The sequence below is a fragment of the Rhipicephalus microplus genome, chromosome 9 (assembly GCF_043290135.1).
Source record: "Rhipicephalus microplus isolate Deutch F79 chromosome 9, USDA_Rmic, whole genome shotgun sequence".
NCBI classification, from domain to species: domain Eukaryota; kingdom Metazoa; phylum Arthropoda; class Arachnida; order Ixodida; family Ixodidae; genus Rhipicephalus; species Rhipicephalus microplus.
Genome location: NC_134708.1, coordinates 115,131,753 through 115,200,008, shown reverse-complemented (window position 1 = coordinate 115,200,008; position 68,256 = coordinate 115,131,753). Strand labels below are relative to the sequence as shown.

The 68,256-nt window shown below is 53.5% G+C and overlaps 6 non-coding genes across 6 annotated transcripts; all 6 read left to right on the top strand.

Moving 5' to 3' along the window:
- Positions 1–25,405: 25,405 nt before the first annotated feature.
- Positions 25,406–25,479, top strand: TRNAN-GUU (transfer RNA asparagine (anticodon GUU)). The gene has a single exon. It is a non-coding gene; the product is annotated as a tRNA-Asn (tRNA).
- A 3,996-nt stretch (positions 25,480–29,475) lies between these two features.
- Positions 29,476–29,552, top strand: TRNAN-GUU (transfer RNA asparagine (anticodon GUU)). The gene has a single exon. It is a non-coding gene; the product is annotated as a tRNA-Asn (tRNA).
- Positions 29,553–32,560: 3,008 nt separating this feature from the next.
- TRNAN-GUU (transfer RNA asparagine (anticodon GUU)) lies at positions 32,561–32,637 on the top strand. The gene has a single exon. It is a non-coding gene; the product is annotated as a tRNA-Asn (tRNA).
- Positions 32,638–33,154: 517 nt separating this feature from the next.
- TRNAN-GUU (transfer RNA asparagine (anticodon GUU)) lies at positions 33,155–33,228 on the top strand. The gene has a single exon. It is a non-coding gene; the product is annotated as a tRNA-Asn (tRNA).
- A 1,984-nt stretch (positions 33,229–35,212) lies between these two features.
- Positions 35,213–35,286, top strand: TRNAN-GUU (transfer RNA asparagine (anticodon GUU)). Its single transcript has one exon. It is a non-coding gene; the product is annotated as a tRNA-Asn (tRNA).
- Positions 35,287–37,519: 2,233 nt separating this feature from the next.
- Positions 37,520–37,593, top strand: TRNAN-GUU (transfer RNA asparagine (anticodon GUU)). The gene has a single exon. It is a non-coding gene; the product is annotated as a tRNA-Asn (tRNA).
- The last annotated feature ends 30,663 nt before the right edge of the window (positions 37,594–68,256 follow it).

The window sequence follows — 68,256 nt, the reverse complement described above, 5'->3', positions numbered from 1 at the left end:
GTGGCGCAATTGGCTAGCGCGATCGGCTGTTAACCGAAAGGTTGGAGGTTCGAGCCCTCCCGGCAGTGGTGTGTTGCTTTTTTCTTTGCGCTGATAGCTTTGAAGATATGTTCTGTATGTGGTGAGAGTGGAGCACGACTGTCTCCGTGGCGCAATTGGCTAGCGCGATCGGCTGTTAACCGAAAGGTTGGAGGTTCCAGCCCACCCGGTGGTGGTGCGACGCTTTTTTTCTTTGGGCTGATAGCTCTGAAGAAATGTTCTGACGGTGGGGAGAGTGGAGCACGACTGTCTCCGTGGCGCAATTGGCTAGCGCGATCGGCTGTTAACCGAAAGGTCGGAGGTTCGAGCCCACCCGGTGGTGGTGCGGCGCTTTTTTTTCTTTGGGCTGATAGCTTTGAAGATATGTTCTGATGGTGGTGAGAGTGGAGCACGACTGTCTCCGTGGCGCAATTGGCTAGCGCGATCGGCTGTTGACCGAAAGGTTGGAGGTTCGGGCGCACCCGGTGGTGGTGTGTTGCTTTTTTCTTTGGGCTGATAGCTTTGAAGATATGTTCTGATGGTGGTGAGAGTGGAGCAGGACTGTCTCCGTTGCGCAATTGGCTAGCGCAATCGGCTGTTAACCGAAAGGTTGGAGTTTCAAGCCCTCCCGGGAGTGGTGTGTTGCTTTTTTCTTTGCGCTGATAGCTTTGAAGATATGTTCTGATGGTGGTGAGAGTGAAGCACGACTGTCTCCGTGGCGCGATCGGCTAGTGCGATCGTCTGTTAACCGAAAGGTTGAAGGTTCGAGCCCACCCAGTGGTGGTTCGGCGCTTTTTTTTTCTTTAGGGTGATAGCTTTGAAGATATGCTCTGATGGTGGTGAGAGTGGAACACGACTGTCTCCGTGGCGCAATTGGCTTGCGCGATCGGCTCATAATCGAAAGGTTGGAGGTTCAAGCCCTCCCGGGAGTGGTGTGTTGCTTTTTTCTTTGCGCAGATAGCTTTGAAGATATGTTCTGTTAGTGGTGAGAGTGGAGCACGACTGTCTCCATGGCGCAATTGGCTAGCGCGATCGGCTGTTAACCGAAAGGTTGGAGGTTCCAGCCCACCCGGGGGTGGTGCGACGCTTTTTTTTCTTTAGGGTGATAGCTTTGAAGATATGCTCTGATGGTGGTGAGAGTGGAGCACGACTGTCTCCGTGGCGCAATTGGCTAGCGCGATCGGCTGATAATGGAAAGGTTGGAGGTTAGAGCCCACCCGGGGACGGTGTGTCGTTTTTTTTTCTTTGCGCTGATAGCTTTGAAGATATGTTTTGATGGTGGTGAGAGTGGAGCACGACTGCATCCGTGGCGCAATTGGCTAGCACGATCAGCTGTTGACCGAAAGGTTGGAGGTTCGAGCCCAACCGGTGGTTGTGCGGCTCTTCTTTTTCTTTGGGCTGATAGCTCTGAAGAATTGTTCTGACGGTGGTGAGAGCGGAACACGACTGTCTTCGTGGCACAATTGGCTAGCGCGATCGGCTGTTAGCCGAAAGGCTGGAGGTTCGAGCCCACCCAGTGGTGGTGCGGCGCTTTTTTTTCTTTGGGCTGATAGCTTTGAAGATATGTTCTGATGGTGGTGAGAGTGGAGCACGACTGTCTCCGTGGCGCAATTGGCTAGCACGATCGGCTGTTAACCGAAAGGTTGGAGGTTCGAGCCCTCCCGGGAGTGGTGTGTTGCTGTTTTCTTTGCGCTGATAGCTTTGAAGATATGTTCTGATGGTGGTGAGAGGGAGCACGACTGTCTCCGTGGTGCAAATGGCTAGCGCGAGCGGCTGTTGACCGAAAGGTTGGAGGTTCGAGCGCACCCGGTGGTGGTGCGGCGCTTTTTTTTCTTTGGGCTGATAGCTTTGAAGATATGTTCTGATGTAGGTGAGAGTGGAGCACGACTGTCTCCGTGGCGCAATTGGCTAGCGCGATCGGGTGTTAACCGAAAGGTTGGAGGTTCGAGCCCTCCCGGGAGTGGTGTGTTGTTTTTTTTCTTTGGGCTGATAGCTTTGAAGATATGTTCTGCTGGTGGTGAGAGTGGAGCAGGACTGTCTCCGTGGCGCAATAGGCTAGCGCGATCGGCTGTTAACCGAAAGGTTGGAGGTTCGAGCCCTCCCGGGAGTGGTGTGTTGCTGTTTTCTTTGCGCTGATAGCTTCGAAGATATGTTCTGATGGTGGTGAGAGGGAGCACGACTGTCTCCGTGGTGCAATTGGCTAGCGCGATCGGCTGTTGACCGAAAGGTTGAAGGTTCGAGCGCACCCGGTGGTGGTGTGTTGAGTTTTTTTGGGCTGATAGCTTTGAAGATATGTTCTGATGGTAGTGAGAGTGGAGCAGGACTTTCTGCGTGGCGCAATTGGCTAGCGCGATCGGCTGTTAACCGAAAAGTTGGAGGTTCGAGCCCTCCCGGGAGTGGTGTGTTGCTTTCTTTTCTTTGGGCTGATAGCTTTGAAGATATGTTCTGATGGTGGTGAGGGTGGAGCAGGACTGTCTCCGGGGCGCCATTGGCTTGCGCGATCGGCTGTTAACCGAAAGGTTGGAGGTTCGAGCCCACCCGGTGGTGGTTCGGCGCTTTTTTTTCTTTGGGCTGATAGCTTTGAAAATATGTTCTGATGGTGGTGAGAGCGGAGCACGACTGTCTCCGTGGCGCAATTGGCTAGCGCGATCGGCTGTTAACCGAAAGGTTGGAGGTTCGAGCCCTCCCGGCAGTGGTGTGTTGCTTTTTTCTTTGCGCTGATAGCTTTGAAGATATGTTCTGTATGTGGTGAGAGTGGAGCACGACTGTCTCCGTGGCGCAATTGGCTAGCGCGATCGGCTGTTAACCGAAAGGTTGGAGGTTCCAGCCCACCCGGTGGTGGTGCGACGCTTTTTTTCTTTGGGCTGATAGCTTTGAAGATATGTTCTGATGGTGGTGAGAGTGGAGCAGGACTGTCTCTGTGGCGCAATTGGGTAGCGCGTTCGGTCGTTAACCGAAAGGTTGGAAGTTCGAGCCCACCCGGTGGTGGTGCGGCGCTTTTTTTGGGGCTGATAGCTTTGAAGATATGTTCTGATGGTGGTGAGAGTGGAGCAGGACTGTCTCCATGGCGCAATTGGCTAGCACGATCGGCTGTTAACCGAAAGGTTGGAGTTTCGAGCCCTCCCGGGAGTGGTGTGTTGCTTTTTTCTTTGCGCTGATAGCTTTGAAGATATGTTCTGATGGTGGTGAGAGTGGAGCACGACTGTCTCCGTGGCGCGATCGGCTAGCGCGATCGTCTGTTAACCGAAAGGTTGGAGGTTCGAGCCCATCCGGTGGTGGTGCGGCGCTTTTTTTTCTTTAGGCTGATAGCTTTGAAGATATGCTCTGATGGTGGTGAGAGTGGAGCACGACTGTCTTCGTGGCGCAATTGGCTAGCGCGATCGGCTGTTAACTGAAAGGTTGGAGGTTCGAGCCCTCCGGGGAGTGGTGTGTTGCTTTTTTTTCTTTGGGCTGATAGCTTTGACGATATGTTCTGATGGTGGTGAGAGTGGAGCAGGACTGTCTCCGGGGCGCAATTGGCTTGCGCGATCGGCTGTTAACCGAAAGGTTGGAGGTTCGAGCCCACCCGGTGGTGGTGCGGCGCTTTTTTTTCTTTGGGCTCATAGCTTTGAAGATATGTTCTGATGGTGGTGAGAGTGGAGCACGACTGTCTCCGTGGCGCAATTGGCTAGCGCGATCGGCTGGTGACCGAAAGGTTGGAGGTTCGAGCGCACCCGGTGGTGGTGCGGCGCTTTTTTTTCTTTGGGCTGATAGCTTTGAAGATATGTTCTGATGGTGGTGAGAGTGGAGCAGGACTGTCTCCGTGGCGCAATTGGCTAGCGCGATCGGCTGTTAACTTAAAGGTTGGAGGTTCGAGCCCTCCCTGGAGTGGTGTGTTGCTTTTTGCTTTGCGCTGATAGCTTTGAAGATATGTTCTGTATGTGGTGAGAGTGGAGCACGACTGTCTCCGTGGCGCAATTGGCTAGCGCGATCGGCTGTTAACCGAAAGGTTGGAGGTTCGAGCCCTCCGGGGAGTGGTGTGTTGCTGTTTTCTTTGCGCTGATAGCTTTGAAGATATGTTCTGATGGTGGTGAGAGTGGAGCAGGACTGTCTCCGTGGCGCAATTGGCTAGCGCGATCGGCTGTTAACCGAAATGTTGGAGGTTCGAGCCCTCCCGAGAGTGGTGTGTTGCTTTCTTTTCTTTGGGCTGATAGCTTTGAAGATAAGTTCTGATGGTGGTGAGGGTGGAGCAGGACTGTCTCCGGGGCGCAATTGGCTTGCGCGATCGGCTGTTAACCGAAAGGTTGGAGGTTCGGGCGCACCCGGTGGTGGTGTGTTGCTTTTTTCTTTGCGCTGATAGCTTTGAAGATATGTTCTGTTGGTGGTGAGAGTGGAGCACGACTGTCTCCGAGGCGCAATTGGCTAGCGCGATCGGCTGTTAACCGAAAGGTTGGAGGTTCGAGCCCTCCCGGGAGTGGTGGGTTGCTTTTTTTGCTTTGGGCTGATAGCTTTGAAGATATGTTCTGATGGTGGTGAGAGTGGAGCAGGACTGTCTCTGTGGCGCAATTGGGTAGCGCGTTCGGTCGTTAACCGAAAGGTTGGAGGTTCGAGCCCACCCGGTGGTGGTGCGGCGCTTTTTTGGGGGCTGATAGCTTTGAAGATATGTTCTGATGGTGGTGAGAGTGGAGCAGGACTGTCTCCATGGCGCAATTGGCTAGCACGATCGGCTCTTAACCGAAAGGTTGGAGTTTCGAGCCCTCCCGGGAGTGGTGTGTTGCTTTTTTCTTTGGGCTGATAGCTTTGACGATATGTTCTGATGGCGGCGAGAGTGGAGCAGGACTGTCTCCGGGGCGCAATTGGCTTGCGCGACCGGCTGTTAACCGAAAGGTTGGAGTTTCAAGCCCTCCCGGGAGTGGTGTGTTGCTTTTTTCTTTGCGCTGATAGCTTTGAAGATATGTTCTGATGGTGGTGAGAGTGAAGCACGACTGTCTCCGTGACGCGATCGGCTAGTGCGATCGTCTGTTAACCGAAAGGTTGAAGGTTCGAGCCCACCCAGTGGTGGTTCGGCGCTTTTTTTTCTTTAGGGTGATAGCTTTGAAGATATGCTCTGATGGTGGTGAGAGTGGAACACGACTGTCTCCGTGGCACAATTGGCTAGCGCGATCGGCTCATAATCGAAAGGTTGGAGGTTAGAGCCCACCGGGGGACGGTGTGTCGTTTTTTTTTCTTTGCGCTGATAGCTTTGAAGATATGTTCTGATGGTGGTAAGAGTGGAGCACGACTGCATCCGTGGCGCAATTGGCTAGCGCGATCGGCTGTTGACCGAAAGGTTGGAGGTTCGAGCCCAACCGGTGGTTGTGCGGCGCTTCTTTTTCTTTGGGCTGATAGCTCTGAAGAATTGTTCTGACGGTGGTGAGAGCGGAACACGACTGTCTCCGTGGCACAATTGGCTAGCGCGATCGGCTGTTAGCCGAAAGGCTGGAGGTTCGAGCCCACCCAGTGGTGGTGCGGCGCTTTTTTTTCTTTGGGCTGATAGCTTTGAAGATATGTTCTGATGGTGGTGATAGTGGAGCACGACTGTCTCCGTGGCGCAATTGGCTAGCACGATCGGCTGTTGACCGAAAGGTTGGAGGTTCGAGCGCACCCGGTGGTGGTACGGCGCTTTTTTCTCCTTCGGGCTGATAGCTTTGAAGGTATGTTCTGATGGTGGTGAGAGTGGAGCAGGACTGTCTCCGTGGCGAAATTGGCTAGCGCGATCGGCTGTTAACCGAAAGGTTGGAGGTTCGAGCTCTCCCGAGAGTGGTGTGTTGCTTTTTTCTTTGCGCTGATAGCTTTGAAGATATGTACTGTTTGTAGTGAGAGCGGAGCACGAATGTATCCGTGGCGCAATTGGCTAGCGCGATCGTCTGTTAACCGAAAGGTTGGAGGTGCGAGCCCACCCGTTGGAGGTGTGGCGCTTTTTTTCTATGGCCTGATAACTTTGAAGATATGTTCTAATGATGGTGAGAGTGGAACAGGACTGTCTCCGTGGCGCAATTGGCTAGCGCGATCGGCTGTTAATCGAAAGGTTGGAGTTTCGAGCCCACCCGGTGGAGGTGCGGCGCTTTTTGTTGGGGCTGATAGCTTTGAAGATATGTTCTGGTGGTGGTGAGAGTGGAGCAGGACTGCCTCTTTTGCGCAATTGGCTAGCGCGATCGGCTGTTAACCGAACAGTTGGAGTTTCGAGCCCTCCCGGGAGTGGTGTGTTGCTTTTTTCTTTGCGCTGATAGCTTCGAAGATATGTTCTGATGGTGGTGAGAGGGAGCACGACTGTCTCCGTGGTGCAATTGGCTAGCGCGATCGGCTGTTGACCGAAAGATTGAAGGTTCGAGCGCACCCGGTGGTGGTGTGTTGCTTTTTTTTGGGCTGATAGCTTTGAAGATATGCTCTGATGGTGGTGAGAGTGGAGCACGACTGTCTCCGTGGCGCAATTGGCTAGCGCGATCGGCTGTTAACTGAAAGGTTGGAGGTTCGAGCCCTCCGGGGAGTGGTGTGTTGCTGTTTTCTTTGCGCTGATAGCTTCGAAGATATGTTCTGATGGTGGTGAGAGGGAGCACGACTGTCTCCGTGGTGCAATTGGCTAGCGCGATCGGCTGTTGACCGAAAGGTTGAAGGTTCGAGCGCACCCGGTGGTGGTGTGTTGCTTTTTTTTGGGCTGATAGCTTTGAAGATATGTTCTGATGGTGGTGAGAGTGGAGCAGGACTGTCTCCGTTGCGCAATTGGCTAGCGCGATCGGCTGTTAACCGAAAAGTTGGAGGTTCGAGCCCTCCCGGGAGTGGTGTGTTGCTTTCTTTTCTTTGGGCTGATAGCTTTGAAGATATGTTCTGATGGTGGTGAGGGTGGAGCAGGACTGTCTCGGGGGCGCAATTGGCTTGCGCGATCGGCTGTTAACCGAAAGGTTGGAGGTTCGAGCCCACCCGGTGGTGGTTCGGCGCTTTTTTTTCTTTGGGCTGATAGCTTTGAAGATATGTTCTGATGGCGGTGAGAGTGGAGCACGACTGTCTCCGTGGCGCAATTTGCTAGCGCGATCGGCTGTTAACCGAAAGGTTGGAGGTTCGAGCCCTCCCGGCAGTGGTGTGTTGCTTTTTTCTTTGCGCTGATAGCTTTGAAGATATGTTCTGTATGTGGTGAGAGTGGAGCACGACTGTCTCCGTGGCGCAATTGGCTAGCGCGATCGGCTGTTAACCGAAAGGTTGGAGGTTCCAGCCCACCCGGTGGTGGTGCGACGCTTTTTTTCTTTGGGCTGATAGCTCTGAAGAAATGTTCTGACGGTGGGGAGAGTGGAGCACGACTGTCTCCGTGGCGCAATTGGCTGGCGCGATCGGCTGTTAACCGAAAGGTCGGAGGTTCGAGCCCACCCGGTGGTGGTGCGGCGCTTTTTTTTCTTTGGGCTCATAGCTTTGAAGATATGTTCTGATGGTGGTGAGAGTGGAGCACGACTGTCTCCGTGGCGCAATTGGCTAGCGCGATCGGCTGTTGACCGAAAGGTTGGAGGTTCGGGCGCACCCGGTGGTGGTGTGTTGCTTTTTTCTTTGGGCTGATAGCTTTGAAGATATGTTCTGATGGTGGTGAGAGTGGAGCAGGACTGTCTCCGTTGCGCAATTGGCTAGCGCAATCGGCTGTTAACCGAAAGGTTGGAGTTTCAAGCCCTCCCGGGAGTGGTGTGTTGCTTTTTTCTTTGCGCTGATAGCTTTGAAGATATGTTCTGATGGTGGTGAGAGTGAAGCACGACTGTCTCCGTGGCGCGATCGGCTAGTGCGATCGTCTGTTAACCGAAAGGTTGAAGGTTCGAGCCCACCCAGTGGTGGTTCGGCGCTTTTTTTTTCTTTAGGGTGATAGCTTTGAAGATATGCTCTGATGGTGGTGAGAGTGGAACACGACTGTCTCCGTGGCGCAATTGGCTAGCGCGATCGGCTCATAATCGAAAGGTTGGAGGTTCAAGCCCTCCCGGGAGTGGTGTGTTGCTTTTTTCTTTGCGCAGATAGCTTTGAAGATATGTTCTGTTAGTGGTGAGAGTGGAGCACGACTGTCTCCATGGCGCAATTGGCTAGCGCGATCGGCTGTTAACCGAAAGGTTGGAGGTTCCAGCCCACCCGGGGGTGGTGCGACGCTTTTTTTTCTTTAGGGTGATAGCTTTGAAGATATGCTCTGATGGTGGTGAGAGTGGAGCACGACTGTCTCCGTGGCGCAATTGGCTAGCGCGATCGGCTGATAATGGAAAGGTTGGAGGTTAGAGCCCACCCGGGGACGGTGTGTCGTTTTTTTTTCTTTGCGCTGATAGCTTTGAAGATATGTTTTGATGGTGGTGAGAGTGGAGCACGACTGCATCCGTGGCGCAATTGGCTAGCACGATCAGCTGTTGACCGAAAGGTTGGAGGTTCGAGCCCAACCGGTGGTTGTGCGGCTCTTCTTTTTCTTTGGGCTGATAGCTCTGAAGAATTGTTCTGACGGTGGTGAGAGCGGAACACGACTGTCTCCGTGGCACAATTGGCTAGCGCGATCGGCTGTTAGCCGAAAGGCTGGAGGTTCGAGCCCACCCAGTGGTGGTGCGGCGCTTTTTTTTCTTTGGGCTGATAGCTTTGAAGATATGTTCTGATGGTGGTGAGAGTGGAGCACGACTGTCTCCGTGGCGCAATTGGCTAGCACGATCGGCTGTTAACCGAAAGGTTGGAGGTTCGAGCCCTCCCGGGAGTGGTGTGTTGCTGTTTTCTTTGCGCTGATAGCTTTGAAGATATGTTCTGATGGTGGTGAGAGGGAGCACGACTGTCTCCGTGGTGCAAATGGCTAGCGCGAGCGGCTGTTGACCGAAAGGTTGGAGGTTCGAGCGCACCCGGTGGTGGTGCGGCGCTTTTTTTTCTTTGGGCTGATAGCTTTGAAGATATGTTCTGATGGTGGTGAGAGTGGAGCACGACTGTCTCCGTGGCGCAATTGGCTAGCGCGATCGGGTGTTAACCGAAAGGTTGGAGGTTCGAGCCCTCCCGGGAGTGGTGTGTTGTTTATTTCTTTGGGCTGATAGCTTTGAAGATATGTTCTGCTGGTGGTGAGAGTGGAGCAGGACTGTCTCCGTGGCGCAATAGGCTAGCGCGATCGGCTGTTAACCGAAAGGTTGGAGGTTCGACCCCTCCCGGGAGTGGTGTGTTGCTGTTTTCTTTGCGCTGATAGCTTCGAAGATATGTTCTGATGGTGGTGAGAGGGAGCACGACTGTCTCCGTGGTGCAATTGGCTAGCGCGATCGGCTGTTGACCGAAAGGTTGAAGGTTCGAGCGCACCCGGTGGTGGTGTGTTGAGTTTTTTTGGGCTGATAGCTTTGAAGATATGTTCTGATGGTAGTGAGAGTGGAGCAGGACTTTCTGCGTGGCGCAATTGGCTAGCGCGATCGGCTGTTAACCGAAAAGTTGGAGGTTGGAGCCCTCCCGGGAGTGGTGTGTTGCTTTCTTTTCTTTGGGCTGATAGCTTTGAAGATATGTTCTGATGGTGGTGAGGGTGGAGCAGGACTGTCTCCGGGGCGCCATTGGCTTGCGCGATCGGCTGTTAACCGAAAGGTTGGAGGTTCGAGCCCACCCGGTGGTGGTTCGGCGCTTTTTTTTCTTTGGGCTGATAGCTTTGAAAATATGTTCTGATGGTGGTGAGAGCGGAGCACGACTGTCCCCGTGGCGCAATTGGCTAGCGCGATCGGCTGTTAACCGAAAGGTTGGAGGTTCGAGCCCTCCCGGCAGTGGTGTGTTGCTTTTTTCTTTGCGCTGATAGCTTTGAAGATATGTTCTGTATGTGGTGAGAGTGGAGCACGACTGTCTCCGTGGCGCAATTGGCTAGCGCGATCGGCTGTTAACCGAAAGGTTGGAGGTTCCAGCCCACCCGGTGGTGGTGCGACGCTTTTTTTCTTTGGGCTGATAGCTTTGAAGATATGTTCTGATGGTGGTGAGAGTGGAGCAGGACTGTCTCTGTGGCGCAATTGGGTAGCGCGTTCGGTCGTTAACCGAAAGGTTGGAAGTTCGAGCCCACCCGGTGGTGGTGCGGCGCTTTTTTTGGGGCTGATAGCTTTGAAGATATGTTCTGATGGTGGTGAGAGTGGAGCAGGACTGTCTCCATGGCGCAATTGGCTAGCACGATCGGCTGTTAACCGAAAGGATGGAGTTTCGAGCCCTCCCGGGAGTGGTGTGTTGCTTTTTTCTTTGCGCTGATAGCTTTGAAGATATGTTCTGATGGTGGTGAGAGTGGAGCACGACTGTCTCCGTGGCGCGATCGGCTAGCGCGATCGTCTGTTAACCGAAAGGTTGGAGGTTCGAGCCCATCCGGTGGTGGTGCGGCGCTTTTTTTTCTTTAGGCTGATAGCTTTGAAGATATGCTCTGATGGTGGTGAGAGTGGAGCACGACTGTCTTCGTGGCGCAATTGGCTAGCGCGATCGGCTGTTAACTGAAAGGTTGGAGGTTCGAGCCCTCCGGGGAGTGGTGTGTTGCTTTTTTTTCTTTGGGCTGATAGCTTTGACGATATGTTCTGATGGTGGTGAGAGTGGAGCAGGACTGTCTCCGGGGCGCAATTGGCTTGCGCGATCGGCTGTTAACCGAAAGGTTGGAGGTTCGAGCCCACCCGGTGGTGGTGCGGCGCTTTTTTTTCTTTGGGCTCATAGCTTTGAAGATATGTTCTGATGGTGGTGAGAGTGGAGCACGACTGTCTCCGTGGCGCAATTGGCTAGCGCGATCGGCTGGTGACCGAAAGGTTGGAGGTTCGAGCGCACCCGGTGGTGGTGCGGCGCTTTTTTTTCTTTGGGCTGATAGCTTTGAAGATATGTTCTGATGGTGGTGAGAGTGGAGCAGGACTGTCTCCGTGGCGCAATTGGCTAGCGCGATCGGCTGTTAACTTAAAGGTTGGAGGTTCGAGCCCTCCCGGGAGTGGTGTGTTGCTTTTTGCTTTGCGCTGATAGCTTTGAAGATATGTTCTGTATGTGGTGAGAGTGGAGCACGACTGTCTCCGTGGCGCAATTGGCTAGCGCGATCGGCTGTTAACCGAAAGGTTGGAGGTTCGAGCCCTCCGGGGAGTGGTGTGTTGCTGTTTTCTTTGCGCTGATAGCTTTGAAGATATGTTCTGATGGTGGTGAGAGTGGAGCAGGACTGTCTCCGTGGCGCAATTGGCTAGCGCGATCGGCTGTTAACCGAAAAGTTGGAGGTTCGAGCCCTCCCGAGAGTGGTGTGTTGCTTTCTTTTCTTTGGGCTGATAGCTTTGAAGATAAGTTCTGATGGTGGTGAGGGTGGAGCAGGACTGTCTCCGGGGCGCAATTGGCTTGCGCGATCGGCTGTTAACCGAAAGGTTGGAGGTTCGGGCGCACCCGGTGGTGGTGTGTTGCTTTTTTCTTTGCGCTGATAGCTTTGAAGATATGTTCTGTTGGTGGTGAGAGTGGAGCACGACTGTCTCCGAGGCGCAATTGGCTAGCGCGATCGGCTGTTAACCGAAAGGTTGGAGGTTCGAGCCCTCCCGGGAGTGGTGGGTTGCTTTTTTTGCTTTGGGCTGATAGCTTTGAAGATATGTTCTGATGGTGGTGAGAGTGGAGCAGGACTGTCTCTGTGGCGCAATTGGGTAGCGCGTTCGGTCGTTAACCGAAAGGTTGGAGGTTCGAGCCCACCCGGTGGTGGTGCGGCGCTTTTTTGGGGGCTGATAGCTTTGAAGATATGTTCTGATGGTGGTGAGAGTGGAGCAGGACTGTCTCCATGGCGAAATTGGCTAGCACGATCGGCTCTTAACCGAAAGGTTGGAGTTTCGAGCCCTCCCGGGAGTGGTGTGTTGCTTTTTTCTTTGGGCTGATAGCTTTGACGATATGTTCTGATGGCGGCGAGAGTGGAGCAGGACTGTCTCCGGGGCGCAATTGGCTTGCGCGACCGGCTGTTAACCGAAAGGTTGGAGGTTCTAGCCCTCCCGGTGGTGGTGCGGCGCTTTTTTTTCTTTGGGCTGATAGCTTTGAAGATATATTCTGATGGTGGTGAGAGTGGAGCAGGACTGTCTCCGTGGCGCAATTGGCTAGCGCGATCGGCTGTTGACCGAAAGGTTGGAGGTTCGAGCACACCCGGTGGTGGTGCGGCGCTTTTTTTTTCTTTGGGCTGATAGCTTTGAAGATATGTTCTGATGGTGGTGAGAGTGGAGCAGGACTGTCTCCGTGGCGCAATTGGCTAGCGCGATCGGCTGTTAACCGAAAGGTTGGAGGTTCGAGCCCTCCCGGGAGTGTTGTGTTGCTTTTTTCTTTGCGCTGATAGCTTTGAAGATATGTTCTGTATGTGGTGAGAGTGGAGCACGACTGTCTCCATGGCGCAATTGGCTAGCGCGATCGGCTGTTAACCGAAAGGTTGGAGGTTCGAGCCCACCCGGTGGTGGTGCGAAGCTTTTTTTCTTTGGGCTGATAGCTCTGAAGAAATGTTCTGACGGTGGGGAGAGTGGAGCACGACTGTCTCCGTGGCGCAATTGGCTAGCGCGATCGGCTTTTACCCGAAAGATTGGAGGTTCGAGCCCTCCCGGGAGTGGTGTGTTGGTTTTTTTTTTGGCTGATAGCTTTGAAGATATGTTCTGATGGTGGTGAGAGGGGAGCAGGACTGTCTCCGTGGCGCAATAGGCTAGCACAATCGGCTGTTAACCGAAAGTTTGGAGTTTCGAGCCCTCCCGAGAGTGGTGTGTTGCTTTTTTCTTTGCGCTGATAGCTTTGAAGATATGTTCTGATGGTGGTGAGAGTGGAGCACGACTGTCTCCGTGGCGCAATTGGCTAGCGCGATCGGCTGTTAACTTAAAGGTTGGAGGTTCGAGCCCTCCCGGGAGTGGTGTGTTGCTTTTTGCTTTGCGCTGATAGCTTTGAAGATATGTTCTGTATGTGGTGAGAGTGGAGCACGACTGTCTCCATGGCGCAATTGGCTAGCGCGATCGGCTGTTAACCGAAAGGTTGGAGGTTCGAGCCCTCCGGGGAGTGGTGTGTTGCTGTTTTCTTTGCGCTGAAAAAGGGTTTATTGGCGACTGTTGCGACGGTGGTCGTACGATGAAACACGATCGGACAACAGCAACGGTCGAGCAGATGCCGGCGATGATCAGCACGAGCCGAGCGAGCGAAGCCAAGCACCCAGTACCCAAGCGGTGGCGATGTTGTTTGCCAACGATGCGTTTTCTTCTTCACAATTTGCCCCCGCCGAAAAAGAGCCATCCTGGCGACCTAAGAGTCTGGAGGCAGAGGGCTATGATATGGCTTAAGGCGGGCGACGTGGACGATGTCACGTCCACGCCGGCGCATGTCGTCAGATGGGGAAAGTGGCTCGATGAGAAAATTCACCGGCGAGGTTTGCTCCAAAACGCGGTATGGGCCCTCGTACTTTGGAACGAGTTTTGAGGATATGCCGGGGCTTTGGTACGGAACAGCCAGCCATACAAGTGATCCCGAGGAATAGCTGGGGCTTTGTGAAGAGTCGGCGTTGTTTTCTTTCTGGCGCTGTTGTTCTTGCGACGTAAAGGTGCGTGCGAGTTCACGGCACTCTTCCGCATTACGGGCAGCTTCGGACACAGATGGGCATTCGGATGCGTCAGGATGGTATGGAAGGAGAGTGTCGATGGTGTGGGATGGTTCGCGTCCATAAAGAAGAAAGAAAGGTGAAAATCCAGTGGTAGACTGTGCCGCGGTGTTATATGCGAACGTGATGAATGGCAGAATGCGATCCCAGTTAGTATGATCGGATGTCACATACATGGCGAGCATATCGCCAAGGGTGCGGTTAAATCTTTCCGTGAGCCCGTTAGTTTGCGGGTGGTATGCAGTGGTCTTGCGATGAACAACATGGCATTGAGAAAGCAGAGACGTGACGACTTCTGATAGGAAGGCTCGACCTCGGTCGCTTAGTAGCTCTCGAGGTGCACCATGTCTTAGTATGAAGCGATGAAGGATGAAGGATGCTACGTCCCGCGCAGTGGCACTTGGAAGGGCGGCGGTCTCAGCGTAGCGTGTTAAATGGTCCACAGCGACTATGATCCACCGATTTTCATCTGATGTTGTCGGTAGAGGGCCATAGAGATCAATTCCGATCCGATCGAAAGGTTTGGCAGGGCACGGGAGCGGTTGAAGCGCACCGGACGAGTGGAAAGGCGGTGATTTGCGGCGTTGACAGTCAGGGCAGCCCATAACGAATTTTCGAACGAAATTATACATTCCGCGCCAGTAGAAGCGATGGCGAATGCGTTCGTAAGTTTTGAAAACTCCGGCATGACCACATTGGGGATCGTCGTGAAAGGAGGCGCAGATTTGTGATCGCAAGCTGCGCGGGACAACCAAGAGCCACTTACGACCTTCGGGGGCGTAGTTGCGTCGGTGTAGCAGCCGATCACGAATCGCGAAATGAGCAGCTTGACGTCGGAGAGATCGTGGTACCGCAGTGGTTGACGATCCAGAGAGACAGTTAAAAAGGGAAGCGATCCACGGGTCCTTGTGTTGTTCACCGGTAAAAGAGTCGAGGTCGAGAGATGCGACGGAGTTGGTACCAGTGGTTTCGCAGGCCGAGTCGGGAGGTAAAGGCGAACGCGACAGGGCGTCGGCGTCAGAATGCTTGCGTCCGCTGCGATAGATGACACGAATGTCGTACTCCTGGATTTGCAGTGCCCACCGAGCTAGGCGGCCAGAAGGATCTTTCAATGTGGCGAGCCAACAAAGTGCATGGTGGTCCGTTACCAGGTCGAATGGGCGACCGTACAAATAAGGGCGGAACTTGCGAAGCGCCCACACTAGCGCCAAGCACTCTTTTTCAGTGACGCTGTAATTGGCCTCAGCTTTAGTAAGTGTGCGACTCGCATAAGCGACGACGTATTCGGAGTAGCCCGGCTTGCGTTGGGCGAGGACGGCGCCTAGACCAACCCCACTAGCGTCTGTGTGAACTTCCGTTGCAGCTGTTGGGTCGAAATGCCGAAGAATTGGAGGAGATGTTAGCAGACTACGGAGCGTGGCAAACGCGACGTCGCAGTCAGAAGACCAGGATGAAAGGTCTGCATCACCGCGTAGGAGGTTGGTCAGTGGTGACATGATCGACGCAAAATTTCGCACGAAGCGCCGGAAGTACGAGCATAGTCCGACAAAACTGCGTAATTCTTTCAGTGTAGTAGGTTTCGGGAACTCAGCGACTGCTCGCAGTTTTGCAGGGTCGGGTCGAACACCATCCTTGGACACGATGTGCCCTAAGATGGACAGCTCTCGCGCGGCGAAGCGGCACTTTTTAAGGTTCAGTTGGAGCCCAGCGTTGGTTAAACACGTCAGCACCAGTTGGAGCCGACGCAGATGTGTAGGAAAATCGGGAGAGAAAACGACAATGTCGTCGAGGTAGCATAGACACACAGACCATTTCAGTCCACGCAGTGTGTTGTCCATGAGTCGTTCAAACGTGGCAGGAGCATTACAAAGCCCAAATGGCATTACGTTAAATTCGTACAGGCCATCTGGTGTAATGAACGCAGTTTTCTGGCGATCAGCTTCTGCCATAGGAACCTGCCAGTATCCAGATCGTAAGTCTAAGGAGGAGAAGAATTCGGCTCCTTGGAGGCTGTCAAGGGCGTCGTCGATGCGCGGTAATGGATAGACGTCTTTCCGCGTCACCTTGTTTAATCGCCGGTAGTCGACGCAAAATCGAATCGATCCATCCTTCTTTCGAACTAGAACGACAGGAGATGCCCAAGGACTGTGCGATGGTTGAATAACGCGACGGCGTAGCATCTCTTCGACCTGGTCGTTGATGACGTGACGTTCTGCTGCAGAGACACGGTACGGTCTTTGACGCAATGGCTGGTGCGAACCAGTGTCAATGTAGTGGTGCACTGCGGAAGTCCGACCCAATTGCGGCTGAGAAACGTCGAATGAATTCGCGAAGTGCTGGAGAAGATTAAGAAGCTCGGCGCGTTCATGGGCACTTAAGGTGTCGGCGATGGAACTCGAGAAGGTGTCACTCGATGAGCATTCCAGTGGGGAAAGGGCATGAAGTTCGGTCGAGGCGCTACTGCACGATTCGTCTGGCATGTTAAGGAATAAAGAGGAATCGAGGTACTCCACTCGACCGAGACATTCGCCGGCAAGTAGCGTAAGCGGTGCAGAAAGGGGGTTGTGGACGAAAATATTGCTTCGGCCCGCAGTGACGTCGAGTGTAGCGAAAGGCAAGGAAACGGCTCTGCGGCTCATGAAAATGTCGGAAGGTGTAAACATTACTGTAGCGTCGTTATGGTCATCGCAGCAAACAGGGACAACGGCAAGAGAGGCTGGCGGAATTTCAGTGTCTTCACGTACGACGAGTTTTGGAGACCGCTCAAGAGTTTCGTGCAAAGGTTCGTCATACAGGTGCGAAAATTGAACTTCAGCGCGTGCGCAGTCGATGACGGCATGATGTTGTGACAGGAAGTCCCACCCGAGGATAACGTCATGCGAGCACACCGAAAGGACGATGAACTCGACAACGTACATAGAGCCTTGGATGAAAATGCGGGCTGTACAGGTGCCGAGAGGTCTGACTGGCTGTGCGCTAGCCGTACGAAGCGATAGTCCAGAGAGCGGCGTGGTCACTTTGCGTAGGGAGCGGCAGAGCTGGGCGGCTATAACAGAAACGGCAGCACCTGTGTCGATGAGGGCAAATGTAGAAACACCATCGACAGATATGGCGACGACGTTAGCAGGTGAAGTGCGAGGACTTGGGCATTTCGATGACGGCGCAGTTCTTGCCTCTGGAACTGCGGCGTTCAGTTTTCCCGGTTGGAAGAAGCGGGTCGGGGACGCATTGGGGACAGAGATCGCCTGCGAGGAGACGGCGAGCGGGAAGAGTGAGTCGGAGCTGGGCGCTGGGGTGACTGAGACCCGGGAAGATTAGTGTAGCCATACTGCGGTGAAGGATAGGGAGCAGGTAGGTGCGTGGGCGGCGGGTCATACGGTAACGGCCAAGTAGCGTTGTGTTGCGATTGGAAACGACGACGACAATATCGTGCCACGTGTCCTGGAGTACCGCAGGCGTAGCAGATTGGTCGATTGTCAGCAGTGCGCCAGGAATTGCTGACTCGCGGTGCAGCCCAAGGTGTCGAAAGAGGGGTAGAGTGGGGAGCAACTGCAGGCATGGGTGGCAAAAGCTGCTGGCGGGGTCTGCTGCGTACCACCTGGGCATAAGTAAGAGGCGCGGCCACGGGCTGCATAGCCGGCGCATGGGGAACAGTCACGGCCACAGGCTGCTGGTGGGCAGCGACGGGAACTGCCTGAGCTACCTCTTCGGCAATAACGTCGCGGAGTGGTGAGGGCAGACGAGGGGACGGCGGCTGATGCGTGAAGGGAATCAACGACAGTTGCCGAGCTACTTCTTCACGCACGAAGTCTTTAATCTCTTGCAGGGTTGGTGCGTGGTCGGGAACGGAAGTGAGACTGGAGAGCGAGTCGGCGTGTGAGGAAAATGGCCGAGTCAGGGCGCGCTGCTTGCTCAACTCGTCGAAACTTTGACACAAAGTAACAAGTTCCGCAACGGTGGCAGGATTACGGGCGAGGAGCAGCTGATATGCACCGTCATTTATCCCTTTGAGGATGTGTCGAATCTTCTCCGACTCGGGCATGGTGGTGTTCAGTCGGTTGCAAAGTCCAATGATGTCTTCAATGTAGCTTGTGAAAGATTCCGTTGGTTTTTGTGCGCGAGTCCGCAAGCGTTGTTCGGCTCTGGACTTGCGGACAGCGGGTCGGCCAAAAACGTCAGCGAACAACGTTTTGAAGATGGACCACGTCGTAATGTCGTTTTTGTGGTTGTTATACCACATTTCGGCTACGTCAGTGAGGTAAAAAATGACGTAAGTCAATTTGTCCGCGTCATCCCACTTGTTGTTTGCGCTTACCAGTTCGTAGTTAGCGAACCAGTCTTCCACGTCAGTCTCATCAGCTCCGCTAAAGACTTTGGGCTCTCGCAAACGAAGAACGCCGGGGTTGCTGGGGGATGGAGTGGAAGAGCCAGGTTGCGCGTTGTTGGTAGCCATGATGGTAGGTAGCGTTCGGTTGCGCAGCTCCAGGTTGAGGCGACGGCGAATGGCAGCACCCAGGTTCAGGCGACGGGGAATGTCAGCACCCTCCACCAATTGAAAAAGGGTTTATTGGCGACTGTTGCGACGGTGGTCGTACGATGAAACACGATCGGACAACAGCAACGGTCGAGCAGATGCCGGCGATGATCAGCACGAGCCGAGCGAGCGAAGCCAAGCACCCAGTACCCAAGCGGTGGCGATGTTGTTTGCCAACGATGCGTTTTCTTCTTCACAGCGCTGATAGCTTTGAAGATATGTTCTGATGGTGGTGAGAGTGGAGCAGGACTGTCTCCGTGGCGCAATTGGCTAGCGCGATCGGCTGTTAACCGAAAAGTTGGAGGTTCGAGCCCTCCCGAGAGTGGTGTGTTGCTTTCTTTTCTTTGGGCTGATAGCTTTGAAGATAAGTTCTGATGGTGGTGAGGGTGGAGCAGGACTGTCTCCGGGGCGCAATTGGCTTGCGCGATCGGCTGTTAACCGAAAGGTTGGAGGTTCGGGCGCACCCTATGGTGGTGTGTTGCTTTTTTCTTTGCGCTGATAGCTTTGAAGATATGTTCTGTTGGTGGTGAGAGTGGAGCACGACTGTCTCCGAGGCGCAATTGGCTAGCGCGATCGGCTGTTAACCGAAAGGTTGGAGGTTCGAGCCCTCCCGGGAGTGGTGGGTTGCTTTTTTTGCTTTGGGCTGATAGCTTTGAAGATATGTTCTGATGGTGGTGAGAGTGGAGCAGGACTGTCTCTGTGGCGCAATTGGCTAGCGCGATCGGCTGTTAACCGAAAGGTTGGAGGTTCCAGCCCACCCGGTGGTGGTGCGACGCTTTTTTTCTTTGGGCTGATAGCTCTGAAGAAATGTTCTGACGGTGGGGAGAGTGGAGCACGACTGTCTCCGTGGCGCAATTGGCTAGCGCGATCGGCTGTTAACCGAAAGGTTGGAGGTTCGAGCCCTCCCGGGAGTGGTGTGTTGTTTTTTTTCTTTGGGCTGATAGCTTTGAAGATATGTTCTGATGGTGGTGAGAGTGGAGCAGGACTGTCTCCGTGGCGCAATTGGCTAGCGCGATCGGCTGTTAACCGAAAAGTTGGAGGTTCGAGCCCTCCCGGGAGTGGTGTGTTGCTTTTTTTTCTTTGGGCTGATAGCTCTGAAGAAATGTTCTGACGGTGGGGAGAGTGGAGCACGACTGTCTCCGTGGCGCAATTGGCTAGCGCGATCGGCTTTTAACCGAAAGAATGGAGGTTCGAGCCCTCCCGGGAGTGCTGTGTTGGTTTTTTTTTTGGCTGATAGCTTTGAAGATATGTTCTGATGGTGGTGAGAGGGGAGCAGGACTGTCTCCGTGGCGCAATAGGCTAGCACAATCGGCTGTTAACCGAAAGGTTGGAGTTTCGAGCCCTCCCGAGAGTGGTGTGTTGCTTTTTTCTTTGCGCTGATAGCTTTGAAGATATGTTCTGATGGTGGTGAGAGTGGAGCACGACTGTCTCCGTGGCGCAATTGGCTAGCGCGATCGGCTGTTAACTTAAAGGTTGGAGGTTCGAGCCCTCCCGGGAGTGGTGTGTTGCTTTTTGCTTTGCGCTGATAGCTTTGAAGATATGTTCTGTATGTGGTGAGAGTGGAGCACGACTGTCTCCATGGCGCAATTGGCTAGCGCGATCGGCTGTTAACGGAAAGGTTGGAGGTTCGAGCCCTCCGGGGAGTGGTGTGTTGCTGTTTTCTTTGCGCTGATAGCTTTGAAGATATGTTCTGATGGTGGTGAGAGTGGAGCAGGACTGTCTCCGTGGCGCAATTGGCTACCGCGATCGGCTGTTAACCGAAACGTTGGAGGTTCGAGCCCTCCCGAGAGTGGTGTGTTGCTTTCTTTTCTTTGGGCTGATAGCTTTGAAGATAAGTTCTGATGGTGGTGAGGGTGGAGCAGGACTGTCTCCGGGGCGCAATTGGCTTGCGCGATCGGCTGTTAACCGAAAGGTAGGAGGTTCGGGCGCACCCTATGGTGGTGTGTTGCTTTTTTCTTTGCGCTGATAGCTTTGAAGATATGTTCTGTTGGTGGTGAGAGTGGAGCACGACTGTCTCCGAGGCGCAATTGGCTAGCGCGATCGGCTGTTAACCGAAAGGTTGGAGGTTCGAGCCCTCCCGGGAGTGGTGGGTTGCTTTTTTTGCTTTGGGCTGATAGCTTTGAAGATATGTTCTGATGGTGGTGAGAGTGGAGCAGGACTGTCTCTGTGGCGCAATTGGCTAGCGCGATCGGCTGTTAACCGAAAGGTTGGAGGTTCCAGCCCACCCGGTGGTGGTGCGACGCTTTTTTTCTTTGGGCTGATAGCTCTGAAGAAATGTTCTGACGGTGGGGAGAGTGGAGCACGACTGTCTCCGTGGCGCAATTGGCTAGCGCGATCGGCTGTTAACCGAAAGGTTGGAGGTTCGAGCCCTCCCGGGAGTGGTGTGTTGTTTTTTTTCTTTGGGCTGATAGCTTTGAAGATATGTTCTGATGGTGGTGAGAGTGGAGCAGGACTGTCTCCGTGGCGCAATTGGCTAGCGCGATCGGCTGTTAACCGAAAAGTTGGAGGTTCGAGCCCTCCCGGGAGTGGTGTGTTGCTTTTTTTTCTTTGGGCTGATAGCTTTGAAGATATGTTCTGATGGTGGTGAGAGTGGAGCAGGACTGTCTCTGTGGCGCAATTGGGTAGCGCGTTCGGTCGTTAACCGAAAGGTTGGAAGTTCGAGCCCACCCGGTGGTGGTGCGGCGCTTTTTTTGGGGCTGATAGCTTTGAAGATATGTTCTGATGGTGGTGAGAGTGGAGCAGGACTGTCTCCATGGCGCAATTGGCTAGCACGATCGGCTGTTAACCGAAAGGTTGGAGTTTCGAGCCCTCCCGGGAGTGGTGTGTTGCTTTCTTCTTTGCGCTGATAGCTTTGAAGATATGTTCTGATGGTGGTGAGAGTGGAGCACGACTGTCTCCGTGGCGCGATCGGCTAGCGCGATCGTCTGTTAACCGAAAGGTTGGAGGTTCGAGCCCATCCGGTGGTGGTGCGGCGCTTTTTTTTCTTTAGGCTGATAGCTTTGAAGATATGCTCTGATGGTGGTGAGAGTGGAGCACGAGTGTCTTCGTGGCGCAATTGGCTAGCGCGATCGGCTGTTAACTGAAAGGTTGGAGGTTCGAGCCCTCCCGGGAGTGGTGTGTTGCTTTTTTTTCTTTGGGCTGATAGCTTTGACGATATGTTCTGATGGTGGTGAGAGTGGAGCAGGACTGTCTCCGGGGCGCAATTGGCTTGCGCGATCGGCTGTTAACCGAAAGGTTGGAGGTTCGAGCCCACCCGGTGGTGGTGCGGCGCTTTTTTTTCTTTGGGCTGATAGCTTTGAAGATATGTTCTGATGGTGGTGAGAGTGGACCACGACTGTCTCCGTGGCGCAATTGGCTAGCGCGATCGGCTGGTGACCGAAAGGTTGGAGGTTCGAGCGCACCCGGTGGTGGTGCGGCGCTTTTTTTTCTTTGGGCTGATAGCTTTGAAGATATGTTCTGATGGTGGTGAGAGTGGAGCAGGACTGTCTCCGTGGCGCAATTGGCTAGCGCGATCGGCTGTTAACTTAAAGGTTGGAGGTTCGAGCCCTCCCGCGAGTGGTGTGTTGGTTTTTGCTTTGCGCTGATAGCTTTGAAGATATGTTCTGTATGTGGTGAGAGTGGAGCACGACTGTCTCCGTGGCGCAATTGGCTAGCGCGATCGGCTGTTAACCGAAAGGTTGGAGGTTCGAGCCCTCCGGGGAGTGGTGTGTTGCTGTTTTCTTTGCGCTGATAGCTTTGAAGATATGTTCTGATGGTGGTGAGAGTGGAGCAGGACTGTCTCCGTGGCGCAATTGGCTAGCGCGATCGGCTGTTAACCGAAAAACTGGAGGTTCGAGCCCTCCCGAGAGTGGTGTGTTGCTTTCTTTTCTTTGGGCTGATAGCTTTGAAGTTAAGTTCTGATGGTGGTGAGGGTGGAGCAGGACTGTCTCCGGGGCGCAATTGGCTTGCGCGATCGGCTGTTAACCGAAAGGTTGGAGGTTCGGGCGCACCCGGTGGTGGTGTGTTGCTTTTTTCTTTGCGCTGATAGCTTTGAAGATATGTTCTGTTGGTGGTGAGAGTGGAGCACGACTGTCTCCGAGGCGCAATTGGCTAGCGCGATCGGCTGTTAACCGAAAGGTTGGAGGTTCGAGCCCTCCCGGGAGTGGTGGGTTGCTTTTTTTGCTTTGGGCTGATAGCTTTGAAGATATGTTCTGATGGTGGTGAGAGTGGAGCAGGACTGTCTCTGTGGCGCAATTGGGTAGCGCGTTCGGTCGTTAACCGAAAGGTTGGAGGTTCGAGCCCACCCGGTGGTGGTGCGGCGCTTTTTTGGGGGCTGATAGCTTTGAAGATATGTTTTGATGGTGGTGAGAGTGGAGCAGGACTGTCTCCATGGCGCAATTGGCTAGCACGATCGGCTGTTAACCGAAAGGTTGGAGTTTCGAGCCCTCCCGGGAGTGGTGTGTTGCTTTTTTCTTTGTGCTGATAGCTTTGACGATATGTTCTGATGGTGGCGAGAGTGGAGCAGGACTGTCTCCGGGGCGCAATTGGCTTGCGCGACCGGCTGTTAACCGAAAGGTTGGAGGTTCGAGTGCACCCGGTGGTGGTGCGGCGCTTTTTTTTCTTTGGGCTGATAGCTTTGAAGATATATTCTGATGGTGGTGAGAGTGGAGCAGGACTGTCTCCGTGGCGCAATTGGCTAGCGCGATCGGCTGTTGACCGAAAGGTTGGAGGTTCGAGCACACCCGGTGGTGGTGCGGCGCTTTTTTTTCTTTGGGCTGATAGCTTTGAAGATATGTTCTGATGGTGGTGAGAGTGGAGCAGGACTGTCTCCGTGGCGCAATTGGCTAGCGCGATCGGCTGTTAACCGAAAGGTTGGAGGTTCGAGCCCTCCCGGGAGTGTTGTGTTGCTTTTTTCTTTGCGCTGATAGCTTTGAAGATATGTTCTGTATGTGGTGAGAGTGGAGCACGACTGTCTCCATGGCGCAATTGGCTAGCGCGATCGGCTGTTAACCGAAAGGTTGGAGGTTCCAGCCCACCCGGTGGTGGTGCGAAGCTTTTTTTCTTTGGGCTGATAGCACTGAAGAAATGTTCTGACGGTGGGGAGAGTGGAGCACGACTGTCTCCGTGGCGCAATGGCTAGCGCGATCGGCTTTTAACCGAAATAATGGAGGTTCGAGCCCTCCCGGGAGTGGTGTGTTGGTTTTTTTGGGCTGATAGCTTTGAAGATATGTTCTGATGGTGGTGAGAGGGGAGCAGGACTGTCTCCGTGGCGCAATAGGCTAGCACAATCGGCTGTTAACCGAAAGGTTGGAGTTTCGAGCCCTCCCGAGAGTGGTGTGTTGCTGTTTTCTTTGCGCTGATAGCTTTGAAGATATGTTCTGATGGTGGTGAGAGTGGAGCAGGACTGTCTCCGTGGCGCAATTGGCTAGCGCGATCGGCTGTTAACAGAAAAGTTGGAGGTTCGAGCCCTCCCGAGAGTGGTGTGTTGCTTTCTTTTCTTTGGGCTGATAGCTTTGAAGATAAGTTCTGATGGTGGTGAGGGTGGAGCAGGACTGTCTCCGGGGCGCAATTGGCTTGCGCGATCGGCTGTTAACCGAAAAGTTGGAGGTTCGAGCCCTCCCGAGAGTGGTGTGTTGCTTTCTTTTCTTTGGGCTGATAGCTTTGAAGATAAGTTCTGATGGTGGTGAGGGTGGAGCAGGACTGTCTCCGGGGCGCAATTGGCTTGCGCGATCGGCTGTTAACCGAAAGGTTGGAGGTTCGGGCGCACCCTATGGTGGTGTGTTGCTTTTTTCTTTGGGCTGATAGCTTTGAAGATATGTTCTGATGGTGGTGAGAGTGGAGCAGGACTGTCTCCGTGGCGCAATTGGGTAGCGCGTTCGGTCGTTAACCGAAAGGTTGGAGGTTCGAGCCCACCCGGTGGTGGTGCGGCGCTTTTTTTTCTATGGCCTGATAGCTTTGAAGATATGTTCTAATGGCGGTGAGAGTGGAACAGGACTGTCTCCGTGGCGCAATTGGCTAGAGCGATTGGCTGGTAATCGAAAGGTTGGAGTTTCCAGCCCACCCGGTGGTGGTGCGGCGCTTTTTTTTGGGGCTGATAGCTTTGAAGATATGTTCTGATGGTGGTGAGAGTGGAGTAGGACTGTCTCCGTTGCGCAATTGGCTAGCGCGATCGGCTGTTAACCGAAAGGTTGGAGTTTCGAGCCCTCCCGGGAGTGGTGTGTTGCTTTTTTCTTTGCGCTGATAGCTTTGAAGATATGTTCTGATGGTGGTGAGAGTGGAGCATGACTGTCTCCGTGGCACGATCGGCTAGCGCGATCGTCTGTTAACCGAAAGGTTGGAGGTTCGAGCCCACCCGGTGGTGGTGCGGCGCTTTTTTTTTCTTTAGGCTGATAGCTTTGAAGATATGCTCTGATGGTGGTGAGAGTGGAGCACGACTGTCTCCGTGGCAAAATTGGCTAGCGCGATCGGCTGTTAACTGAAAGGTTGGAGGTTCGAGCCCTCCGGGGAGTGGTGTGTTGCTTTTTTTTTCTTTGGGCTGATAGCTTTGAAGATATGTTCTGATGGTGGTGAGAGTGGAGCAGGACTGTCTCCGTGGCGCAATTGGCTAGCGCGATCGGCTGTTAACCGAAAGGTTGGAGGTTCAAGCCCTCCCGGTTGTGGTGTGTTGCATTTTTCTTTGCGCTGATAGCTTTGAAGATATGTTCTGTATGTGGTGAGAATGGAGCACGACTGTCTCCGTGGCGCAATTGGCTAGCGCGATCGGATGTTAACCGAAAGGTTGGAGGTTCCAGCCCACCCGGTGGTGGTGCGACGCTTTTTTTCTTTGGGCTGATAGCTCTGAAGAAATGTTCTGACGGTGGGGAGAGTGGAGCACGACTGTCTCCGTGGCGTAATTGGCTAGCGCGATCGGCTGTTAACCGAAAGGTTGGAGGTTCGAGCCCTCCCGGGAGTGGTGTGTTGTTTTTTTTCTTTGGGCTGATAGCTTTGAAGATATGTTCTGATGGTGGTGAGAGGGAGCACGACTGTCTCCGTGGTGCAATTGGCTAGCGCGATCGGCTGTTGACCGAAAGGTTGGAGGTTCGAGCGCACCCGGTGGTGGTGCGGCGCTTTTTTTTTCTTTGGGCTGATCGCTTTGAAGATATGTTCTGATGTTGGTGAGAGTGGAGCACGACTGTCTCCGTGGCGCAATTGGCTAGCGCGATCGGGTGTTAACCAAAAGGTTGGAGTTTCGAGCCCTCCCGGGAGTGGTGTGTTGCTTTTTTTTTCCTTGGGCTGATGGCTTTGAAGATATGTTCTGATGGTGGTGAGAGTGGAGCAGGACTGTCTCCGTGGCGCAATTGGCTAGCGCGATCGGCTGTTAACCGAAAGGTTGGAGGTTCGAGCCCTCCCGGGGGTGGTGTGTTGCTTTTTTTTTCTTTGGGCTGATAGCTTTGAAGATATTTTCTGATGGTGGTGAGAGTGGAGAAGGACTGTCTCCGTGGCGCAATTGGGTAGCGCGTTCAGTCGTTAACCGCAAGGTTAGAGGTTCAAGCCCACCCGGTGGTGGTGCGGCGCTTTTTTTTCTATGGCCTGATAACTTTGAAGATATGTTCTAATGGTGGTGAGAGTGGAGCAGGACTGTCTCCGTGGCGAAATTGGCTAGCGCGATCGGCTGTTAACCGAAAGGTTGGAGGCTCGAGCCCTCCCGAGAGTGGTGTGTTGCTTTTTTCTTTGCGCTGATAGCTTTGAAGATATGTTCTGTTGGTGGTGTGGTGAGAGTGGAGCACGACTGTATCCGTGGTGCAATTGGCTAGCGCGATCGGCTGTTAACCGAAAGGTTGGAGGTTCGAGCCCTCCCGGGAGTGGTGGGTTGCTTTTTTTTCTTTGGGCTGATAGCTTTGAAGATATGTTCTGATGGTGGTGAGAGTGGAGCAGGACTGTCTCTGTGGCGCAATTGGGTAGCGCGTTCGGTCGTTAACCGAAAGGTTGGAGGTTCGAGCCCACCCGGTGGTGGTTCGGCGCTTTTTTTTTCTTTGGGCTGATAGCTTTGAAGATATGTTCTGATGGTGGTGAGAGTGGAGCAGGACTGTCTCCATGGCGCAATTGGCTAGCACGATCGGCTGTTAACCGAAAGGTTGGAGTTTCGAGCCCTCCCGGGAGTGGTGTGTTGCTTTTTTTTGCGCTGATAGCTTTGAAGATATGTTCTGATGGTGGTGAGAGTGGAGCAGGACTGTCTCCGTGGCGCGATCGGCTAGCGCGATCGTCTGTTAACCGAAAGGTTGGAGGTTCGAGCCCATCCGGTGGTGGTGCGGCGCTTTTTTCCTTTAGGCTGATAGCTTTGAAGATATGCTCTGATGGTGGTGAGAGTGGAGCACGACTGTCTCCGTGGCGCAATTGGCTAGCGCGATCGGCTGTTAACTGAAAGGTTGGAGGTTCGAGCCCTCCGGGGAGTGGTGTGTTGCTTTTTTTTCTTTGGGCTGATAGCTTTGACGATATGTTCTGATGGTGGTGAGAGTGGAGCAGGACTGTCTCCGGGGCGCAATTGGCTTGCGCGATCGGCTGTTAACCGAAAGGTTGGAGGTTCGAGCCCACCCGGTGGTGGTGCGGCGCTTTTTTTTCTTTGGGCTGATAGCTTTGAAGATATGTTCTGATTGTGGTGAGAGTGGAGCACGACTGTCTTCGTGGCGCAGTTGGCTAGCGCGATCGGCTGTTGACCGAAAGGTTGGAGGTTCGAGCGCACCCGGTGTTGGTGCGGCGCTTTTTTAGATGCGGAAGCATCTTATACTCGCGCCTTGTAGTGCGCCGTCCGCGCCGTCCGCGCCGTCCGCACCGCTTCTCGCACATTCGACAGCTGACGCGCGCGCATGCGCCGTCGTGCCGTCGCCCACTCTTCCACCACCTGTGCATCCCTTCCTCCTCTACACAACGCGCGCGCTTCACTCCTCCACCATCTGTGCACCCTTCCTCCTCTACACACCGCGTTCGACATCTACAATTCTCCTGATTCTCCAGTGGACGCGCATGTGGCGTCGCGCTTCGAGAACAATCAACAGCTGACAGTGCATGCACCGTCGTGCTGTATATATACTCAAGGTCGGCGCTCGCTCGCTCAGTTGCCGCTCGTCGGTTGGTTTGTACGGCGCGTCGACGTCCAAGGTCGCATGAAATGAATTCCAACGAATCCACAAACACAATGATCGACGTCCCTTCGACCAGCGCCACCCTTTCGCATACGTGTGTACGTGTTCACTCATTTAACACCCCCTCCTACAACCACGTTAACCAATTTAGCCATCGACCCAAGTAAGTCGCAATTTAACACCCCATTTCACAACCACGTTAACCAATTTAGCCATCGACCCAAGTAAGTCGCACTTTAACACCCCGTTAACCAATTATATGCTCCGCATCCTCCTCAGTGTTCCCCCGAGGGAAGCTGCGGGCAATTTTTTTTTCTTTGGGCTGATAGCTTTGAAGATATGTTGTGATGGTGGTGAGAGTGGAGCAGGACTGTCTCCATGGCGCAATTGGCTAGCGCGATCGGCTGTTAACCGAAAGGTTGGAGGTTCGAGCCCACCCGGGGGTGGTGCGACGCTTTTTTTCTTTGGGCTGATAGCTCTGAAAAAATGTTCTGACGGTGGGGAGAGTGGAGCACGACTGTCTCCGTGGCGCAATTGGCTAGCGCGATCGGCTGTTAACCGAAAGGTTGGAGGATCGAGCCCTCCCGGGAGTGGTGTGTTGCTTTTTTTCTTTGGGCTGATAGCTTTGAAGATATGTTCTGATGGTGGTGAGAGTGCTGCAGGACTGTCTCCGTGGCGCAATTGGGTAGCGCGTTCGGTCGTTAACCGAAAGGTTGGAGGTTCGAGCCCACCCCGTGGTGGTGCGGCGCTTTTTTTCTATGGCCTGATAGCTTTGAAGATATGTTCTAATGGTGGTGAGAGTGGAACAGGACTGTCTCCGTGGCGCAATTGGCTAGCGCGATCGGCTGTTAATCGAAAGGTTGGAGTTTCCAGCCCACCCGGTGGTGGTGCGGCGCTTTTTTTGGGGGCTGATAGCTTTGAAGATATGTTCTGATGGTGGTGAGATTGGGGCACGACTGTCTCCGTGGTGCAAATGGCTAGCGCGATCGGCTGTTGACCGAAAGGTTGGAGGTTCGAGCCCACCCGGTGGTGGTGCGGCGCTTTTTTTTTCTTTGGGCTGATAGCTTTGAAGATATGTTCTGATGGTGGTGAGAGTGGAGCACGACTGTCTCCGTGGCGCAATTGGCTAGCGCGATCGGCTGTTGACTGAAAGGTTGGAGGTTCGAGCCCTCCGGGGAGTGGTTTGTTTGCTTTTTTTTCTTTGGGCTGATAGCTTTGAAGATATGTTCTGATGGTGGTGAGAGTGGAGCAGGACTGTCTTCGGGGCGCAATTAGCTTGCGCGATCGGCTGTTAACCGAAAGGTTGGAGGTTCGAGCCCACCCGGTGGTGGTGCGGCGCTTTTTTTCTTTGGGCTGATAGCTTTGAAGATATGTTCTGATGGTGGTGAGAGTGGAGCACGACTGTCTCCATGGCGCAATTGGCTAGCGCGATCGGCTGTTGACCGAAAGGTTGGAGGTTCGAGCCCACCCGGTGGTGGTGCGACGCTTTTTTTCTTTGGGCTGATAGCTCTGAAGAAATCTTCTGACGGTTGTGAGAGTGGAACAGGACTGTCTTCGTGGCGCAATTGGCTAGCGCGATCGGCTGTTAATCTAAAGGTTGGAGTTTCGAGCCCACCCGGTGGTGGTGCGGCGCTTCTTTTTGGGGCTGATATCTTTGAAGATATGTTTTGATGGTGGTGAGAGTGGAGCAGGACTGTCTCCGGGGCGCAATTGGCTTGCGCGATCGGCTGTTAACCAAAAGGTTGGAGGTTCGAGGCCACCCGGTGGTGGTGCGGCGCTTTTTTTTTGGGCTGATAGCTTTGAAGATATGTTCTGATGGTGGTGAGAGTGGAGCACGACTGTCTCCGTGGCGCAATTGGCTAGGGCGATCGGCTGTTGACCGAAAGGTTGGAGGTTCGAGCGCACCCGGTGGTGGTGCGGCGCTTTTTTTGGGCTGATAGCTTTGAAGATATGTTCTGATGGTGGTGAGAGTGGAGCAGGACTGGCTTCGTGGCGCAATTGGCTAGCGCGATCGGCTGTTAACCGAAAGGTTGGAGGTTCAAGCCCTCCCGGTTGTGGTGTGTTGCATTTTTCTTTGCGCTGATAGCTTTGAAGATATGTTCTGTATGTGGTGAGAGTGGAGCACGACTGTCTCCGTGGCGCAATTGGCTAGCGCGATCGGATGTTAACCGAAAGGTTGGAGGTTCCAGCCCACCCGGTGGTGGTGCGACGCTTTTTTTCTTTGGGCTGATAGCTCTGAAGAAATGTTCTGACGGTGGGGAGAGTGGAGCACGACTGTCTCCGTGGCGCAATTGGCTAGCGCGTTCGGCTGTTAACCGAAAGGTTGGAGGTTCGAGCCCTCCCGGGAGTGGTGTGTTGTTTTTTTTCTTTGGGCTGATAGCTTTGAAGATATGTTCTGATGGTGGTGAGAGGGAGCACGACTGTCTCCGTGGTGCAATTGGCTAGCGCGATCGGCTGTTAACCGAAAGGTTGGAGTTTCGAGCCCTCCCGGGAGTGGTGTGTTGCTTTTTTTTCCTTGGGCTGATGGCTTTGAAGATATGTTCTGATGGTGGTGAGAGTGGAGCAGGACTGTCTCCGTGGCGCAATTGGCTAGCGCGATCGGCTGTTATCCGAAAGGTTGGAGGTTCGAGCGCACCCGGTGGTGGTGCGGCGCTTTTTTTTTCTTTGGGCTGATCGCTTTGAAGATATGTTCTGATGTTGGTGAGAGTGGAGCACGACTGTCTCCGTGGCGCAATTGGCTAGCGCGATCGGGTGTTAACCGAAAGGTTGGAGTTTCGAGCCCTCTCGGGAGTGGTGTGTTGCTTTTTTTTCCTTGGGCTGATGGCTTTGAAGATATGTTCTGATGGTGGTGAGAGTGAAGCAGGACTGTCTCCGTGACGCAATTGGCTAGCGCGATCGGCTGTTAACCGAAAGGTTGGAGGTTCGAGCCCTCCCGGGGGTGGTGTGTTGCTTTTTTGTTCTTTGGGCTGATAGCTTTGAAGATATGTTCTGATGGTGGTGAGAGTGGAGCAGGACTGTCTCCGTGGCGCAATTGGGTAGCGCGTTCAGTCGTTAACCGAAAGGTTAGAGGTTCGAGCCCACCCGGTGGTGGTGCGGCGCTTTTTTTTCTAGGGCCTGATAACTTTGAAGATATGTTCTTATGGTGGTGAGAGTGGAGCAGGACTGTCTCCATGGCGCAATTGGCTAGCACGATCGGCTGTTAACCGAAAGGTTGGAGTTTCGAGCCCTCCCGGGAGTGGTGTATTGCTTTTTTTGCGCTGATAGCTTTGAAGATATGTTCTGATGGTGGTGAGAGTGGAGCAGGACTGTCTCCGTGGCGCGATCGGCTAGCGCGATCGTCTGTTAACCGAAAGGTTGGAGGTTCGAGCCCATCCGGTGGTGGTGCGGCGCTTTTTTTCTTTGGGCTGATAGCTTTGAAGATATGTTCTGATGGTGGTGAGAGTGGAGCACGACTGTCTCCATGGCGCAATTGGCTAGCGCGATCGGCTGTTGACCGAAAGGTTGGAGGTTCGAGCCCACCCGGTGGTGGTGCGACGCTTTTTTTCTTTGGGCTGATAGCTCTGAAGAAATCTTCTGACGGTTGTGAGAGTGGAACAGGACTGTCTTCGTGGCGCAATTGGCTAGCGCAATCGGCTGTTAATCTAAAGGTTGGAGTTTCGAGCCCACCCGGTGGTGGTGCGGCGCTTCTTTTTGGGGCTGATATCTTTGAAGATATGTTTTGATGGTGGTGAGAGTGGAGCAGGACTGTCTCCGGGGCGCAATTGGCTTGCGCGATCGGCTGTTAACCAAAAGGTTGGAGGTTCGAGGCCACCCGGTGGTGGTGCGGCGCTTTTTTATTGGGCTGATAGCTTTGAAGATATGTTCTGATGGTGGTGAGAGTGGAGCACGACTGTCTCCGTGGCGCAATTGGCTAGCGCGATCGGCTGTTGACCGAAAGGTTGGAGGTTCGAGCGCACCCGGTGGTGGTGCGGCGGTTTTTTTTGGGCTGATAGCTTTGAAGATATGTTCTGATGGTGGTGAGAGTGGAGCAGGACTGGCTTCGTGGCGCAATTGGCTAGCGCGATCGGCTGATAACCGAAAGGTTGGAGGTTCAAGCCCTCCCGGGAGTGGTGTGTTGCTTTTTTCTTTGCGCAGATAGCTTTGAAGATATGTTCTGTATGTGGTGAGAGTGGAGCACGACTGTCTCCGTGGCGCAATTGGCTAGCGCGATCGGATGTTAACCGAAAGGTTGGAGGTTCCAGCCCACCCGGTGGTGGTGCGACGCTTTTTTTCTTTGGGCTGATAGCTCTGAAGAAATGTTCTGACGGTGGTGAGAGTGGAGCAGGACTGTCTCCGTGGCGCAACGGGGTAGCGCGTTCGATCGTTAACCGAAAGGTTGGAGGTTCGAGCCCACCCGCTGGTGGTGCGGCGCTTTTTTTTCTATGGGCTGATAGCTTTGAAGATATGTTTTGATGGTGGTAAGAGTGGAGCAGGACTGTCTCCATTGCGCAATTGGCTAGCACGATCGGCTGTTAACCGAAAGGTTGGAGGTTCGAGCCCACCCGGTGGTGGTGCAGCGCTCCTTTTTTTCTTTGGGATGATAGCTTTGAAGATATGTTCTGATGGTGGTGAGAGTGGAGCAGGACTGTCTCCGTTGCGCAATTGGCTAGCGCGATCGGCTGTTAACCGAAAGGTTGGAGTTTCAAGCCCTCCCGGGAGTGGTGTGTTGCTTTTTTCTTTGCGCTGATAGCTTTGAAGATATGTTCTGATGATGGTGAGAGTGGAGCACGACTGTCTCCGGGGCGCGATCGGCTAGCGCGATCGTCTGTTAACCGAAAGGTTGGAGGTTCGAGCCCACCCGGTGGTGGTGCGGCGCTTTTTTTTCTTTAGGCTGATAGCTTTGAAGATATGCTTTGATGGTGGTGAGAGTGCAGCACGACTGTCTCCGTGGCAAAATTGGCTAGCGCGATCGGCTGTTAACTGAAAGGTTGGAGGTTCGAGCCCTCCGGGGAGTGGTGTGTTGCTTTTTTTTCTTTGGGCTGATAGCTTTGAAGATATGTTCTGATGGTGGTGAGAGTGGAGCAGGACTGTCTCCGTGGCGCAATTGGCTAGCGCGATCGGCTGTTAACCGAAAGGTTGGAGGTTCAAGCCCTCCCGGTTGTGGTGTGTTGCATTTTTCTTTGCGCTGATAGCTTTGAAGATATGTTCTGTATGTGGTGAGAGTGGAGCACGACTGTCTCCGTGGCGCAATTGGCTAGCGCGATCGGATGTTAACCGAAAGGTTGGAGGTTCCAGCCCACCCGGTGGTGGTGCGACGCTTTTTTTCTTTGGGCTGATAGCTCTGAAGAAATGTTCTGACGGTGGGGAGAGTGGAGCACGACTGTCTCCGTGGCGCAATTGGCTAGCGCGTTCGGCTGTTAACCGAAAGGTTGGAGGTTCGAGCCCTCCCGGGAGTGGTGTGTTGTTTTTTTTCTTTGGGCTGATAGCTTTGAAGATATGTTCTGATGGTGGTGAGAGGGAGCACGACTGTCTCCGTGGTGCAATTGGCTAGCGCGATCGGCTGTTAACCGAAAGGTTGGAGTTTCGAGCCCTCCCGGGAGTGGTGTGTTGCTTTTTTTTCCTTGGGCTGATGGCTTTGAAGATATGTTCTGATGGTGGTGAGAGTGGAGCAGGACTGTCTCCGTGGCGCAATTGGCTAGCGCGATCGGCTGTTAACCGAAAGGTTGGAGGTTCGAGCGCACCCGGTGGTGGTGCGGCGCTTTTTTTTTCTTTGGGCTGATCGCTTTGAAGATATGTTCTGATGTTGGTGAGAGTGGAGCACGACTGTCTCCGTGGCGCAATTGGCTAGCGCGATCGGGTGTTAACCGAAAGGTTGGAGTTTCGAGCCTTCTCGGGAGTGGTGTGTTGCTTTTTTTTCCTTGGGCTGATGGCTTTGAAGATATGTTCTGATGGTGGTGAGAGTGAAGCAGGACTGTCTCCGTGGCGCAATTGGCTAGCGCGATCGGCTGTTAACCGAAAGGTTGGAGGTTCGAGCCCTCCCGGGGGTGGTGTGTTGCTTTTTTGTTCTTTGGGCTGATAGCTCTGAAAAAATGTTCTGACGGTGGGGAGAGTGGAGCACGACTATCTCCGTGGCGCAATTGGCTAGCGCGATCGGCTGTTAACCGAAAGGTTGGAGGATCGAGCCCTCCCGAGAGTGGTGTGTTGCTTTTTTTTCTTTGGGCTGATAGCTTTGAAGATATGTTCTGATGGTGGTGAGAGTGCTGCAGGACTGTCTCCGTGGCGCAATTGGGTAGCGCGTTCGGTCGTTAACCGAGAGGTTGGAGGTTCGAGCCCACCCCGTGGTGGTGCGGCGCTTTTAATCTATGGCCTGATAGCTTTGAAGATATGTTCTAATGGTGGTGAGAGTGGAACAGGACTGTCTCCGTGGCGCAATTGGCTAGCGCGATCGGCTGTTAATCGAAAGGTTGGAGTTTCCAGCCCACCCGGTGGTGGTGCGGCGCTTTTTTTTGGGGCTGATAGCTTTGAAGATATGTTCTGATGGTGGTGAGAGTGGAGCACGACTGTCTTCGTGGTGCAAATGGCTAGCGCGATCGGCTGTTGACCGAAAGGTTGGAGGTTCGAGCCCACCCGGTGGTGGTGCGGCGCTTTTTTTTTCTTTGGGCTGATAGCTTTGAAGATATGTTCTGATGGTGGTGAGAGTGGAGCACGACTGTCTCCGTGGCGCAATTGGCTAGCGCGATCGGCTGTTGACTGAAAGGTTGGAGGTTCGAGCCCTCCGGGGAGTGGTGTGTTGCTTTTTTTTCTTTGGGCTGATAGCTTTGAAGATATGTTCTGATGGTGGTGAGAGTGGAGCAGGACTGTCTTCGGGGCGCAATTAGCTTGCGCGATCGGCTGTTAACCGAAAGGTTGGAGGTTCGAGCCCACCCGGTGGTGGTGCGGCGCTTTTTTTTCTTTGGGCTGATAGCTTTGAAGATATGTTCTGATGGTGGTGAGAGTGGAGCACGACTGTCTCCATGGCGCAATTGGCTAGCGCGATCGGCTGTTGACCGAAAGGTTGGAGGTTCGAGCCCACCCGGTGGTGGTGCGACGCTTTTTTTCTTTGGGCTGATAGCTCTGAAGAAATCTTCTGACGGTTGTGAGAGTGGAACAGGGCTGTCTCCGTGGCGCAATTGGCTAGCGCGATCGGCTGTTAATCTAAAGGTTGGAGTTTCGAGCCCACCCGGTGGTGGTGCGGCGCTTTTTTTTTGGGGCTGATAGCTTTGAAGATATGTTCTGATGGTGGTGAGAGTGGAGCAGGACTGTCTCCGGGGCGCAATTGGCTTGCGCGATCGGCTGTTAACCAAAAGGTTGGAGGTTCGAACCCACCCGGTGGTGGTGCGGCGCTTTTTTTTGGGCTGATAGCTTTGAAGATATGTTCTGATGGTGGTGAGAGTGGAGCACGACTGTCTCCGTGGCGCAATTGGCCAGCGCGATCGGCTGTTGACCGAAAGGTTGGAGGTTCGAGCGCACCCGGTGGTGGTGCGGCGCTTTTTTTTGGGCTGATAGCTTTGAAGATATGTTCTGATGGTGGTGAGAGTGGAGCGGGACTGTCTTCGTGGCGCAATTGGCTAGCGCGATCGGCTGATAACCGAAAGGTTGGAGGTTCGAGCCCTCCCGGGAGTGGTGTGTTGTTTTTTTCCTTGGGCTGATGGCTTTGAAGATATGTTCTGATGGTGGTGAGAGTGGAGCAGGACTGTCTCCGTGGCGCAATTGGCTAGCGCGATCGGCTGTTAACCGAAAGGTTGGAGGTTCGAGCGCACCCGGTGGTGGTGCGGCGCTTTTTTTTTCTTTGGGCTGATCGCTTTGAAGATATGTTCTGATGTTGGTGAGAGTGGAGCACGACTGTCTCCGTGGCGCAATTGGCTAGCGCGATCGGGTGTTAACCGAAAGGTTGGAGTTTCGAGCCCTCTCGGGAGTGGTGTGTTGCTTTTTTTTCCTTGGGCTGATGGCTTTGAAGATATGTTCTGATGGTGGTGAGAGTGGAGCAGGACTGTCTCCGTGGCGCAATTGGCTAGCGCGATCGGCTGTTAACCGAAAGGTTGGAGGTTCGAGCCCTCCCGGGGGTGGTGTGTTGCTTTTTTGTTCTTTGGGCTGATAGCTTTGAAGATATGTTCTGATGGTGGTGAGAGTGGAGCAGGACTGTCTCCGTGGCGCAATTGGGTAGCGCGTTCAGTCGTTAACCGAAAGGTTAGAGGTTCGAGCCCACCCGGTGGTGGTGCGGCGCTTTTTTTTCTATGGCCTGATAACTTTGAAGATATATTCTAATGGTGGTGAGAGTGGAGCAGGACTGTCTCCATGGCGCAATTGGCTAGCACGATCGGCTGTTAACCGAAAGGTTGGAGTTTCGAGCCCTCCCGGGAGTGGTGTGTTGCTTTTTTTGCGCTGATAGCTTTGAAGATATGTTCTGATGGTGGTGAGAGTGGAGCAGGACTGTCTCCGTGGCGCGATCGGCTAGCGCGATCGTCTGTTAACCGAAAGGTTGGAGGTTCGAGCCCATCCGGTGGTGGTGCGGCGCTTTTTTCCTTTAGGCTGATAGCTTTGAAGATATGCTCTGATGGTGGTGAGAGTGGAGCACGACTGTCTCCGTGGCGCAATTGGCTAGCGCGATCGGCTGTTAACTGAAAGTTTGGAGGTTCGAGCCCTCTGGGGAGTGGTGTGTTGCTTTTTTTTCTTTGGGCTGATAGCTTTGACGATATGTTCTGATGGTGGTGAGAGTGGAGCAGGACTGTCTCCGGGGCGCAATTGGCTTGCGCTATCGGCTGTTAACCGAAAGGTTGGAGGTTCGAGCCCACCCGGTGGTGGTGCGGCGCTTTTTTTTCTTTGGGCTGATAGCTTTGAAGATATGTTCTGATTGTGGTGAGAGTGGAGCACGACTGTCTTCGTGGCGCAATTGGCTAGCGCGATCGGCTGTTGACCGAAAGGTTGGAGGTTCGAGCGCACCCGGTGTTGGTGCGGTGCTTTTTTAGATGCGGAAGCATCTTATACTCGCGCCTTGTAGTGCGCCGTCCGCGCCGTCCGCGCCGTCCGCACCGCTTCTCGAACATTCGACAGCTGACGCGCGCGCATGCGCCGTCGTGCCGTCGCCCACTCTTCCACCATCTGTGCATCCCTTCCTCCTCTACACACCGCGCGCGCTTCACTCCTCCACCATCTGTGCACCCTTCCTCCTCTACACACCGCGTTCCACATCTACAATTCTCCTAATTCTCCAGTGGACGCGCATGTGGCGTCGCGCTTCGAGAACATTCAACAGCTGACAGTGCATGCGCCGTCGCGCTGTATATATACTCAAGGTCGGCGCTCGCTCGCTCAGTTGCCGCTCGTCGGTTGGTTTGTACGGCGCGTCGACGTCCAAGGTCGCGTGAAATGAATTCCAACGAATCCACAAACACAATGATCGACGTCCCTTCGACCAGCGCCACCCTTTCGCATACGTGTGTACGTGTTCACTCATTTAACACCCCCTCCTACAACCACGTTAACCAATTTAGCCATCGACCCAAGTAAGTCGCAATTTAACACCACATTTCACAACCACGTTAACCAATTTAGCCATCGACCCAAGTAAGTCGCACTTTAACACCCCATTAACCAATTATATGCTCCGCATCCTCCTCAGTGTTCCCCCGAGGGAAGCTGCGGGCAATTTTTTTGTTGGGGCTGATAGCTTTGAAGATATGTTCTGATGGTGGTGAGAGTGGAGCAGGACTGTCTCCGTTGCGCAATTCGCTAGCGCGTTCGGCTGTTAACCGAAAGGTTGGAGTTTCGAGCCCTCCCGGGAGTGGTGTGTTGCTTTTTTCTTTGCGCTGATAGCTTTGAAGATATGTTCTGATGGTGGTGAGAGTGGAGCACGACTGTCTCCGTGGCGCGATCGGCTAGCGCGATCGGCTGTTATACGAAAGGTTGGAGGTTCGAGCCCTCCCGGGAGTGGTGTGTTGCTTTTTTTTTCTTTGGGCTGATAGCTTTGAAGATATGTTCTGATGGTGGTGAGAGCGGAGCAGGACTGTCTCCGTGGCGCAATTGGCTAGCGCGATCGGCTGTTAACCGAAAGGTTGGAGGTTCGAGCCCTCCCAGGAGTGGTGTGTTGCTTTTTTCTTTGCGCTGATCGCTTTGAAGATATGTTCTGATGTTGGTGAGAGTGGAGCACGACTGTCTCCGTGGCGCAATTCGCTAGCGCGATCGGGTGTTAACCGAAAGGTTGGAGTTTCGAGCCCTCTCGGGAGTGGTGTGTTGCTTTTTTTTCCTTGGGCTGATGGCTTTGAAGATATGTTCTGATGGTGGTGAGAGTGAAGCAGGACTGTCTCCGTGGCGCAATTGGCTAGCGCGATCGGCTGTTAACCGAAAGGTTGGAGGTTCGAGCCCTCCCGGGGGTGGTGTGTTGCTTTTTTGTTCTTTGGGCTGATAGCTTTGAAAAAATGTTCTGACGGTGGGGAGAGTGGAGCACGACTATCTCCGTGGCGCAATTGGCTAGCGCGATCGGCTGTTAACCGAAAGGTTGGAGGATCGAGCCCTCCCGCGAGTGGTGTGTTGCTTTTTTTTCTTTGGGCTGATAGCTTTGAAGATATGTTCTGATGGTGGTGAGAGTGCTGCAGGACTGTCTCCGTGGCGCAATTGGGTAGCGCGTTCGGTCGTTAACCGAGAGGTTGGAGGTTCGAGCCCACCCCGTGGTGGTGCGGCGCTTTTAATCTATGGCCTGATAGCTTTGAAGATATGTTCTAATGGTGGTGAGAGTGGAACAGGACTGTCTCCGTGGCGCAATTGGCTAGCGCGATCGGCTGTTAATCGAAAGGTTGGAGTTTCCAGCCCACCCGGTGGTGGTGCGGCACTTTTTTTTGGGGCTGATAGCTTTGAAGATATGTTCTGATGGTGGTGAGAGTGGAGCACGACTGTCTTCGTGGTGCAATTGGCTAGCGCGATCGGCTGTTGACTGAAAGGTTGGAGGTTCGAGCCCTCCGGGGAGTGGTGTGTTGCTTTTTTTTCTTTGGGCTGATAGCTTTGAAGATATGTTCTGATGGTGGTGAGAGTGGAGCAGGACTGTCTTCGGGGCGCAATTAGCTTGCGCGATCGGCTGTTAACCGAAAGGTTGGAGGTTCGAGCCCACCCGGTGGTGGTGCGGCGCTTTTTTTTCTTTGGGCTGATAGCTTTGAAGATATGTTCTGATGGTGGTGAGAGTGGAGCACGACTGTCTCCATGGCGCAATTGGCTAGCGCGATCGGCTGTTGACCGAAAGGTTGGAGGTTCGAGCCCACCCGGTGGTGGTGCGGCGCTTTTTTTGGGGCTGATAGCTTTGAAGATATGTTCTGATGGTGGTGAGAGTGGAGCAGGACTGTCTCCGGGGCGCAATTGGCTTGCGCGATCGGCTGTTAACCAAAAGGTTGGAGGTTCGAGCCCACCCGGTGGTGGTGCGGCGCTTTTTTTTGGGCTGATAGCTTTGAAGATATGTTCTGATGGTGGTGAGAGTGGAGCACGACTGTCTCCGTGGCGCAATTGGCCAGCGCGATCGGCTGTTGACCGAAAGGTTGGAGGTTCGAGCGCACCCGGTGGTGGTGCGGCGCTTTTTTTTGGGCTGATAGCTTTGAAGATATGTTCTGATGGTGGTGAGAGTGGAGCAGGACTGTCTTCGTGGCGCAATTGGCTAGCGCGATCGGCTGATAACCGAAAGGTTGGAGGTTCGAGCCCTCCCGGGAGTGGTGTGTTGTTTTTTTCCTTGGGCTGATGGCTTTGAAGATATGTTCTGATGGTGGTGAGAGTGGAGCAGGACTGTCTCCGTGGCGCAATTGGCTAGCGCGATCGGCTGTTAACCGAAAGGTTGGAGGTTCGAGCGCACCCGGTGGTGGTGCGGCGCTTTTTTTTTCTTTGGGCTGATCGCTTTGAAGATATGTTCTGATGTTGGTGAGAGTGGAGCACGACTGTCTCCGTGGCGCAATTGGCTAGCGCGATCGGGTGTTAACCGAAAGGTTGGAGTTTCGAGCCCTCTCGGGAGTGGTGTGTTGCTTTTTTTTTCCTTGGGCTGATGGCTTTGAAGATATGTTCTGATGGTGGTGAGAGTGGAGCAGGACTCTCTCCGTGGCGCAATTGGCTAGCGCGATCGGCTGTTAACCGAAAGGTTGGAGGTTCGAGCCCTCCCGGGGGTGGTGTGTTGCTTTTTTGTTCTTTGGGCTGATAGCTCTGAAGATATGTTCTGATGGTGGTGAGAGTGGAGCAGGACTGTCTCCGTGGCGCAATTGGGTAGCGCGTTCAGTCGTTAACCGAAAGGTTAGAGGTTCGAGCCCACCCGGTGGTGGTGCGGCGCTTTTTTTTCTATGGCCTGATAACTTTGAAGATATATTTTAATGGTGGTGAGAGTGGAGCAGGACTGTCTCCATGGCGCAATTGGCTAGCACGATCGGCTGTTAACCGAAAGGTTGGAGTTTCGAGCCCTCCCGGGAGTGGTGTGTTGCTTTTTTTGCGCTGATAGCTTTGAAGATATGTTCTGATGGTGGTGAGAGTGGAGCAGGACTGTCTCCGTGGCGCGATCGGCTAGCGCGATCGTCTGTTAACCGAAAGGTTGGAGGTTCGAGCCCATCCGGTGGTGGTGCGGCGCTTTTTTCCTTTAGGCTGATAGCTTTGAAGATATGCTCTGCTGGTGGTGAGAGTGGAGCACGACTGTCTCTGTGGCGCAATTGGCTAGCGCGATCGGCTGTTAACTGAAAGGTTGGAGGTTCGAGCCCTCTGGGGAGTGGTGTGTTGCTTTTTTTTCTTTGGGCTGATAGCTTTGACGATATGTTCTGATGGTGGTGAGAGTGGAGCAGGACTGTCTCCGGGGCGCAATTGGCTTGCGCGATCGGCTGTTAACCGAAAGGTTGGAGGTTCGAGCCCACCCGGTGGTGGTGCAGCGCTTTTTTTTCTTTGGGCTGATAGCTTTGAAGATATGTTCTGATTGTGGTGAGAGTGGAGCACGACTGTCTTCGTGGCGCAATTGGCTAGCGCGATCGGCTGTTGACCGAAAGGTTGCAGGTTCGAGCGCACCCGGTGTTGGTGCGGCGCTTTTTTAGATGCGGAAGCATCTTATACTCGCGCCTTGTAGTGCGCCGTCCGCGCCGTCCGCGCCGTCCGCACCGCTTCTCGAACATTCGACAGCTGACGCGCGCGCATGCGCCGTCGTGCCGTCGCCCACTCTTCCACCATCTGTGCATCCCTTCCTCCTCTACACACCGCGCGCGCTTCACTCCTCCACCATCTGTGCACCCTTCCTCCTCTACACACCGCGTTCCACATCTACAATTCTCCTAATTCTCCAGTGGACGCGCATGTGGCGTCGCGCTTCGAGAACATTCAACAGCTGACAGTGCATGCGCCGTCGCGCTGTATATATACTCAAGGTCGGCGCTCGCTCGCTCAGTTGCCGCTCGTCGGTTGGTTTGTACGGCGCGTCGACGTCCAAGGTCGCGTGAAATGAATTCCAACGAATCCACAAACACAATGATCGACGTCCCTTCGACCAGCGCCACCCTTTCGCATACGTGTGTACGTGTTCACTCATTTAACACCCCCTCCTACAACCACGTTAACCAATTTAGCCATCGACCCAAGTAAGTCGCAATTTAACACCACATTTCACAACCACGTTAACCAATTTAGCCATCGACCCAAGTAAGTCGCACTTTAACACCCCATTAACCAATTATATGCTCCGCATCCTCCTCAGTGTTCCCCCGAGGGAAGCTGCGGGCAATTTTTTTGTTGGGGCAGATAGCTTTGAAGATATGTTCTGATGGTGGTGAGAGTGGAGCAGGACTGTCTCCGTTGCGCAATTCGCTAGCGCGTTCGGCTGTTAACCGAAAGGTTGGAGTTTCGAGCCCTCCCGGGAGTGGTGTGTTGCTTTTTTCTTTGCGCTGATAGCTTTGAAGATATGTTCTGATGGTGGTGAGAGTGGAGCACGACTGTCTCCGTGGCGCGATCGGCTAGCGCGATCGGCTGTTATACGAAAGGTTGGAGGTTCGAGCCCTCCCGGGAGTGGTGTGTTGCTTTTTTTTCTTTGGGCTGATAGCTTTGAAGATATGTTCTGATGGTGGTGAGAGCGGAGCAGGAATGTCTCCGTGGCGCAATTGGCTAGCGCGATCGGCTGTTAACCGAAAGGTTGGAGGTTCGAGCCCTCCCAGGAGTGGTGTGTTGCTTTTTTCTTTGCGCTGATAGCTTTGAAGATATGTTCTGTATGTGGTAAGAGTGGAGCACGACTGTCTCCATGGCGCAATTGGCTAGCGCAATCGGCTGTTAACCGAAAGATTGGAGGTTCGAGCCCGCGCGGTGGTGGTGCGACGCTTTTTTTCTTTGGGCTGATAGCTCTGAAAAAATGTTCTGACGGTGGGGAGAGTGGAGCACGACTGTCTCCGTGGCGCAATTGGCTAGCGCGATCGGCTGTTAACCGAAAGGTTGGAGGATCGAGCCCTCCCGGGAGTGGTGTGTTGCTTTTTTTTCTTTGGGCTGATAGCTTTGAAGATATGTTCTGATGGTGGTGAGAGTGCTGCAGGACTGTCTCCGTGGCGCAATTGGGTAGCGCGTTCGGTCGTTAACCGAGAGGTTGGAGGTTCGAGCCCACCCCGTGGTGGTGCGGCGCTTTTTTTCTATGGCCTGATAGCTTTGAAGATATGTTCTAATGGTGGTGAGAGTGGAACAGGACTGTCTCCGTGGCGCAATTGGCTAGCGCGATCGGCTGTTAATCGAAAGGTTGGAGTTTCCAGCCCACTCGGTGGTGGTGCGGCGCTTTTTTTTGGGGCTGATAGCTTTGAAGATATGTTCTGATGGTGGTGAGAGTGGAGCACGACTGTCTTCGTGGTGCAAATGGCTAGCGCGATCGCCTGTTGACTGAAAGGTTGGAGGTTCGAGCCCACCCGGTGGTGGTGCGGCGCTTTTTTTTTCTTTGGGCTGATAGCTTTGAAGATATGTTCTGATGGTGGTGAGAGTGGAGCACGACTGTCTCCGTGGCGCAATTGGCTAGCGCGATCGGCTGTTGACTGAAAGGTTGGAGGTTCGAGCCCTCCGGGGAGTGGTGTGTTGCTTTTTTTTCTTTGGGCTGATAGCTTTGAAGATATGTTCTGATGGTGGTGAGAGTGGAGCAGGACTGTCTTCGGGGCGCAATTAGCTTGCGCGATCGGCTGTTAACCGAAAGGTTGGAGGTTCGAGCCCACCCGGTGGTGGTGCGGCGCTTTTTTTTCTTTGGGCTGATAGCTTTGAAGATATGTTCTGATGGTGGTGAGAGTGGAGCACGACTGTCTCCATGGCGCAATTGGCTAGCGCGATCGGCTGTTGACCGAAAGGTTGGAGGTTCGAGCCCACCCGGTGGCGGTGCGACGCTTTTTTTCTTTGGGCTGATAGCTCTGAAGAAATCTTCTGATGGTTGTGAGAGTGGAACAGGACTGTCTCCGTGGCGCAATTGGCTAGCGCGATCGGCTGTTAATCTAAAGGTTGGAGTTTCGAGCCCACCCGGTGGTGGTGTGGCGCTTTTTTTTTGGGGCTGATAGCTTTGAAGATATGTTCTGATGGTGGTGAGAGTGGAGCAGGACTGTCTCCGGGGCGCAATTGGCTTGCGCGATCGGCTGTTAACCAAAAGGTTGGAGGTTCGAGCCCACCCGGTGGTGGTGCGGCGCTTTTTTTTTGGGCTGATAGCTTTGAAGATATGTTCTGATGGTGGTGAGAGTGGAGCACGACTGTCTCCGTGGCGCAATTGGCTAGCGCGATCGGCTGTTGACCGAAAGGTTGGAGGTTCGAGCGCACCCGGTGGTGGTGCGGCGCTTTTTTTTGGGCTGATAGCTTTGAAGATATGTTCTGATGGTGGTGAGAGCGGAGCAGGACTGTCTCCGTGGCGCAATTGGCTAGCGCGATCGGCTGTTAACCGAAAGGTTGGAGGTTCGAGCCCTCCCAGGAGTGGTGTGTTGCTTTTTTCTTTGCGCTGATAGCTTTGAAGATATGTTCTGTATGTGGTAAGAGTGGAGCACGACTGTCTCCATGGCGCAATTGGCTAGCGCAATCGGCTGTTAACCGAAAGATTGGAGGTTCGAGCCCGCGCGGTGGTGGTGCGACGCTTTTTTTCTTTGGGCTGATAGCTCTGAAAAAATGTTCTGACGGTGGGGAGAGTGGAGCACGACTGTCTCCGTGGCGCAATTGGCTAGCGCGATCGGCTGTTAACCGAAAGGTTGGAGGATCGAGCCCTCCCGGGAGTGGTGTGTTGCTTTTTTTTCTTTGGGCTGATAGCTTTGAAGATATGTTCTGATGGTGGTGAGAGTGCTGCAGGACTGTCTCCGTGGCGCAATTGGGTAGCGCGTTCGGTCGTTAACCGAGAGGTTGGAGGTTCGAGCCCACCCCGTGGTGGTGCGGCGCTTTTTTTCTATGGCCTGATAGCTTTGAAGATATGTTCTAATGGTGGTGAGAGTGGAACAGGACTGTCTCCGTGGCGCAATTGGCTAGCGCGATCGGCTGTTAATCGAAAGGTTGGAGTTTCCAGCCCACTCGGTGGTGGTGCGGCGCTTTTTTTTGGGGCTGATAGCTTTGAAGATATGTTCTGATGGTGGTGAGAGTGGAGCACGACTGTCTTCTTGGTGCAAATGGCTAGCGCGATCGCCTGTTGACCGAAAGGTTGGAGGTTCGAGCCCACCCGGTGGTGGTGCGGCGCTTTTTTTTTCTTTGGGCTGATAGCTTTGAAGATATGTTCTGATGGTGGTGAGAGTGGAGCACGACTGTCTCCGTGGCGCAATTGGCTAGCGCGATCGGCTGTTGACTGAAAGGTTGGAGGTTCGAGCCCTCCGGGGAGTGGTGTGTTGCTTTTTTTTCTTTGGGCTGATAGCTTTGAAGATATGTTCTGATGGTGGTGAGAGTGGAGCAGGACTGTCTTCGGGGCGCAATTAGCTTGCGCGATCGGCTGTTAACCGAAAGGTTGGAGGTTCGAGCCCACCCGGTGGTGGTGCGGCGCTTTTTTTTCTTTGGGCTGATAGCTTTGAAGATATGTTCTGATGGTGGTGAGAGTGGAGCACGACTGTCTCCATGGCGCAATTGGCTAGCGCGATCGGCTGTTGACCGAAAGGTTGGAGGTTCGAGCCCACCCGGTGGCGGTGCGACGCTTTTTTTCTTTGGGCTGATAGCTCTGAAGAAATCTTCTGATGGTTGTGAGAGTGGAACAGGACTGTCTCCGTGGCGCAATTGGCTAGCGCGATCGGCTGTTAATCTAAAGGTTGGAGTTTCGAGCCCACCCGGTGGTGGTGTGGCGCTTTTTTTTGGGGCTGATAGCTTTGAAGATATGTTCTGATGGTGGTGAGAGTGGAGCAGGACTGTCTCCGGGGCGCAATTGGCTTGCGCGATCGGCTGTTAACCAAAAGGTTGGAGGTTCGAGCCCACCCGGTGGTGGTGCGGCGCTTTTTTTTTGGGCTGATAGCTTTGAAGATATGTTCTGATGGTGGTGAGAGTGGAGCACGACTGTCTCCGTGGCGCAATTGGCTAGCGCGATCGGCTGTTGACCGAAAGGTTGGAGGTTCGAGCGCACCCGGTGGTGGTGCGGCGCTTTTTTTTGGGCTGATATCTTTGAAGATATGTTCTGATGGTGGTGAGAGTGGAGCAGGACTGTCTTCGTGGCGCAATTGGCTAGCGCGATCGGCTGATAACCGAAAGGTTGGAGGTTCAAGCCCTCCCGGGAGTGGTGTGTTGCTTTTTTCTTTGCGCAGATAGCTTTGAAGATATGTTCTGTTAGTGGTGAGAGTGGAGCACGACTGTATCGGTGGCGCAATTGGCTAGCGCGATCGGCTGTTAACCGAAAGGTTGGAGGTTCCAGCCCACCCGGTGGAGGTGCGATGCTTTTTTTCTTTGGGCTGATAGCTCTGAAGAAATGTTCTGACGGTGGGGAGAGTGGAGCACGACTGTCTCCGTGGCGCAATTGGCTAGCGCGATCGGCTGTTAAACGAAAGGTTGGAGGTTCGAGCCCTCCCGGGAGTGGTGTGTTGCTTTTTTTTCTTTGGGCTGATAGCTTTGAAGATATGTTCTGATGGTGGTGAGAGTGGAGCAGGACTGTCTCCGTGGCGCAACTGGGTAGCGCGTTCTATCGTTAACCGAAAGGTTGGAGGTTCGAGCCCACTCGCTGGTGGTGCGGCGCTTTTTTTTCTATGGGCTGATAGCTTTGAAGATATGTTTTGATGGTGGTAAGAGTGGAGCAGGACTGTCTCCATTGCGCAATTGGCTAGCACGATCGGCTGTTAACCGAAAGTTTGGAGGTTCGAGCCCACCCGGTGGTGGTGCAGCGCTTCTTTTTTTTCTTTGGGATGATAGCTTTGAAGATATGTTCTGATGGTGGTGAGAGTGGAGCAGGACTGTCTCCGTTGCGCAATTGGCTAGCGCGATTGGCTGTTAACCGAAAGGTTGGAGTTTCAAGCCCTCCCGGGAGTGGTGTGTTGCTTTTTTTTCTTTGGGCTGATAGCTTTGAAGATATGTTCTGATGGTGGTGAGAGTGGAGCAGGACTGTCTCCGTGGCGCAATTGGCTAGAGCGATCGGCTGTTAATAGAAAGGTTGGAGTTTCGAGCCCACCCGAGGACAGTGTGTCGCTTTTTCTTTTCTTTGCGTTGATGGCTTTGAAGATATGTTCTGATGGTGGTGAGAGTGGAGCACGACTGTCTTTGTGGCGCAATTGGCTAGCGCGATCGGCTGTTAACCGAAAGGTTGGAGGTTCGAGCCCACCCGGGGGTGGTGCGGCGCTTTTTTTTCTTTGGGCTGATAGCTTTGAAGATATGTTCTGATGGTGGTAAGAGTGGAGCAGGACTGTCTCCGTGGCGCAATTGGCTAGCGCGATCGGCTGATAACCGAAAGGTTGGAGGTTTCAGCCCTCCCGGGGATGGTGTGTTGTTTTTTTTTCTTTGCGCTGATAGCTTTGAAGATATGTTCTGATGGTGGTGAGAGTGGAGCATGACTGCATCCGTGGCGTAATTGGCTAGCGTGATCGGCTGTTGACCGAAAGGTTGGAGGTTCGAGCCCAACCGGGGGTTGTGCGGCACTTCTTTTTCCTTGGGCTGATAACTCTGAAAAATTGTTCTGACGGTGGTGAGAGCGGAGCACGACTGTCTCCGTGGCGCAATTGGCTAGCGCGATCGGCTGTTGACCGAAAGGTTGGAGGTTCGAGCGCACCCGGTGGTGGTGCGGCGCTTTTTTTTCTTCGGGCTGATAGCTTTGAAGATGTGTTCTGATGGTGGTGAGAGTGGAGCAGGACTGTCTCTGTGGCGAAATTGGCTAGCGCGATCGGCTGTTAACCGAAAGGTTGGAGGTTCGAGCCCTCCCGAGAGTGGTGTGTTGCTTTTTTCTTCGCGCTGATAGCTTTGAAGATATGTTCTGTTGGTGGAGAGAGTGGAGCACGACTGTCTCCGTGGCGCAATTGGCTAGCGCGATCGGCTGTTAACCGAAAGGTTGGAGGTTCGAGCCCACCCGGTGGTGGTGCGACGCTTTTTTTTCTTTGGGCTGATAGCTCTGAAGAAATGTTCTGACGGTGGGAAGAGTGGAGCACGACTGTCTCTGTGGCGCAATTGGCTAGCGCGATCTGCTGTTAACCGAAAGGTTGGAGGTTCGAGCCCTCTCGGGAGTGGTGTGTTGCTTTTTTTCTTTGGACTGATAGCTTTGAAGATATGTTCTGATGGTGGTAAGAGTGGAGCAGGACTGTCTCCGTGGCGCAATTGGGTAGCGCGTTCGGTCGTTAACCGAAAGGTCGGAGGTTCGAGGCCACCCGGTGGTGGTGCGGCGCTTTTTTTCTATGGGCTGATATATTGAAGATATGTTCTGATGGTGGTGAGAGTGGTGCAGGACTGTCTCCATGGCGCAATTGGCTAGCACGATCGGCTGTTAACCGAAAGGTTGGAGTTTCGAGCCCTCTCGGGAGTGGTGTGTTGCTTTTTTCTTTGCGCTGATAGCTTTGAAGATATGTTCTGATGGTGGTGAGAGTAGAGCAGGACTGTCTCCGTGGCGCGATTGGCTAGCGCGATCGTCTGTTAACCGAAAGGTTGGAGGTTCGAGCCCACCCGGTGGTGGTGCGGCGCTTTTTTTCTATGGCCTGATAGCTTTGAAGATATGTTCTAATGCTGGTGAGAGTGGAACAGGACTGTCTCCGTGGCGCAATCGGCTAGCGCGATCGGCTGTTAATCAAAAGGTTGGAGTTTCGAGCCCACCCGATGGTGGTACGGTGCTTTTTTTGGGGGCTGATAGCTTTGAAGATATGTTCCGATGGTGGTGAGAGTTGAGCAGGACTGTCTCCGTTGCGCAATTGGCTAGCGCGATCGGCTGTTAACCGAAAGGTTGGAGTTTCGAGCCCTCCCGGGAGTGGTGTGTTGCTTTTTTTTCTTTGGGCTGATAGCTTTGAAGATATGTTCTGATGATGGTGAGAGTGGAGCACGACAGTCTCCGGGGCGCAATTGGCTTGCGCGATCGGATGTTAACCGAAAGGTTGGAGGTTCGAGCCCACCCGGTGGTGGTGCGGCGCTTTTTTTTTCTTTGGGCTGATAGCTTTGAAGATATGTTCTGATGGTGGTGAGAGTGGAGCACGACTGTCTCCGTGGGGCAATTGGCTAGCGCGATCGGCTGTTGACCGAAAGGTTGGAGGTTCGAGCGCACCCGGTGGTGGTGCGGCGCTTTTTTTTCTTTGGGCTGATAGCTTTGAAGATATGTTCTGATGGTGGTGAGAGTGGAGCAGGACTGTCTCTGTGGCGCAATTGGCTGGCGCGATCGGCTGCTAACCGAAAGGTTGGAGGTTCGAGCCCTCCCGGGAGTGGTGTGTTGCTTTTTTCTTTGCGCTGATAGCTTTGAAGATATGTTCTGTATGTGGTGTGAGTGGAGCAGGACTGTCTCCGTTGCGCAATTGGCTGGTGCGATCGTCTGTTAACCGAAAGGTTGGAGGTTCGAGCCCACCCGGTGGTAGTGCGGCGCTTTTTGTTCTTTAGGCTGATAGCTTTGAAGATATGTTCTGATGGTGGTGAAAGTGGAGCAGGACTATCTGCGTGGCGCAATTGGCTAGCGCGATCGGCTGTTAACCGAAAGGTTGGGGGTTCGAGCCCTCCCGGGAGTGGTGTGTTGCATTTTTCTTTGCGCTGATAGCTTTGAAGATATGTTCTGTATGTGGTGAGAGTGGAGCACGACTGTCTCCGTCGCGCAATTGGCTAGCGCGATCGGCTGTTAACCGAAAGGTTGGAGGTTCCAGCCCACCCGGTGGTGGTGCGACGCTTTTTTTCTTTGGGCTGATAGCTCTGAAGAAATGTTCTGACGGTGGGGAGAGTGGAGCACGACTGTCTCCGTGGCGCAATTGGCTAGCGCGATCGGCTGTTAACCGAAAGGTTGGAGGTTCGAGCCCTCCCGGGAGTGGTGTTTTGCTTTTTTTTCTTTGGGCTGATAGCTTTGAAGATATGTTCTGATGGTGGTGAGAGTGGAGCAGGACTGTCTCCGTGGCGCAATTGGGTAGCGCGTTCGGTCGTTAACCGAAAGGTTGGAGGTTGGAGCCCACCCGGTGGTGGTGCGGCGCTTTTTTTCTATGGCCTGATAGCTTTGAAGATATGTTCTAATGATGGTGAGAGTGGAACAGGACTGTCTCCGTGGCGCAATTGGCTAGCGCGATCGGCTGTTAATCGAAAGGTTGGAGTTTCCAGCCCACCCGGTGGTGGTGCGGCGCTTTTTTTGGGCTGATAGCTTTGAAGATATGTTCTGATGGTGGTGAGAGTGGAGCAGGACTGTCTCCGTTGCGCAATTGGCTAGCGCGATCGGCTGTTAACTGAAAGGTTGGAGTTTCGAGCCCTCCCGGGAGTGGTGGGTTGCTTTTTTCTTTGCGCTGATAGCTTTGAAGATATGTTCTGATGGTGGTGAGAGGGAGCATGACTGTCTCCGTGGTGCAATTGGCTAGCGCGATCGGCTGTTGACCGAAAGGTTGGAGGTTTCAGCGCACCCGGTGGTGGTGCGGCGCTTTTTTTTCTTTGGGCTGATAGCTTTGAAGATATGTTCTAATGGTGGTGAGATTGGAGCAGGACTGTCTCCGTGGCGAAATTGGCTAGCGCGATCGGCTGTTAACCGAAAGGTTGGAGGTTCGAGCCCTCCCGAGAGTGGTGTGTTGCTTTTTTCTTAGCGCTGATAGCTTTGAAGATATGTTCTGTTGGTGGTGAGAGTGGAGCACGACTGTCTCCGTGGCGCAATTGGCTAGCCCGATCGGCTGTTAACCGAAAGGTTGGAGGTTCGAGCCCTCCCGGGAGTGGTGTGTTGCTTTTTTTTCCTTGGGCTGATAGCTTTGAAGATATGTTCTGATGGTGGTGAGAGTGGAGCAGGACTGTCTCCGTGGCGCAATCGGCTAGCGCGATCGGCTGTTAATAGAAAGGTTGGAGTTTCGAGCCCACCCGAGGACGGTGTGTCGCTTTTTCTTTTCTTTGCGTTGATGGCTTTGAAGATATGTTCTGATGGTGGTGAGAGTGGAGCACGACTGTCTTTGTGGCGCAATTGGCTAGCGCGATCGGCTGTTAACCGACAGGTTGGAGGTTCGAGCCCACCCGGGGGTGGTGCGGTGCTTTTTTTTCTTTGGGCTGATAGCTTTGAAGATATGTTCTGATGGTGGTAAGAGTGGAGCAGGACTGTCTCCGTGGCGCAATTGGCTAGCGCGATCGGCTGATAACCGAAAGGTTGGAGGTGTGAGCCCTCCTGGGGATGGTGTGTTGTTTTTTTTTCTTTGCGCTGATAGCTTTGAAGATATGTTCTGATGGTGGTGAGAGTGGAGCATGACTGCATCCGTGGCGTAATTGGCTAGCGTGATCGGCTGTTGACCGAAAGGTTGGAGGTTCGAGCCCAACTGGGGGTTGTGCGGCACTTCTTTTTCTTTGGGCTGATAACTCTGAAAAATTGTTCTGACGGTGGTGAGAGCGGAGAACGACTGTCTCCGTGGGCAATTGGCTAGCGCGATCGGCTGTTGACCGAAAGGTTGGAGGTTCGAGCGCACCCGGTGGTGGTGCGGCGCTTTTTTTTCTTCGGGCTGATAGCTTTGAAGATATGTTCTGATGGTGGTGAGAGTGGAGCAGGACTGTCTCCGTGGCGAAATTGGCTAGCGCGATCGGCTGTTAACCGAAAGGTTGGAGGTTCGAGCCCTCCCGAGAGTGGTGTGTTGCTTTTTTCTTTGCGCTGATAGCTTTGAAGATATGTTCTGTTGGTGGTGAGAGTGGAGCATGACTGTCTCCGTGGCGCAATTGGCTAGCGCGATCGGCTGTTAACCGAAAGGTTGGAGGTTCGAGCCCACCCGGTGGTGGTGCGACGCTTTTTTTCTTTGGGCTGATAGCTCTGAAGAAATGTTCTGACGGTGGGAAGAGTGGAGCACGACTGTCTCTGTGGCGCAATTGGCTAGCGCGATCTGCTGTTAACCGAAAGGTTGGAGGTTCGAGCCCTCTCGGGAGTGGTGTGTTGCTGTTTTTTCTTTGGGCTGATAGCTTTGAAGATATGTTCTGATGGTGGTGAGAGTGGAGCAGGACTGTCTCCGTGGCGCAATTGGGTAGCGCGTTCGGTCGTTAACCGAAAGGTCGGAGGTTCGAGCCCACCCGGTGGTGGTGCGGCGCTTTTTTTCTATGGGCTGATATATTGAAGATATGTTCTGATGGTGGTGAGAGTGGTGCAGGACTGTCTCCATGGCGCAATTGGCTAGCACGATCGGCTCTTAACCGAAAGGTTGGAGTTTCGAGCCCTCCCGGGAGTGGTGTGTTGCTTTTTTCTTTGCGCTGATAGCTTTGAAGATATGTTCTGATGGTGGTGAGAGTAGAGCAGGACTGTGTCCGTGGCGCGATTGGCTAGCGCGGTCGTCTGTTAACCGAAAGGTTGGAGGTTCGAGCCCACCCGGTGGTGGTGCGGCGCTTTTTTTCTATGGCCTGATAACTTTGAAGATATGTTCTAATGCTGGTGAGAGTGGAACAGGACTGTCTCCGTGATGCAATCGGCTAGCGCGATCGGCTGTTAATCAAAAGGTTGGAGTTTCGAGCCCACCCGGTGGTGGTACGGCGTTATTTTTGGGGGCTGATAGCTTTGAAGATATGTTCCGATGGTGGTGAGAGTGGAGCAAGACTGTCTCCGTTGCGCAATTGGCTAGCGCCATCGGCTGTTAACCGAAAGGTTGGAGTTTCGAGACCTCCCGGGAGTGGTGTGTTGCTTTTTTCTTTGGGCTGATAGCTTTGAAGATATGTTCTGATGATGGTGAGAGTGGAGCACTACTGTCTCCGGGGCGCAATTGGCTTGCGCGATCGGATGTTAACCGAAAGGTTGGAGGTTCGAGCCCACCCGGTGGTGGTGCGGCGCTTTTTTTTCTTTGGGCTGATAGCTTTGAAGATATGTTCTGATGGTAGTGAGAGTGGAGCACGACTGTCTCCGTGGGGCAATTGGCTAGCGCGATCGGCTTTTGACCGAAAGGTTGGAGGTTCGACCGCACCCGGTGGTGGTGCGGCGCTTTTTTTTCTTTGGGCTGATAGCTTTGAAGATATGTTCTAATGCTGGTGAGAGTGGAACAGGACTGTCTCCGTGGCGCAATCAGCTAGCGCGATCGGCTGTTAATCAAAAGGTTGGAGTTTCGAGCCCACCCGATGGTGGTAGGGCGCTTCTTTTGGGGGCTGATAGCTTTGAAGATATGTTCCGATGGTGGTGAGAGTGGAGCAGGACTGTCTCCGTTGCGCAATTGGCTAGCGCGATCGGCTGTTAACCGAAAGGTTGGAGTTTCGAGCCCTCCCGGGAGTGGTGTGTTGCTTTTTTTTCTTTGGGCTGATAGCTTTGAAGATATGTTCTGATGATGGTGAGAGTGGAGCACGACTGTCTCCGGGGCGCAATTGGCTTGCGCGATCGGATGTTAACCGAAAGGTTGGAGGTTCGAGCCCACCCGGTGGTGGTGCGGTGCTTTTTTTACTTTGGGCTGATAGCTTTGAAGATATGTTCTGATGGTGGTGAGAGTGGAGCACGACTGTCTCCATGGGGCAATTGGCTAGCGCGATCGGCTGTTGACCGAAAGGTTGGAGGTTCGAGCGCACCCGGTGGTGGTGCGGCGCTTTTTTTCTTAGGGCTGATAGCTTTGAAGATATGTTCTGATGGTGGTGAGAGTGGAGCAGGACTGTCTCTGTGGCGCAATTGGCTGGCGCGATCGGCTGTTAACCGAAAGGTTGGAGGTTCGAGCCCTCCCGGGAGTGGTGTGTTGATTTTTTCTTTGCGCTGATAGCTTTGAAGTTATGTTCTGTATGTGGTGTGAGTGGAGCACGACTGTCTCCGTGGCGCAATTGGTGTCGCGATCGGCTGTTAACCGAAAGGTTGGAGGTTCGAGCCCACCCGGTGGTAGTGCGACGCTTTTTTTCTTTGGGCTGATAGCTCTGAAGAAATGTTCTGACGTTGAGGAGAGTGGAGTATGACTGTCTCCGTGGCGCAATTGGCTAGCGCGATCGGCTGTTAACCAAAATGTTGGAGGTTCGAGCCCTCCCGGGAGTGGTGCGGCGCTTTTTTTGGGGGCTGATAGCTTTGAAGATAAGTTCCGATGGTGGTGAGAGTGGAGCAGTACTGTCTCCGTTGCGCAATTGTCTAGCGCGATCGGCTGTTAACCGAAAGGTTGGAGTTTTGAGCCCTCCCGGGAGTGGTGTGTTGCTTTTTTCTTTGCGCTGATAGCTTTGAAGATATGTTCTGATGATGGTGAGAGTGGAGCACGACTGTCTACGTGGCGCGATCGGCTGGTGCGATCGTCTGTTAACCGAAAGGTTGGAGGTTCGAGCCCACCCGGTGGTAGTGCGGCGCTTTTTGTTCTTTAGGCTGATAGCTTTGAAGTTATGTTCTGATGGTGGTGAAAGTGGAGCAGGACTATCTGCGTGGCGCAATTGGCTAGCGCGATCGGCTGTTAACCGAAAGGTTGGAGGTTCGAGCCCTCCCGGGAGTGGTGTGTTGCATTTTTCTTTGCGCTGATAGCTTTGAAGATATGTTCTGTATGTGGTGAGAGTGGAGCACGACTGTCTCCGTGGCGCAATTGGCTAGCGCTTTCGGCTGTTAACCGAAAGGTTGGAGGTTCCAGCCCACCCGGTGGTGGTGCGACGCTTTTTTTCTTTGGGCTGATAGCTGTGAAGAAATGTTCTGACGGTGGGGAGAGTGGAGCACGACTGTCTCCGTGGCGCAATTGGCTAGCGCGATCAACTGTTAACCGAAAGGTTGGAGGTTCGAGCCCTCCCGGGAGTGGTGTGTTGCTTTTTTTTCTTTGGGCTGATAGCTTTGAAGATATGTTCTGATGGTGGTGAGAGTGGAGCAGGACTCTCTGTGGCGCAATTGGGTAGCGCGTTCGGTCGTTAACCGAAAGGTTGGAGGTTCGAGCCCACCCGGTGGTGGTGCGGCGCTTTTTTTCTATGGCCTGATAGCTTTGAAGATATGTTCTAATGATGGTGAGAGTGGAACAGGACTGTCTCCGTGGCGCAATTGGCTAGCGCGATCGGCTGTTAATCGAAAGGTTGGAGTTTCCAGCCCACCCGGTGGTGGTGCGGCGCTTTTTTTTGGGCTGATAGCTTTGAAGATATGTTCTGATGGTGGTGAGAGTGGAGCAGGACTGTCTCCGTTGCGCAATTGGCTAGCGCGATCGGCTGTTAACCGAAAGGTTGGAGTTTCGAGCCCTCCCGGGAGTGGTGGGTTGCTTTTTTCTTTGCGCTGATAGCTTTGAAGATATGTTCTGATGGTGGTGAGAGTGGAGCACGACTGTCTTCGTGGCACGATCGGCTAGCGCGATCGCCTGTTCTCCGAAAGGTTGGAGGTTCGAGCCCACCCGGTGGTGGTGCGGCGCTTTTTTTTCTCTAGGCTGATAGCTTTGAAGATATGCTCTGATGGTGGTGAGAGTGGAGCAGGACTGTCTCCGTGGCGAAATTGGCTAGCGCGATCGGCTGTTAACCGAAAGGTTGGAGGTTCGAGCCCTCCCGAGAGTGGTGTGTTGCTTTTTTCTTTGCGCTGATAGCTTTGAAGATATGTTCTGTTGGTGGTGAGAGTGGAGCATGACTGTCTCCGTGGCGCAATTGGCTAGCGCGATCGGCTGTTAACCGAAAGGTTGGAGGTTCGAGCCCACCCGGTGGTGGTGCGACGCTTTTTTTCTTTGGGCTGATAGCTCTGAAGAAATGTTCTGACGGTGGGAAGAGTGGAGCACGACTGTCTCTGTGGCGCAATTGGCTAGCGCGATCTGCTGTTAACCGAAAGGTTGGAGGTTCGAGCCCTCTCGGGAGTGGTGTGTTGCTTTTTTTTCTTTGGGCTGATAGCTTTGAAGATATGTTCTGATGGTGGTGAGAGTGGAGCAGGACTGTCTCCGTGGCGCAATTGGGTAGCGCGTTCGGTCGTTAACCGAAAGGTCGGAGGTTCGAGCCCACCCGGTGGTGGTGCGGCGCTTTTTTTCTATGGGCTGATATATTGAAGATATGTTCTGATGGTGGTGAGAGTGGTGCAGGACTGTCTCCATGGCGCAATTGGCTAGCACGATCGGCTCTTAACCGAAAGGTTGGAGTTTCGAGCCCTCCCGGGAGTGGTGTGTTGCTTTTTTCTTTGCGCTGATAGCTTTGAAGATATGTTCTGATGGTGGTGAGAGTAGAGCAGGACTGTGTCCGTGGCGCGATTGGCTAGCGCGGTCGTCTGTTAACCGAAAGGTTGGAGGTTCGAGCCCACCCGGTGGTGGTGCGGCGCTTTTTTTCTATGGCCTGATAACTTTGAAGATATGTTCTAATGCTGGTGAGAGTGGAACAGGACTGTCTCCGTGATGCAATCGGCTAGCGCGATCGGCTGTTAATCAAAAGGTTGGAGTTTCGAGCCCACCCGGTGGTGGTACGGCGTTATTTTTGGGGGCTGATAGCTTTGAAGATATGTTCCGATGGTGGTGAGAGTGGAGCAAGACTGTCTCCGTTGCGCAATTGGCTAGCGCCATCGGCTGTTAACCGAAAGGTTGGAGTTTCGAGACCTCCCGGGAGTGGTGTGTTGCTTTTTTCTTTGGGCTGATAGCTTTGAAGATATGTTCTGATGATGGTGAGAGTGGAGCACTACTGTCTCCGGGGCGCAATTGGCTTGCGCGATCGGATGTTAACCGAAAGGTTGGAGGTTCGAGCCCACCCGGTGGTGGTGCGGCGCTTTTTTTTCTTTGGGCTGATAGCTTTGAAGATATGTTCTGATGGTAGTGAGAGTGGAGCACGACTGTCTCCGTGGGGCAATTGGCTAGCGCGATCGGCTTTTGACCGAAAGGTTGGAGGTTCGAGCGCACCCGGTGGTGGTGCGGCGCTTTTTTTTCTTTGGGCTGATAGCTTTGAAGATATGTTCTAATGCTGGTGAGAGTGGAACAGGACTGTCTCCGTGGCGCAATCAGCTAGCGCGATCGGCTGTTAATCAAAAGGTTGGAGTTTCGAGCCCACCCGATGGTGGTAGGGCGCTTCTTTTGGGGGCTGATAGCTTTGAAGATATGTTCCGATGGTGGTGAGAGTGGAGCAGGACTGTCTCCGTTGCGCAATTGGCTAGCGCGATCGGCTGTTAACCGAAAGGTTGGAGTTTCGAGCCCTCCCGGGAGTGGTGTGTTGCTTTTTTTTCTTTGGGCTGATAGCTTTGAAGATATGTTCTGATGATGGTGAGAGTGGAGCACGACTGTCTCCGGGGCGCAATTGGCTTGCGCGATCGGATGTTAACCGAAAGGTTGGAGGTTCGAGCCCACCCGGTGGTGGTGCGGTGCTTTTTTTACTTTGGGCTGATAGCTTTGAAGATATGTTCTGATGGTGGTGAGAGTGGAGCACGACTGTCTCCATGGGGCAATTGGCTAGCGCGATCGGCTGTTGACCGAAAGGTTGGAGGTTCGAGCGCACCCGGTGGTGGTGCGGCGCTTTTTTTCTTAGGGCTGATAGCTTTGAAGATATGTTCTGATGGTGGTGAGAGTGGAGCAGGACTGTCTCTGTGGCGCAATTGGCTGGCGCGATCGGCTGTTAACCGAAAGGTTGGAGGTTCGAGCCCTCCCGGGAGTGGTGTGTTGCTTTTTTCTTTGCGCTGATAGCTTTGAAGTTATGTTCTGTATGTGGTGTGAGTGGAGCACGACTGTCTCCGTGGCGCAATTGGTTGCGCGATCGGCTGTTAACCGAAAGGTTGGAGGTTCGAGCCCACCCGGTGGTAGTGCGACGCTTTTTTTCTTTGGGCTGATAGCTCTGAAGAAATGTTCTGACGTTGAGGAGAGTGGAGTATGACTGTCTCCGTGGCGCAATTGGCTAGCGCGATCGGCTGTTAACCAAAATGTTGGAGGTTCGAGCCCTCCCGGGAGTGGTGCGGCGCTTTTTTTGGGGGCTGATAGCTTTGAAGATAAGTTCCGATGGTGGTGAGAGTGGAGCAGTACTGTCTCCGTTGCGCAATTGTCTAGCGCGATCGGCTGTTAACCGAAAGGTTGGAGTTTTGAGCCCTCCCGGGAGTGGTGTGTTGCTTTTTTCTTTGCGCTGATAGCTTTGAAGATATGTTCTGATGATGGTGAGAGTGGAGCACGACTGTCTACGTGGCGCGATCGGCTGGTGCGATCGTCTGTTAACCGAAAGGTTGGAGGTTCGAGCCCACCCGGTGGTAGTGCGGCGCTTTTTGTTCTTTAGGCTGATAGCTTTGAAGTTATGTTCTGATGGTGGTGAAAGTGGAGCAGGACTATCTGCGTGGCGCAATTGGCTAGCGCGATCGGCTGTTAACCGAAAGGTTGGAGGTTCGAGCCCTCCCGGGAGTGGTGTGTTGCATTTTTCTTTGCGCTGATAGCTTTGAAGATATGTTCTGTATGTGGTGAGAGTGGAGCACGACTGTCTCCGTGGCGCAATTGGCTAGCGCTTTCGGCTGTTAACCGAAAGGTTGGAGGTTCCAGCCCACCCGGTGGTGGTGCGACGCTTTTTTTCTTTGGGCTGATAGCTGTGAAGAAATGTTCTGACGGTGGGGAGAGTGGAGCACGACTGTCTCCGTGGCGCAATTGGCTAGCGCGATCAACTGTTAACCGAAAGGTTGGAGGTTCGAGCCCTCCCGGGAGTGGTGTGTTGCTTTTTTTTCTTTGGGCTGATAGCTTTGAAGATATGTTCTGATGGTGGTGAGAGTGGAGCAGGACTCTCTGTGGCGCAATTGGGTAGCGCGTTCGGTCGTTAACCGAAAGGTTGGAGGTTCGAGCCCACCCGGTGGTGGTGCGGCGCTTTTTTTCTATGGCCTGATAGCTTTGAAGATATGTTCTAATGATGGTGAGAGTGGAACAGGACTGTCTCCGTGGCGCAATTGGCTAGCGCGATCGGCTGTTAATCGAAAGGTTGGAGTTTCCAGCCCACCCGGTGGTGGTGCGGCGCTTTTTTTTGGGCTGATAGCTTTGAAGATATGTTCTGATGGTGGTGAGAGTGGAGCAGGACTGTCTCCGTTGCGCAATTGGCTAGCGCGATCGGCTGTTAACCGAAAGGTTGGAGTTTCGAGCCCTCCCGGGAGTGGTGGGTTGCTTTTTTCTTTGCGCTGATAGCTTTGAAGATATGTTCTGATGGTGGTGAGAGTGGAGCACGACTGTCTTCGTGGCACGATCGGCTAGCGCGATCGCCTGTTCTCCGAAAGGTTGGAGGTTCGAGCCCACCCGGTGGTGGTGCGGCGCTTTTTTTTCTCTAGGCTGATAGCTTTGAAGATATGCTCTGATGGTGGTGAGAGTGGAGCACGACTGTCTCCGTGGCGCAATTGGCTAGCGCGATCGGCTGTTAACTGAAAGGTTGGAGGTTCGAGTCCTCCGGGGAGTGGTGTGTTGCTTTTTTTTCTTTGGGCTGATAGCTTTGAAGATATGTTCTGATGGTGGTGAGAGTGGAGCAGGACCGTCTCCGGGGCACAATTGGCTTGCGCGATCGGCTGTTAACCGAAAGGATGGAGGTTCCAGCCACACCGGTGGTAGTGCGGCGCTTTTTTTTCATTAGGCTGATAGCTTTGAAGATATGTTCTGATGGTGGTGAGAGTGGAGCAGGACTGTCTCCGTGGCGCAATTGGCTAGCGAGATCGGCTGTTAACCGAAAGGTTGGAGGTTCGAGCCTTCTCGGGAGTGGTGTGTTGCTTTTTCTTTGCGCTGATAGCTTTGAAGATATGTTCTGATGGTGGTGAGAGGGAGCATGACTGTCTCCGTGGTGCAATTGGCTAGCGCGATCGGCTGTTGACCGAAAGGTTGGAGGTTTCAGCGCACCCGGTGGTGGTGCGGCGCCTTTTTTTCTTTGGGCTGATAGCTTTGAAGATATGTTCTAATGGTGGTGAGAGTGGAGCAGGACTGTCTCCGTGGCGAAATTGGCTAGCGCGATCGGCTGTTAACCGAAAGGTTGTAGGTTCGAGCCCTCCCGAGAGTGGTGTGTTGCTTTTTTCTTAGCGCTGATAGCTTTGAAGATATGTTCTGTTGGTGGTGAGAGTGGAGCACGACTGTCTCCGTGGCGCAATTGGCTAGCGCGATCGGCTGTTAACCGAAAGGTTGGAGGTTCGAGCCCTCCCGGGAGTGGTGTGTTGCTTTTTTTCTTTGGGCTGATAGCTCTGAAGAAATGTTCTGACGGTGGGAAGAGTGGAGCACGACTGTCTCTGTGGCGCAATTGGCTAGCGCGATCTGCTGTTAACCGAAAGGTTGGAGGTTCGAGCCCTCTCGGGAGTGGTGTGTTGCTTTTTTTTCTTTGGGCTGATAGCTTTGAAGATATGTTCTGATGGTGGTGAGAGTGGAGCAGGACTGTCTCCGTGGCGCTATTGGGTAGCGCGTTCGGTCGTTAACCGAAAGGTCGGAGGTTCGAGCCCACCCGGTGGTGGTGCGGCGCTTTTTTTCTATGGGCTGATATATTGAAGATATGTTCTGATGGTGGTGAGAGTGGTGCAGGACTGTCTCCATGGCGCAATTGGCTAGCACGATCGGCTCTTAACCGAAAGGTTGGAGTTTCGAGCCCTCCCGGGAGTGGTGTGTTGCTTTTTTCTTTGCGCTGATAGCTTTGAAGATATGTTCTGATGGTGGTGAGAGTAGAGCAGGACTGTGTCCGTGGCGCGATTGGCTAGCGCGGTCGTCTGTTAACCGAAAGGTTGGAGGTTCGAGCCCACCCGGTGGTGGTGCGGCGCTTTTTTTCTATGGCCTGATAACTTTGAAGATATGTTCTAATGCTGGTGAGAGTGGAACAGGACTGTCTCCGTGATGCAATCGGCTAGCGCGATCGGCTGTTAATCAAAAGGTTGGAGTTTCGAGCCCACCCGGTGGTGGTACGGCGTTATTTTTGGGGGCTGATAGCTTTGAAGATATGTTCCGATGGTGGTGAGAGTGGAGCAAGACTGTCTCCGTTGCGCAATTGGCTAGCGCCATCGGCTGTTAACCGAAAGGTTGGAGTTTTGAGACCTCCCGGGAGTGGTGTGTTGCTTTTTTCTTTGGGCTGATAGCTTTGAAGATATGTTCTGATGATGGTGAGAGTGGAGCACTACTGTCTCCGGGGCGCAATTGGCTTGCGCGATCGGATGTTAACCGAAAGGTTGGAGGTTCGAGCCCACCCGGTGGTGGTGCGGCGCTTTTTTTTCTTTGGGCTGATAGCTTTGAAGATATGTTCTGATGGTAGTGAGAGTGGAGCACGACTGTCTCCGTGGGGCAATTGGCTAGCGCGATCGGCTTTTGACCGAAAGGTTGGAGGTTCGAGCGCACCCGGTGGTGGTGCGGCGCTTTTTTTTCTTTGGGCTGATAGCTTTGAAGATACGTTCTAATGCTGGTGAGAGTGGAACAGGACTGTCTCCGTGGCGCAATCAGCTAGCGCGATCGGCTGTTAATCAAAAGGTTGGAGTTTCGAGCCCACCCGATGGTGGTACGGCGCTTCTTTTGGGGGCTGATAGCTTTGAAGATATGTTCCGATGGTGGTGAGAGTGGAGCAGGACTGTCTCCGTTGCGCAATTGGCTAGCGCGATCGGCTGTTAACCGAAAGGTTGGAGTTTCGAGCCCTCCCGGGAGTGGTGTGTTGCTTTTTTTTCTTTGGGCTGATAGCTTTGAAGATATGTTCTGATGATGGTGAGAGTGGAGCACGACTGTCTCCGGGGCGCAATTGGCTTGCGCGATCGGATGTTAACCGAAAGGTTGGAGGTTCGAGCCCACCCGGTGGTGGTGCGGTGCTTTTTTTACTTTGGGCTGATAGCTTTGAAGATATGTTCTGATGGTGGTGAGAGTGGAGCACGACTGTCTCCATGGGGCAATTGGCTAGCGCGATCGGCTGTTGACCGAAAGGTTGGAGGTTCGAGCGCACCCGGTGGTGGTGCGGCGCTTTTTTTCTTAGGGCTGATAGCTTTGAAGATATGTTCTGATGGTGGTGAGAGTGGAGCAGGACTGTCTCTGTGGCGCAATTGGCTGGCGCGATCGGCTGTTAACCGAAAGGTTGGAGGTTCGAGCCCTCCCGGGAGTGGTGTGTTGCTTTTTTCTTTGCGCTGATAGCTTTGAAGTTATGTTCTGTATGTGGTGTGAGTGGAGCACGACTGTCTCCGTGGCGCAATTGGTTGCGCGATCGGCTGTTAACCGAAAGGTTGGAGGTTCGAGCCCACCCGGTGGTAGTGCGACGCTTTTTTTCTTTGGGCTGATAGCTCTGAAGAAATGTTCTGACGGTGAGGAGAGTGGAGTATGACTGTCTCCGTGGCGCAATTGGCTAGCGCGATCGGCTGTTAACCAAAATGTTGGAGGTTCGAGCCCTCCCGGGAGTGGTGCGGCGCTTTTTTTGGGGGCTGATAGCTTTGAAGATAAGTTCCGATGGTGGTGAGAGTGGAGCAGTACTGTCTCCGTTGCGCAATTGTCTAGCGCGATCGGCTGTTAACCGAAAGGTTGGAGTTTTGAGCCCTCCCGGGAGTGGTGTGTTGCTTTTTTCTTTGCGCTGATAGCTTTGAAGATATGTTCTGATGATGGTGAGAGTGGAGCACGACTGTCTACGTGGCGCGATCGGCTGGTGCGATCGTCTGTTAACCGAAAGGTTGGAGGTTCGAGCCCACCCGGTGGTAGTGCGGCGCTTTTTGTTCTTTAGGCTGATAGCTTTGAAGATATGTTCTGATGGTGGTGAAAGTGGAGCAGGACTATCTGCGTGGCGCAATTGGCTAGCGCGATCGGCTGTTAACCGAAAGGTTGGAGGTTCGAGCCCTCCCGGGAGTGGTGTGTTGCATTTTTCTTTGCGCTGATAGCTTTGAAGATATGTTCTGTATGTGGTGAGAGTGGAGCACGACTGTCTCCGTGGCGCAATTGGCTAGCGCTTTCGGCTGTTAACCGAAAGGTTGGAGGTTCCAGCCCACCCGGTGGTGGTGCGACGCTTTTTTTCTTTGGGCTGATAGCTGTGAAGAAATGTTCTGACGGTGGGGAGAGTGGAGCACGACTGTCTCCGTGGCGCAATTGGCTAGCGCGATCAACTGTTAACCGAAAGGTTGGAGGTTCGAGCCCTCCCGGGAGTGGTGTGTTGCTTTTTTTTCTTTGGGCTGATAGCTTTGAAGATATGTTCTGATGGTGGTGAGAGTGGAGCAGGACTCTCTGTGGCGCAATTGGGTAGCGCGTTCGGTCGTTAACCGAAAGGTTGGAGGTTCGAGCCCACCCGGTGGTGGTGCGGCGCTTTTTTTCTATGGCCTGATAGCTTTGAAGATATGTTCTAATGATGGTGAGAGTGGAACAGGACTGTCTCCGTGGCGCAATTGGCTAGCGCGATCGGCTGTTAATCGAAAGGTTGGAGTTTCCAGCCCACCCGGTGGTGGTGCGGCGCTTTTTTTTGGGCTGATAGCTTTGAAGATATGTTCTGATGGTGGTGAGAGTGGAGCAGGACTGTCTCCGTTGCGCAATTGGCTAGCGCGATCGGCTGTTAACCGAAAGGTTGGAGTTTCGAGCCCTCCCGGGAGTGGTGGGTTGCTTTTTTCTTTGTGCTGATAGCTTTGAAGATATGTTCTGATGGTGGTGAGAGTGGAGCACGACTGTCTTCGTGGCACGATCGGCTAGCGCGATCGCCTGTTCTCCGAAAGGTTGGAGGTTCGAGCCCACCCGGTGGTGGTGCGGCGCTTTTTTTTCTCTAGGCTGATAGCTTTGAAGATATGCTCTGATGGTGGTGAGAGTGGAGCACGACTGTCTCCGTGGCGCAATTGGCTAGCGCGATCGGCTGTTAACTGAAAGGTTGGAGGTTCGAGTCCTCCGGGGAGTGGTGTGTTGCTTTTTTTTCTTTGGGCTGATAGCTTTGAAGATATGTTCTGATGGTGGTGAGAGTGGAGCAGGACCGTCTCCGGGGCACAATTGGCTTGCGCGATCGGCTGTTAACCGAAAGGATGGAGGTTCCAGCCACACCGGTGGTAGTGCGGCGCTTTTTTTTCATTAGGCTGATAGCTTTGAAGATATGTTCTGATGGTGGTGAGAGTGGAGCAGGACTGTCTCCGTGGCGCAATTGGCTAGCGAGATCGGCTGTTAACCGAAAGGTTGGAGGTTCGAGCCCTCTCGGGAGTGGTGTGTTGCTTTTTCTTTGCGCTGATAGCTTTGAAGATATGTTCTGATGGTGGTGAGAGGGAGCATGACTGTCTCCGTGGTGCAATTGGCTAGCGCGATCGGCTGTTGACCGAAAGGTTGGAGGTTTCAGCGCACCCGGTGGTGGTGCGGCGCCTTTTTTTCTTTGGGCTGATAGCTTTGAAGATATGTTCTAATGGTGGTGAGAGTGGAGCAGGACTGTCTCCGTGGCGAAATTGGCTAGCGCGATCGGCTGTTAACCGAAAGGTTGGAGGTTCGAGCCCTCCCGAGAGTGGTGTGTTGCTTTTTTCTTAGCCCTGATAGCTTTGAAGATATGTTCTGTTGGTGGTGAGAGTGGAGCACGACTGTCTCCGTGGCGCAATTGGCTAGCGCGATCGGCTGTTAACCGAAAGGTTGGAGGTTCGAGCCCTCCCGGGAGTGGTGTGTTGCTTTTTTTTCTTTGGGCTGATAGCTTTGAAGACATGTTCTGATGGTGGTGAGAGTGGAGCAGGACTGTCTCCGTGGCGCAATTGGCTAGCGCGATCGGCTGTTAATAGAAAGGTTGGAGTTTCGAGCCCACCCGAGGACGGTGTGTCGCTTTTTCTTTTCTTTGCGTTGATGGCTTTGAAGATATGTTCTGATGGTGGTGAGAGTGGAGCACGACTGTCTCCGTGGCGCAATTGGCTAGCGCGATCGGCTGTTGACCGAAAGGTTGGAGGTTCGAGCGCACCCGGTGGTGGTGCGGCGCTTTTTTTTCTTCGGGCTGATAGCTTTGAAGATATGTTCTGATGGTGGTGAGAGTGGAGCAGGACTGTCTCCGTGGCGAAATTTGCTAGCACGATCGGCTGTTAACCGAAAGGTTGGAGGTTCGAGCCCTCCCGAGAGTGGTGTGTTGCTTTTTTCTTTGCGCTGATAGCTTTGAAGATATGTTCTGTTGGTGGTGAGAGTGGAGCACGACTGTCTCCGTGGCGCAATTGGCTAGCGCGATCGGCTGTTAACCGAAAGGTTGGAGGTTCGAGCCCACCCGGTGGTGGTGCGACGCTTTTTTTCTTTGGGCTGATAGCTCTGAAGAAATGTTCTGACGGTGGGAAGAGTGGAGCACGACTGTCTCTGTGGCACAATTGGCTAGCGCGATCTGCTGTTAACCGAAAGGTTGGAGGTTCGAGCCCTCTCGGGAGTGGTGTGTTGCTTTTTTTTCTTTTGCGGATAGCTTTGAAGATATGTTCTGATGGTGGTGAGAGTGGAGCAGGGCTGTCTCCGTGGCGCAATTGGGTAGCGCGTTCGGTCGTTAACCGAAAGGTCGGAGGTTCGAGCCCACCCGGTGGTGGTGCGGCGCTTTTTTTCTATGGGCTGATATATTGAAGATATGTTCTGATGGTGGTGAGAGTGGTGCAGGACTGTCTGCATGGCGCAATTGGCTAGCACGATCGGCTGTTAACCGAAAGGTTGGAGTTTCGAGCCCTCCCGGGAGTGGTGTGTTGCTTTTTTCTTTGCGCTGATAGCTTTGAAGATATGTTCTAATGCTGGTGAGAGTGGAACAGGACTGTCTCCGTGATGCAATCGGCTAGCGCGATCGGCTTTAATCAAAAGGTTGGAGTTTCGAGCCCACCCGGTGGTGGTACGGCGTTTTTTTGGGGGGCTGATAGCTTTGAAGATATGTTCCGATGGTGGTGAGAGTGGAGCAGGACTGTCTCCGTTGCGCAATTGGCTAGCGCCATCGGCTGTTAACCGAAAGGTCGGAGTTTCGAGCCCTCCCGGGAGTGGTGTGTTGCTTTTTTCTTTGCGCTGATAGCTTTGAAGATATGTTCTGATGATGGTGAGAGTGGAGCACTACTGTTTCCGGGGCGCAATTGGCTTGCGCGATCGGATGTTAACCGAAAGGTTGGAGGTTCGAGCCCACCCGATGGTGGCGCGGCGCTTTTTTTTCTTTGGGCTGATAGCTTTGAAGATATGTTCTGATGGTGGTGAGAGTGGAGCACGACTGTATCCGTGGGGCAATTGGCTAGCGCGATCGGCTTTTGACCGAAAGGTTGGAGGTTCGAGCGCACCCGGTGGTGGTGCGGCGCTTTTTTTTTCTTTGGGCTGATAGCTTTGAAGATATGTTCTAATGCTGGTGAAAGTGGAACAGGACTGTCTCCGTGGCGCAATCGGCTAGCGCGATCGGCTGTTAATCAAAAGGTTGGAGTTTCGAGCCCACCCGATGGTGGTACGGCGCTTTTTTTGGGGGCTGATAACTTTGAAGATATGTTCCGATGGTGGTGAGAGTGGAGCAGGACTGTCTCCGTTGCGAAATTGGCTAGCGCGATCGGCTGTTAACCGAAAGGTTGGAGTTTCGAGCCCTCCCGGGAGTGGTGTGTTGCTTTTTTCTTTGCGCTGATAGCTTTGAAGATATGTTCTGATGGTGGTGACAGTGGAGCAGGACTGTCTCCGTGGCGCAATTGGCTAGCGCGATCGGCTGTTAACCGAAAGGTTGGAGGTTCCAGCCCACCCGGTGGTGGTGCGACGCTTTTTTTCTTTGGGCTGATAGCTCTGAAGAAATGTTCTGACGGTGGGGAGAGTGGAGCACGAATGTCTCCGTGGCGCAATTGGCTAGCGCGATCGGCTGTTAACCGAAAGGTTGGAGGTTCGAGCCCTCCCGGGAGTGGTGTGTTGCTTTTTTTCTTTGGGCTGATAGCTTTGAAGATATGTTCTGATGGTGGTGAGAGTGGAGCAGGACTGTCTCCGTGGCGCAATTGGGTAGCGCGATCGGCTGTTAACCGAAAGGTTGGAGTTTCGAGCACTCCCGGGAGTGGTGGGTTGCTTTTTTCTTTGCGCTGATAGCTTTGAAGATATGTTCTGATGGTGGTGAGAGTGGAGAACGACTGTCTTCGTGGCACGATCGGCTAGCGCGATCGCCTGTTCACCGAAAGGTTGGAGGTTCGAGCCCACCCGGTGGTGGTGCGGCGCTTTTTTTTCTCTAGGCTGATAGCTTTGAAGATATGCTCTGATGGTGGTGAGAGTGGAGCACGACTGTCTCCGTGGCGCAATTGGCTAGCGCGATCGGCTGTTAACTGAAAGGTTGGAGGTTCGAGTCCTCCGGGGAGTGGTGTGTTGCTTTTTTTTCTTTGGGCTGATAGCTTTGAAGATATGTTCTGATGGTGGTGAGAGTGGAGCAGGACTGTCTCCGTGGCGCAATTGGGTAGCGCGATCGGCTGTTAACCGAAAGGTTGGAGTTTCGAGCACTCCCGGGAGTGGTGGGTTGCTTTTTTCTTTGCGCTGATAGCTTTGAAGATATGTTCTAATGGTGGTGAGAGTGGAGCAGGACTGTCTCCGTGGCGAAATTGGCTAGCGCGATCGGCTGTTAACCGAAAGGTTGGAGGTTCGAGCCCTCCCGAGAGTGGTGTGTTGCTTTTTTCTTAGCGCTGATAGCTTTGAAGATATGTTCTGTTGGTGGTGAGAGTGGAGCACGACTGTCTCCGTGGCGCAATTGGCTAGCGCGATCGGCTGTTAACCGAAAGGTTGGAGGTTCGAGCCCTCCCGGGAGTGGTGTGTTGCTTTTTTTTCTTTGGGCTGATAGCTTTGAAGATATGTTCTGATGGTGGTGAGAGTGGAGCAGGACTGTCTCCGTGGCGCAATTGGCTAGCGCGATCGGCTGTTAATAGAAAGATTGGAGTTTCGAGCCCACCCGAGGACGGTGTGTCGCTTTTTCTTTTCTTTGCGTTGATGGCTTTGAAGATATGTTCTGATGGTGGTGAGAGTGGAGCACGACTGTCTCCGTGGCGCAATTGGCTAGCGCGATCGGCTGTTGACCGAAAGGTTGGAGGTTCGAGCGCACCCGGTGGTGGTGCGGCGCTTTTTTTTCTTTGGGCTGATAGCTTTGAAGATATGTTCTGATGGTGGTGAGAGTGGAGCAGGACCGTCTCCGGGGCGCAATTGGCTTGCGCGATCGGCTGTTAACCGAAAGGATGGAGGTTCGAGCCCTCTCGGGAGTGGTGTGTTGCTTTTTTTTCTTTGGGCGGATAGCTTTGAAGATATGTTCTGATGGTGGTGAGAGTGGAGCAGGACTGTCTCCGTGGCGCAATTGGGTAGCGCGTTCGGTCGTTAACCGAAAGGTCGGAGGTTCGAGCCCACCCGGTGGTGGTGCGGCGCTTTTTTTCTATGGGCTGATATATTGAAGATATGTTCTGATGGTGGTGAGAGTGGTGCAGGACTGTCTGCATGGCGCAATTGGCTAGCACGATCGGCTGTTAACCGAAAGGTTGGAGTTTCGAGCCCTCCCGGGAGTGGTGTGTTGCTTTTTTCTTTGCGCTGATAGCTTTGAAGATATGTTCTAATGCTGGTGAGAGTGGAACAGGACTGTCTCCGTGATGCAATCGGCTAGCGCGATCGGCTGTTAATCAAAAGGTTGGAGTTTCGAGCCCACCCGGTGGTGGTACGGCGTTTTTTTGGGGGGCTGATAGCTTTGAAGATATGTTCCGATGGTGGTGAGAGTGGAGCAGGACTGTCTCCGTTGCGCAATTGGCTAGCGCCATCGGCTGTTAACCGAAAGGTCGGAGTTTCGAGCCCTCCCGGGAGTGGTGTGTTGCTTTTTTCTTTGCGCTGATAGCTTTGAAGATATGTTCTGATGATGGTGAGAGTGAAGCACTACTGTCTCCGGGGCGCAATTGGCTTGCGCGATCGGATGTTAACCGAAAGGTTGGAGGTTCGAGCCCACCCGGTGGTGGCGCGGCGCTTTTTTTTCTTTGGGCTGATAGCTTTGAAGATATGTTCTGATGGTGGTCAGAGTGGAGCACGACTGTATCCGTGGGGCAATTGGCTAGCGCGATCGGCTTTTGACCGAAAGGTTGGAGGTTCGAGCGCACCCGGTGGTGGTGCGGCGCTTTTTTTTCTTTGGGCTGATAGCTTTGAAGATATGTTCTAATGCTGGTGAAAGTGGAACAGGACTGTCTCCGTGGCGCAATCGGCTAGCGCGATCGGCTGTTAATCAAAAGGTTAGAGTTTCGAGCCCACCCGATGGTGGTACGGCGCTTTTTTTGGGGGCTGATAGCTTTGAAGATATGTTCCGATGGTGATGAGAGTGGAGCAGGACTGTCTCCGTTGCGAAATTGGCTAGCGCGATCGGCTGTTAACCGAAAGGTTGGAGTTTCGAGCCCTCCCGGAAGTGGTGTGTTGCTTTTTTTTCTTTGGGCTGATAGCTTTGAAGATATGTTCTGATGATGGTGAGAGTGGAGCACGACTGTCTCCGGGGCGCAATTGGCTTGCGCGATCGGATGTTAACCGAAAGGTTGGAGGTTCGAGCCCACCCGGTGGTGGTGCGGCGCTTTTTTTTCTTTGGGCTGATAGCTTTGAAGATATGTTCTGATGGTGGTGAGAGTGGAGCACGACTGTCTCCGTGGTACAATTGGCTAGCGCGATCGGCTGTTGACCGAAAGGTTGGAGGTTCGAGCGCACCCGGTGGTGGTGCGGCGCTTTTTTTTCTTAGGGCTGATAGCTTTGAAGATATGTTCTGATGGTGGTGAGAGTGGAGCAGGACTGTCTCTGTGGCGCAATTGGCTGGCGCGATCGGCTGTTAACCGAAAGGTTGGAGGTTCGAGCCCTCCCGGGAGTGGTGTGTTGCTTTTTTCTTTG